This window comes from Heterodontus francisci, chromosome 26 (genome assembly GCF_036365525.1).
Source record: "Heterodontus francisci isolate sHetFra1 chromosome 26, sHetFra1.hap1, whole genome shotgun sequence".
NCBI classification, from domain to species: domain Eukaryota; kingdom Metazoa; phylum Chordata; class Chondrichthyes; order Heterodontiformes; family Heterodontidae; genus Heterodontus; species Heterodontus francisci.
The window spans coordinates 51,368,520-51,440,608 of NC_090396.1; the positions used below are offsets into that span (position 1 = coordinate 51,368,520).

Here is a 72,089-nt window from a genome sequence, read left to right on the forward strand (position 1 = left end):
GGTTGTTGCTAAGCAAGTGCCGCTTGATGGCACTGTTGATGACACCTTCCATAACTTTACTGATGATTGAGAGTAGGCTAATGGGGCTGTAGTTGGCCGGGTTGGATTTGTCCTGCTTTTTGTATACAGGACATACCTGGGCAATTTTCCACATTGCAGGGTAGATGCCAGTGTTGTAGCTGTACTGGAACAGCTTGGCTAGGGGCGTGGCAAGTTCTGGAGCACAGGTCTTCAGTACTATTGCCGGAATATTGTCAGGGCCCGTAGCTTTTGCAGTATCCAGCGCCTTCAGTCGTTTCTTGATATCACATGGAGTGAATTGACTTGGCTGAAGTCTGGCATCTGTGATGCTGGGGACTTCAGGAGGAGGCCAAGATGGATCATCAACTCGGCACTTCTGGCTGAAGATTGTTGCAAATGCTTCAGCCTTATCTTTCGCACTGATGTGCTGGGCTCCCCCATCATTGAGGATGGGGATATTTGTGGAGCCACCTCCTCCAGTTAGTTGATTCATTATCCACCACCATTCTCGGCTGGATGTGGCAGGACTGCAGAGCTTAGATCTGATCCGTTGGTTATGGGATCACTTAGCTCTGTCTATCGCATGCTGCTTACGCAGTTTGGCATGCAAGTCGTCCTGGGTTGCAGCTTCACCAGGTTGACACCTCATTTTGAGGTATGCCTGGTGCTGCTCTTTGCATGTCCTCCTGCACTCTTCATTGAACCAGGGTTGGTCTCCTGGCTTGATGGCAATGGTAGAGTGGGGGATATGCTGGGCCATGAGGTTACAGATTGTGGTTGAGTACAATTCTGCTGCTGCTGATGGCCCACAGCACCTCGTGGATGCCCAGTTTTGTATTGCTAGATCTGTTCAAAATCTATCCCATTCAGCACGGTGATAGTGCCACACAACACGATGGATGGTATCCTCAATGTGAAGGCGGGACTTCGTCTCCACAAGGACTGTGCGGTGGTCACTCCTACCAATACTGTCATGGACAGATGCATCTACGGCAGGCAGATTGGTGAGGACGAGGTCGAGTATGTTCTTCCCTTGTGTTGATTCCCCCACCACCTGCCGCAGACCCAGTCTAGTAGCCATGTCCTTTAGGACTCGGCCAGCTCGGTCAGTAGTGGTGCTACCGAGCCACTCTTGGTGATGGACATTGAAGTCCCCCACCCAGAGTACATTTTGTGTCCTTGCCACCCTCAAAGCTTCCTCGAAGTGGTGTTCAACATGGAGGAGTACTGAGTCATCAGCTGAGGGAGGGCGGTAGCTGGTAATCAGGAGGAGGTTTCCTTGCCCATGTTTGACCTGATGGCATGAGACTTCATGGGGTCCGGAGTCGATGTTGAGGACTCCCAGGGCAACTCCCTCCCTACTGTATACCACTGTGCCACCACCTCTGCTGGGTCTATCCTGCCGGTGGGACAGGACGTACCCGGGGATGGTGATGGCAGTGTCTAACCTAATATCTCCTTATTCAGATTGTGTCTGTGTCAAATTTTGCTTTATAATGCTCTTGTGATGCACCTTGGGATGTTTTATTACATTCAGGACACTGTTCAAATATAAGTTGTTGTTGCTATGGAACAGTATTCGGGTTTGTGCAAATTTTGATAAATCCCGTATCTCTTTTGGGCAAACTGTATTAGTCCGAATTGACTTGAAGCCACTTCAGCCTATGGACAAGGCTTCGACTTATAAGTTTGAGGAGACAATGGTGTGAACTGCCCCTGCCTTCTTGCACACAGTTCACGTCCTGCCTAATCGTTTTTCTCTAGCTCTCTTGGCTGCTACTCCTAACATAAATAGAGAGAATTACTGAGCCAGCGGGAAAAAGGCCATTGGATTCATATTTAATATGGTCATGGATATTATGACTGGTATGAGGTAAAGATTCCCGGTCTGACACCAAAAAGAGAATTTCATATCCTCATATATCTAGCCGACAAGAGACATCAGAGTAATGTCACTGATATGCTTGCTCCAAGTTTTCATAAGTGGATTTTGAAATGTGAGACTGAAGTAATAAACCAACCATGAGCTCTGAAGCAAATTTATAAATAGACTCTGTCTAAATTGGGACAATTCTCTCATATGTTCTTTCAAGTAATTTTGGGCTGATTAGGTTGGGTCTGTCTTTAGGATAATGGTATAGTCTCCGCTTTCTTTGTTTTCTCCATTCTGCAGATGTGTAATACTATGCTAACATAGTCATGTACCTTCACGTTTATCGATCTCTGGTCTCTGCAACCAGGAAGGAGTCACTGCACAAAAATCTTTCAAATACGTCTCTCTGCGACATATCTCCTCAATTTTATTTCTTGTAATACCTGGTGGGTTTATGTTCTGAATGGTTCAAGCAAATGGTAGTATAGTGCTACAGTTACTAGACCAGTAATCCAGATTTCCAGACTAATGCCCCAGAGACATGAGTTACACTGAAGGGAAAGCAGATGCCTTGAACGGATAGTGCGCCCTTCTGACCACCAGGGAAATGGATGCAGAAATCAGTCCACATAAACTGTGATTCAGATGTTGGATTTTGGATGATCATGAGTTAGATACAACATCCAAAGAAACATTATGACCATAGCATTAACTGTCCAGTTAGAAATCCAGTCAGTTCAACACAGACACCGGAGCTAAAGGAAACTAATCAACAAATCAAACATGTCGGGTGGGGTAAGGGAACAGAAGAAAATTACCAGCTGTACAGTAGCATAGTGGTAATGTGAGTGAACTAGTAATCCAAAGGCCCAGACTAATGTTTTGGAGACATGAGTTAAAATTCCATCACAGCAGCTGGGGGAATTTAATTTCAATATTAATAAATCTGGAATAAAAAGTTAGTCTCAGTAATGGTGAGCAGGAAACTACTGGATTATCATAAAAACCCATCTGGTTCACTGAAGCCCTTTAGGGAAGGAAATCTGCTGTTCTTACCCGGTCAGGCCTACAAATGATTCCAGGCCCACAGCAATGTGGTTGACTCTTAACTGCCCTCTGAAATGGCCTAGCAAGCCACTCAGTTGTATCAAACTTCTACAGAAAAGTTGAATAAGAATAAAACCAGAGGGATGACACAGCATTAGCCTAGGCACCAGAAATGACAAAGGCACAAGTGGCCCAGTCGACCCTGCAAAGTGCTCCCCGACAACATCTAGGGACCAAAATTATTTAAGCTGTCTCACAGGTGAGTCAAGCAACAGCCTGACATAGTCATACTCACCGAATCATACCTTAGAGCCCATGTCCCAGACTCCTCCATCAACATTCCTGGCTATGTCCTGTCCCACTGGCAGGACAGACTCACCAGAGGTGGCGGCATAGTGGTATATAGTCAGGAGGGAGTGTCCCTGGGAGTCCTCAACATTGACTGCGGACCCCATGATGTCACATGGCATCAGGTCAAACATGGGCAAAAAAACCTCCTGTTGAATACCACCCAATTCCCTCCCTCAACTGATGAATCACCGCTCCTCCATACTGAACACCACATGGTATAAGCACTAAGGGTAGCAAGGGCAAGTCCACCAGTATGAGTGGCTCAGTAGCACCATTACTGACTGAGCTGGTGAAGTCCTGAAGAACATATCTGCCAGACTGGGCCTGTGACAGCTGATGAAAGAACCAACAAGAGGGAAAATCCTATTTGACCTCATCCTCACCAATCTACCTGTCGCAGATGCATCTGTCCATGATCATAATGGTAGGAGTGACCACCACACAGTCCTTTTGTAGATGAAGTTCCATCTTCACACTGAGGATAACCTCCATCGTGTTGTGTGGCACTACAGATAGGACTGCATGCATGTGAAACAGTGGAAACAACATTCGATTGACAGCTAAGTGATCCCACAACCAACACATCAGATAAAAGCTCTGCAGTCGTGCCACATCCAGTTGTGGATGGTGGTGAACAATTAAAAACTAACTAAGAGGAGGCTCCCCATCCTCAATGAAGGCAGAGCCCAGCACATCACGGCAAGAGACAAGGCTGAAGCATTTGTAACCATCTTCAGTCAGAAATGCCAAGTGGGTGATCCATCCAAACCTCCTCCTGAGGTTTCCAGCATCACAGATGCCAGACTTCGGCCAGTTCGATTCACTCCAATGTTATATCAAGAAACAGCTGAAGACGCTGTATACACCAAAGGCTATGGGCCCTGACAACATCCCAACTGCATTACCATCACTGAATCTCCCACATCAACATGCTGGGGGTTACCATTGACCAGAAGCTGAACTGGACCAGCCATATAAATGCTGCGGTTACAAAAGCAGGTCAGAGGCTGGGAATTCTGCTTTGACCTTCTGTCTCACCAAAGCCTGTCCACCATCTACAAGGCACATGTCAGGAGTGTCAGGAATACTCTCCTCTTGTCTGGGTGAGTGCAGCAACAACACTCAAGAAGCTCAACGAAGTCCAGGACAAAGCAGCCCAATTGATCGGCACCCCATCCACCACTAGCGCACAGTGGCAGCAGCGTATACCATCTACAAGATGGGCTGCTGCAAATCACCAAGCCTCCTTAGACTGCACCTTCCAAACCTGCAGCCTTTAGAAGGACAAGGGCAGCAGACACATGGGAAAACCTCCACTTGCAAGTTCCCCTCCAAGCCACACACCATCCTGACATGGAAATATATCGCCACCGTTCCATCACTGTTGCAGGGTCAAAATCCTGGAACTCCCTTTCTAACAACTCTGTGGATGTAACTACACCACACAGAATGCAGAGATTCAAGAAACTGGCTAAGCGCCACCTTCTCAAGGTCAATTGGGGATGGGCAATAAATGCTGGTCTTGCAAACGATGCTCACATCTCATGAACAAATGGTACTGAACACCATGCAATCAATAACTAACATCCCCACTTCTGACCTTATGATTGAAGGAAGGTCATTGATGAGGCAGCTGAAGATGGTTGGGCCTAGGACACTACCCTGAGGAACTCCTGCAGTGATGTCCTGAGACTGAGATGATTGGCCACCAACAACCAGAACCATCTTCCTTTGAGCTAGGATGGACTCCAACCAGGGATCAGTTTTCCTCCTGATTCCCATTGACTCCAGTTTTGCTGGGGCTCCTTAATGCCATAATCGGTCAAATCCTGCCTTGATGTCAAGGGCTGTCACTGTCACCTCACTTCTGGAATTCAGCTCTTTTGTCCATGTTTGAACCAATGCTGTAATGAGGTCTGGAGGCGAGTGGCCCTGGCTGAACCCAATCTGAGCATCTGTGAGCAGGTTATTGCTGAGTAAGTGCTGCTTGATCGCACTATTAACAACTCCTTGCATCACTTTGCTGATGGTTGAGAGTAGATTGATGGGGCAGAATTGGCTGGATTAGATTTATCCTGCTTTTTATATACAGAACGTACCTGGGCAATTTTCCGCATTGTCGAGTTAGAGGTCAGTGTTGTGGTGTATTGGAACAGCTTGGCTAAGGGTAAGGCTAGTTTTGGAGCACAAATCTTCAGTATTACAGCCGGGATGTTGTGAGGGCCTATAACCTTTGCAGGATCCAGCGCCTTCAGCCGTTTCTCGATATCACGTGGAGTGAAATGAATTGGCTGAAAACTTTCTTCTGTGGTGCAGGGGACCTCAGGAGGAGGCCGAGATGGATCATCCACTCAGCACTTCTGGCTGAAGATGTTAGAATCATAGAGTCGTACAGCATAGAAACAGGCCCTTCTGCCCACCGCGTCTATGCTGACCATAATGCCTATCTATACTAATGCAACTTGCCTGCATTAATTCCAAATCCCTCTATGCCTTGATCAATCAAGTACCTGTTCAGCTGCCCCTTAAATGTTGCTACTGTTCCTGCCTCCACCACCTCCTCTGGCAGCTCATTCCAGATATTCTTTGTGTGAACAATTTACCCCTTTGATCCCCTTTAAGCCTCCTCCCTCTCACCTTAAATCTATGCCCTCTAGTTTTAGTCACCCCTACCATGGGAAACAGACTCTGGCTATCTACCCTATCTATGCCTCTCATAATTTTATATACCTCTATCATGGCCCCTCTCAGCCTCCTTCGCTCCAGGGAAAACAGACCCAGCCTATCCAATCTCTCTTTATAACTCAAGCCCTCCAAACCAGGCAACATCCTTGTGAATATTTTCTGCACCCTCTCTAGTTTAATCACATCTTTCCTGTACTGCGGCGACCAGACCTGCACACAGTACTCCAAATACGGCCTAACCAACGTTATGTACAACTGTAACATGACGTCCCAACTCTTGTACTCAGTGCCTCGGCCAATGAAGGCAAGCATGCCATATGCCTGCTTCACCACCCTGTCTACTTGTGTTGCCACTTTCAGGGAACTATGTACTTGCACCCCAAGTTCTCTCTGCTCAACAACACTCCCCAGGGCCCAGCCATTCACAGTATATGTCCTGCTCTGGTTTAACTTCCCAAAATGCATCACTTCGCACTTGTCTGTGTTAAATTCCATTTGCCAATCCCTTGCCCACTTTCCCAGTTAATCTATCTCCTGTTGTAACCTTAGACAACCTGTTGCAAATGCCTTGTGTTTTGCACTGATGTGCTGGGCTCCTCCATCATTGAGGATGGGGATATTTGTGGAGCATTGTCCTTCAGTTAGTTATTCAATTGTCCACTAGTATTCACGACTGGATGTGGCTGGACTGTAGAGCTTTGATCTACTCTGTTGGTTGTGGGATATTTGCATGCTGCTTCTGCTGTTTAGCATGCATGTAGTCCTGTGTTGTAGCTTCACCAGGTTGGCACCTCATTTTTATGTATGCCTATGATTCTCTTGACATGCTCTCCTGCTCTCCTCATTGAAGCAGGGTTAATACCCTGGCTTGATGGTAATGGTAGAGTGAGGGATATGCCGGGCCATGAGATTACAGATTGTGGTGGAATACAGTTCTGCTGCTGCTGATGGCCCACAGCGCCTCATGGATGCCCAGTTTTGAGTTGCTAGATATGTTCTGAATCTATCCCATTTAGCACGGTGGTTGTGCCACACAACACGATGGAGGTTATACTTAGTGTTAAGACATGACTTCGTCTACACAAGGACTCTGCAATGGTCACTCCTACCAATATGGTCATGGACAGATGCATCTGTGACAAGTGGATTAGTGAGAGTGAGATCAAGTAGGTTCTCCCTCTTGTTGCTTCTCCCACTACCTACCGCAGGCCTAGTCTGGCAGATATGTCCTTCAGGACTTGGCCAGCTCGGTCAGTAGTGGTGCTACCGTGCCACTCTTGAAGGCCCCCACCCAGAGTACACTCATTGCCTTGCTACCATTAATGCTTCTGCAATATGGTGTTCAACATGGAGGAGTACTGATTCTTCAGCTGAGCAAGGACTGTTAGGTGGGAATTACCAGGAGGTTTCCTTGCTCATGTTTGACCTGATGCCATGAGACGACATGGGATCCGCAGTCAATGTTGAGGACTCTCAGGGCCTTCCCTCCTGACTGTGCTGCCACCTCTGGTGCGTCTATCTGGCCAGTGGAACAAGACACAACCAGGGATGGTGATGGAGGAGTCTGGCAGATAGGCTGTAGGGTATGATCCAGTGAGTATGACTATGTCAGGCTGTTGCTTGTCTAATCTGTGGGACAGCTGTCCCAATTTTGGTTCAAGTCCCAAATTTTGGTGAGGATGACTCTGCAGGGCCGATTGGGCAGGGTTTGCCTTTGTAGTTTCTGGTAGGTCAGTGCAGTGTGGTCCATCTAGTTTTATACTTATTCAACTTTTCTGTCGCAGATTGATACAGCTGAGTGGCTTGCTGGGCCATGTCAGAGGGCAGCTGTCAACCACACTGTGTGGGTCTGGAATCATATGTAGGCCAGACTGGATAAGGACGGCAAAATTCCTCCCCTAAAGGACATTAATGAACCAGGTAGGTTTTGTCGATAATCCAGCAGTTTCCTGATCACCATTACTGAGACTTGCTTTTTAGTCCAAATTTATTAATTAATTGAATTTAAATTCCCCAGCTGCTGTGATGGGATTTGATGCGTCTCCAAAGCATTAGTCTGGGCCTCTGGACTACTAGTTCACTCACATTACCACTGTGCTACTGTATAGCTGGCAATTTTTTCCTGTTCCCTTACCCTGCCTCACATGTTTGATTAGTTGATTAGTTTCCTTTAGTTCCGGTGTCTGTGTTGGACTGGACTGGATTTCGAACTGGACAGTTAATGCTATGGTCATAATGTTTTTTGGATGTTGTAACTAACCCATGAACAGCCGTCGGAAGCACAGTTTATGTGGACTGATTTATGCATCCATTTCCCTGGTGGTGAAAAGGGAACATTATCCGTTCAAGGCATCTGCTTTCCCTTCAGCGTAAGGAGAGTACCCGACCAAAGCAGTCATTTCTCTGGTCGTCTCGAGAAACTCTCCCTGCAAAACACCTTGTGCAATGAATTGTTGCTTTTAATTTAATTTAATGTATAGCCAAGGGTATTCTTTCAAACTTCTCCTTCAGATCAGGATGACCTGAAATTGGAAGGAAGGTGGATCCTAATCCACATATACATCTCCATAGTATAAATGGCCCAGTCCTGGGTGCTGCCTCAAGGGTTCCTTTGAATATTATAAGCTGTAGTCCTACAGCAGGGTCTCAGCAGGTCTAGCAGCATCTGTGGAGAGAAAAACAGAGTTGAGGTTTCGAGTCGGATATGACTTTAATTTTCTACTTTTATTTCAGATTTCCAGCATCCGCAGTATTTTGCTTTTATTTCTGCTTTCATTTCTTTCGTTGACAATTTCAAGGTTCTAATCTTCATATGAGGATCAAAATCTAGTTGACAAATTCTTGGGGCGGCACAGTGGCGCAGTGGTTAGCACCGCAGCCTCACAGCTCCAGCGACCCGGGTTCAATTCTGGGTACTGCCTGTGTGGAGTTTGCAAGTTCTCCCTGTGTCTGCGTGGGTTTCCTCCGGGTGCTCCGGTTTCCTCCCACATGCCAAAAGACTTGCAGGTTGATAGGTAAATTGGCCATTATAAATTGCCCCTAGTATAGGTAGGTGGTAGGGAAATATAGGGATAGGTGGGGATGTGGTAGGAATATGGAATTAGTGTAGGAATCATATAAATGGGTGGTTGTTGGTCGGCACAGACTTGGTGGGCCGAAGGGCCTGTTTCAGTGCTGTATCTCTAAACTAAACTTTACTCTGCCACCAGTTTTTGAGAATGTGCTCCAGAACTGGCTGATCGCAATCCTGGATTGGTTCTTGCCCTGACTGTTATTACTCTGAATGCTGCATTAATGGGAGTCACTAATCTGAAAGGAGACAGCTCGACTTGTTCCACTCTTACAAAGAAAAAGCTCACAGCAACCCAGCCCATTTAATATTTGCATAATAATACCTGTACTATGTTGCATGCTGGGAGGTGCAATGCATCATAACAGCAACCTTATCTGCTATTTGGGGACATAGTTACAGAATAAGGGCTCACATGTTTAAAACGGAGATGCGAAGCAACTTCTTCTGTCAGAGAGTGGTGAATCTCTGGAATTCTCTGCCTCAGAGAGTTGTGGAGGCTAGGTCACGATAAGGAGGAGGTGGATAGATTTTTGAAATCTCGGGGAGTCGAGGGTTATGTGAAGCAGGCCCAAAAGAGGAGTTGAGGCCTGGGACAGATCAGCCATATTGAATGATGGGGCAGGCTTGAGGGGCTGAATGGCCTACTCCTGCTCCTATTTCTTATGTTCTTATTTCCTCCACAACTGTGCACCCGATTTTGCCTTGTATTAACCTGAATTCTAATCTCCTAAAAGCCAAAGAAATCCTGCTGCTTAGACTGAAGAAGGGGTCACTGTAGCAGAAAGCAGTTATATGGAGTCAATACAAGGCGGAAGCGGAGAAATAAAAAAAAGTGGAATTTACAATGATAGACAGGAATGCACTAGATTCTGAAATTCTGCCTGGAATCTCTTTCCATTAATGAGAAGGTCGTTGGGAACCCTGTGTCCACATAATCAATCAGAACAGCACACAGAGTCTGAAAGTTGTTCAGAGGTCCTGTTATAATGCCATTTCCTCTGTTTTAGTGCTATTATTTATGGGTAAATAAATTCAAGTCACATAGTGTGTTCCACATGTTTGGTTAGTTGATTAGCCTGTTTCATCCCCTTTGCCTGGGCTGGATTGGAGTTCAGAGTGGACTGGTATTGTAATGTTGTAGTTCTAATATGTTTTGGATTTTGTAGCTGATCCAAAACCCAACCTGTTAAACACATCTGACTTATGCACTGTGAGGCATCGTTGGTATAAAGCACACCCACCTGTCCTGCTGGGTCACCTTCCCCTCCCCCTGCTCCAATTCTGCCCATAATATCTTCTGTCTGTATAATGTACCGCAAGCATCCCATTCTGACCATTGACAGACCCACTTCAAAAGGCAAAACTTTTTGCCCACAAGGGTTTGTGCAGCATGTCTGAATGTGCCTGAGTAAAACATAAGATCTCAGCTGTAAAGCTCTGTCCATTCCACCCACCTGCACAAATTCATTGTTCGTATTCAACCTTTGGTAGATTCATCTCTTATTAATAAAACGGAGTGATGACATTCGTGAAAACAAAAATGCCATAATAATGATGACTATTCAAGTTAGGAACTCATATTCAAAAGCTGGCGGCAAGAAAAAAAGGTGTCACTCTCTGACAGAGAGACAACTTGCTGATTCAAAACATAAAACCCTCCTTGAAGTGCTCCAGGATGACCACCTCTGGGTTTGTTCACAGATTTTGTGAAGGTGTAGGTGTTAGAAAACCATAGCACTGGTCAGCCTCAGTCAAAATCTATTCCCATTCAGAGCACATCAATACCAGGCTGGAAAACTGAAAACAGACAGGAAATAGATGTCTCTGCTACTACCATTTCAGTTCAAGCATCAGACTTGTCATGTAATCTATCTTCCCAGAAAATATATTGCAAGATGTAAAACTGGTTTCAGGTGGAGAGTGATAGATAAGAAGGTGTGCACTTTGTGTTTTTTCCAAGTTTTGGTTTGAATCTGAATGCCTTTGGGCTCGATGTTGTCACTGGATTTAATGTTTTATGTCCTTGCGGGAAATTATGAAGCAAGGGAGTGACAGTATTGTAAGCAGATAACCTTACCTCATCTCCACCTGCATCACTGTTACAGGATGCAAAAAAACATACTTGCTGGCAACATCTTGTGCCAAACCAAACGCAGCAAAAACAGGCACAGCTCCCCCCAATAGCCTACTGAGTAAATGCAGCACTGGGTGCAATACTAAACCACACAGAGCCGGGAGGTCCCAGGTTTGATCCTGAGTCTGTGCTGAGTTATCTCAACTAGGGTGGGAGCAAGGGCATTACAATTGGCCAAATGACCCAGAAGTGGGAAGGCAGTGAGAAGCCAGTAGAAGTTGCTACCACTAATCACTACGCTACCAGATTTGATGGAAAATGTGTGGGTGTCTGTCTGTGAGATTAGCAGGCAAGGACCAGATCCAACTTGGTTGTGAAGTTCCCACAGTTGAATAGCCTGGAAACACTATTTGTAGCTCAGATTTAGGTGTGATATCAGAGAGTTGCCAAAAGGGGAGGGAAAAAGGTAGCGAGTAACATTGAAGGTGAGAGATATAAAACTGGGAAAAAAAGTGAAAACTCTATTGACAAAAATAATTTTGCTAATTTTATTCCCACCATTTTCTTCCTGTCAGCCCGGCCTTTTATGTTTGTTAACTTACACAGGTAACTGTAGCTCTAAAGTTCCTCAATGGAAGCAGACATTTTTCAAGCATGAACATAAATAACGAGTGCAAGGGGACACTGGCCTGGATTTTGTGTTAAGGATAATGGCAGGGCTATCATTGTTATTATTAATAAGGAGCAAATCAGACAGCAACTTCAGGAGTCCACACATGCACAGTTAAATGCAGAAATTGGAAGGTGTTGCTCCCCAAAAGCTGCGCTCCACTGGTACCTCACCACTATTTAAGAAAGGAGGCAGAGAGAAAATGGGGAACTACAAACCTGTTAGTTTGACGTCAGTGGCAGGGAAAATGTTAGGATCTATTATAAAGGATGTGATAATTGGACACTTAGAAAATAATGATATGATTGGGCAGAGTCAACGTGGATTTATGAAAGGGAAATCATGTTTGACAAACCTGTTGGAGTTTTTTAAGGATATTACTTGTAGCAGAGATAAAGCAGAATCAGTGGATGTGGTGGATTTGGATTTTCAGAAGGCCTTTGATAAGATCCCACACAGGAGGTTAGAAAACAAAATTTGAGCACATCGGATTGGGGGCAATATACTGGTCTGGATTGAGAATTGGTTAACAGAAAACAGAGAGTAAGAATAAATGAGTCATTCTCAGGTTGGCAGGCTGTTTCTCATGAGGTACTGCAAGGATTAGTGCTGGGTCACATCTGTTCACAATCTATATAAATGATTTGGATGTGGGGACCAAATGTAATATTTCCAAATTTGCTGATGACACAAACCCAGGTGGGAATGTGAGTTGCGAGGAGGATGCAAGGAGGCTTCAAGGGAACTTGGACAGGCTAAGTGAATGGGCAAGAACATGGCAGATGGAATATAATGTGAATAAGTGTGAAGTGATCCACTTTGGTAGAAAAACAGAAATGCAGAATATTTCTTAAACGGCGAGAGGTTGGGAAGTATTGATGTCCAAAGGGACCTGGGTGTCCTTGTTCATGAGTCACTAAAAACTAGCAATCAGCTGCAGCAAGCAATTAGGAAGACAAATGGTATGTTGGCCTTCATTGCAAGGTGATTTGAGTACAGGAGTGAAGATGTCTTGCTGTAATTGTATAGAGCTTTGTTGAGACTGCACCTGGAGTACTGTGGACAGTTTTGGTCCTCTTATCTAAGGAAAGATATACTTGCCATAGACGGAATGCAACAGAGGGTCGCCAGGCTAATTCCTGGGATGGCGGGATTGTCTTATGAAGAAAGACTGAGGAAACAGGACATGTATTCTCTAGAGTTTCAAAGAATGAGAGGTGATCTCATTGAAACTTACAAAATTCTTACAGGGTATGACAGGGTAGATGTGGATAGGATGTTTCCTCTGGCTGATGAGTCTAGAACCAGGGGACATAATCTCAGAATAACGGTTAGGCCATTTAAAATTGAGATGAGGAGGAATTTCTTCACCCACAGGCTGGTGAATCTTTGGAATTCTCTACCCCAGAGCGCTGTGGAAGCTCAATCACTGAGCATGTTCAAGACAGAAATTGATAGATATCTGGATACAAATGACATCAAGGAATATGAGGATAGTGCAGGAAAGTGACGTTGAGGTAGATGATCAGCTATGATCTAATTGAATGGCAGAGCAGGCTTGCTGGGCTGAATGGCCTACTCCAACTCCTATGTTCCTATGATAGACTCAGCAATAAAATCCATTTAAGGGCCTAAAGTTTGTGTACTTACCCAGAAAAAGTTAAGGCCTTGTCCATTCAACTGCAAGTGGATTTTTGATGGAGTAATATGTCTTAATTTCTGCCAAGCAACATCTCTGGCACTGAAAATGTAATTTTACAAGTGTGAAGTCTCATTCCTTCAGAACTTCATTAATGTTGGAGAGTTTTTTTTTAAAAAGAGAAGCTTTCCAGTTTTTCTTTCTGTCAGTTATCTCTCTCTCCTTCTTAATCTAATCTTTCTTTCCTTCTCTTCATTTCAATTTCTGTACATGTTTTGACATTGAATTAAATATTCTAACTTACATTTCCTGGTTTAGACTCTGCATGGCTCAGTGAGGACTCTTCAATCTGATTGGTTAAAGAGACAAGCTATTGCTTGCCCTGCGCACACAGATCCGCTGTCGAGGGCGCCATGCTGCATCTTTCCAATGACAACAAAAGTCTGCTGAGGGCAGCTGTAAGTGCAATGAATGGCATGCACAATTCCTTCACCACTGACCACAAAACCCAAGACATTATCACCGAGCCCAATACTGTCAATGCATTAGTACTTTCCAGCATCCAGTGAGAATCTTGGCTGATTTTTCTAACCACCCTACCCTGCCCCACCACCCACACACTGTATTGTTTTACCTCTATTGCTATGCAGGCTGAGGTTGGCCAATGCAGCACAAATGAGGGACTAACCCTGGATCTTCCTGGTTTGTATGACTCAGTGCCGTACTGCTGGTAGCTCAGGAGAGCTGGCTGTAGAAATTCCTCAACACTGAATTACACATCAGTTGATCAAATCACAATTGCAACTATTTGCCAATTGAGCAGCCTGTTTGGTTTAATGTAGCTAAGTAATTCTGCGAGAAACTAACATGTGTCTATCCTTAGTTTTGAAAACAGGCAATAATCACCAGTCACAAATTTAACCTGAAAATTGCAAGGCCTGCAGCTTTGGATTGAGACAACTGGCCAATGGGGTTAAAAACTGTTGGACACAGGAAATTTATGGGGAGGACAGCTACCAGTGTGAGGTCCCATTATGTGAACATTATATCTTGTGAGGCTTTGATATAGCTGTAGACAGGAGGTTTGTTTTACATTACTGATAATTTCTTCCTACATTTTTCTTTTAAATTGAAAAATCTTTCTCCTGCTAATTTTTCACAGCTTTCTCTTCTGTAATACTCTCCTGAAGGTTTACACTCTTTCCCTGGGTATGGGTCCCCTTAATTGTCTTCAAGATAGCTTGTTCAAATGGCCATTATTAACATGCGACCTTTGACATTGAGTCACGGTGACTATTTATCTACTAAGCCAGATTTTGTCCTTGCTTAATGTCCACACACCTGCATCTCCAGCGAGAGGCACTGAATAACAATCAGGAGCGGGAACTCTAGGCAGCTTTTTTTCCCCTAATGCAGGGGACACACGAGACCAACATCAAAATAATTCCAAGGTCAAAAAGACAAACCATTTTGAATGAGGATTCCCAGAGCAGGAAGCGTTTGCACCAGGACCTTCCACTTCCTGTTAGCGGAATTAAACTCTTAACATGATGACACATCAATCAGATCCATAAGCCTTCTGCTTCTCCCTAAATATTGTGTTTGTGTGTTTTTTTTTAAAAAAAAGGTCAAGCCAGTAGCTTTCTTTTCATACAGATTGCCCCAAATAGTATTCCTGCAAAGGTTACTTGTCATGGAGGCCAAGAATAACTAAATATGATCTAACTTAAGCCAGGTCAAAGTCAAGCCTGGCACCATTACGTTAGGTTAATACTCCGTGAGGTAGAGATGGACAGAAAGAAACTGTTTATTTTCTCTTACAGTTGCAACACATCCTGGCAATGGAATTGCACTTTCACACCAATGCAATGGGAGTTCCAGTCAACTGATGTCACCCAGTCCACAACAACCCAGACAAGAGATCTGCAGCAAAGCTCCTGCACAATTTGCTCTGCTTTGGTTCCAGTCAAAAACTACAGCAGCAAACTGCCCACTATAGTGCCTGTGGCACAGGGCTTGCAAATACATTTAATCATTCCAATCTGGCACCTTTTTACACATGGATCTTTTGTGCTTTTTTAAATATTTTATCCATCATTTTGAGGTTTTTGTCACCTGCTTTAGGCTCTTCCCTCCCCCATAGCCATCAGATTCCCACCAACTCACTGTCTCAGCCAAGAGAGTGGGCAGGCAATCTGCTCCCAGACCTCTGCCAATCCTGCTCTGTAATCAGTCACTAGTCCTGGAACAGACTCTCCCTCTGGTTTCCCCTGCTTCTCTGTGAGGAACAATCACGCCTCCATTCATCATCTGCCTCAGACGGCCTGACTGAAACTGGGGAATGAAAGGCCTGAAGCCACATTCTACAGCTCTGCTCCCGGACATTGGTGCAACTAACACACTGAAGCGGCAGGCCGTTCTAGATTCTGGTTGTTCTGGTGCAGCTTTGGTTAAAATTCCATGAGCGAAAGAGAAAAGGAGAATGTAGGCCGAGTTTTCAGATTAGTTTGTGACTTTGATTCAAGAACCAGGCCATTGTGGGACAAGTCCTCTGTGTAGCAGAATAATTGAGCAATGGTCCTGCCACCCGTAAAACAGTTTCATAAAGGGTGTGTCAAAAATAGAAATTCTAAGGGTAGGTCATGTTTTTTCAGCATCTGCCAGAGGGCATAGAGATGTTGCTTGAATTGTTTTGTTCCAGTTTGTCTCTGCCAAGGCCTCTTTGCTGTGCTGCTCCTATTCAAACCATTAAATGTTATATGGGATTTTTCTTGCATTTTGCATGTTTACATGTAGCTATGTTTATGGAAATTTGTAGGTGTATTTGTTACCCTTCAGGCATTATGACATGCTAATTTGTGTGTCACACTGGAAACCATAGCAGCAAAGAAAGGTAGTGCGGGGGGGGGGGTAGCTGCTGGAAGTAAAGGCCGGCTCGGGTCTGCAAATGAAACCCAACCCGAGCCCGACAGAACCACATCTGACCCGAGCCTGACCCAGCCCGAGTCCTTTCATTTTTTCCTGCGCCCGACCATCAGTTAACCTACCTTCCATTTTTCACTTTGTTACTTATCTGCACAAGCTTAAAAAAAACTGTAACTAAACAACCTTTCTAGTCCAAAAAGTACATTAACGTTGGCGCCTCTTACTGGAGGTGGTGACAGAGTGCGTCAGACCTGGCCCAACCAGACCCGAGCCCGAACGCTGGACCCGGAACAGCGAGCCGACCCGAACCGAACCAGACACATGTCGTCGGGTCCCGTCGGGTTCGGGTCGGGTAGCCATGCTCTAGGGGGAAGGCAGTCATTTTCTCCACTGATTTCTTCTGAGCTTTGTGAGTTGTCCAGGATTTACAAGCAGCTGCCAGTCCACAGCAAAACCATCCCTGCTCCTGGACCTCAGAATGTGCCTGTTCACAGCAATTAGTCCCGCAGGCCTTAAAAAACAGCCTTTGAACTTTCTCTGTGCTGGGGACCTCCTGAAATAGTGACTCACTCCAGAGACCTCATAATTCCAAAAGACATTTCTAGATGGTCCCACTCAAAAGATCCATGCGATCATTACACAAAATGTTTTTATTGCTCTACAACAGCAACAGAAATATTGTGCTGGTAACTAAACAAATCGGTACAGAAATCTGATGATAAAAATTCAGAAATCGGATTCTCTTGTCCACGCCTGCCACCTTTGGATTTCCGGCTGAAAATCTGCTTTTTTAAAGGGACATTCTGCAATGCCTCTGTCATTCGAAACCAGCACATCCACCAACTTCCTGTGCTACAGGACATCTTCTGGTATTTTGTAAAAATGTTAAGGTCTATGGGAAATTTTCAAAAATTTCAAAAGACATTTTCTACAGTCACCACCCAAGCTGTTAGCCACTGAAACCAAGACGGGCTGTTTTTAACTTTGTGTCAGTAATAAATTAAGCCCCCAAGATTTTAATTGGAATGCAAGGCTGATCAAAGTGCAACTAGTAGCACAGTTGGTATAAGGTTCAGTTATTTCAGAAAAAGACTTTAATTTAACGCGTTGTACTTATAATTTGCTCAATTTGTGTTTCTTGCCCTTTAGCAGTAAGTGTTTACTCACAATATTAAACTCCTAGCAAAAATGCAGATGGTGTCAGGACAATTCTGCAATTTTACACTTCACAGTAAATACACGTAAAAATTACCATTAATTTTCAGAAATGGGTCCAAGAAAAGTATAGCCCAAATTAACCATTCGGAATATGACCAGAGACTGTTTGTTTATACAATGTGTACAGTCCCCCCTGAATCTCCCTCCTCGCAATTTTCCGGCTTGTCCTTGACGTTGGCAAGTGGCCTCTTCTGACACTTTCTCTCCATTTTGATTAGGTAACTGCGGCATGCAGATAAGGCCTCAAACTTAAGCCTGCAAGTGTGTTTTGCATTCACCCTGTCCTCCTGCTCATCTGCTAGGTGTTAAAATCAGCCCCTTGTGTTAGATTTGTGTAAAAAGTTAAATAGTACATGTTGTTCCTTCTGAAAGCTGTATGTTGCACTTGCTTTCTGCATGTGAATCTATATCATTTAAAAATCATGGATAGGGGGATGGTAGCATAGTGGTAATGCTACTTGATTAGTAATCCAGAGGCCCAGTCTAATACACCAGAGATACGAGTTCAAATTCCACCACGGCAGTTGGGGGATGTTAAAACCTGTTCACCGATGCACAGTTTGGATTCCGTCAAGGCCATTCAGCTCCAGACCTCATTACAGCCTTGGTCCAAACATGGACAAAGAGCTGAATTCCAGAGGTGACAGTGATTGCCCTTGACATTAATGCAGCATTTGACCAAGTGTGGCATGAAGGAGCCTGAGCCAAATTGAAGTCAACTGGTTGGAGTCATACCTAGCACAAAGGAAGATGGTTGCAGTTGTTGGAGGCCAATCATCTCAGCCCCAGGATGTTACTGCAGGAGTTCCTAAGGGGAGTGTCATCGGTCCAACCATTTTCAGCTGCTTTATCATTGACCTTCCCTCCAACATAAGGTCAGAAGTGGGGATGTTCAATGATGATTGTACAGTGTTCAGTACCATTCGCAACTCCTCAGATACTGAAGTCATCTGTGCCCGCATGCAACAAAACTTGGCCAACATTCAGGCTTGGACTGATCAGTGGCAAGTAACATTCACACCACACAAATGCCAGGCAATGACTTTCTCCAGTAAGAGAGAATCTCACCTTGAAAAATGGCATTACCATTGCTGAATCTCCCACCATCAACATCCTGGGGTTATCATTGACCAGAAACTTAACTGGGCCAGTCATATAAATACTGTGGCTAAATGTGCAGGTCAAAGGCTGGGAATTCTGCAGTGAGTGACCCACCTCCTGACTCCCCAAAACCTGTCCATCATCTGGAAGGCACAAGTCAGGAATGTAATGTAATTATCTCTAGCTGCCTGGATGGGTGCAGCTCCAACAACACTCAAGAAGCTCAACACGATACAGGACAAAGCAACCCACTTTTTGGTATCCCATCTACCACCTTAAATAGTTTCTCCCTCCACCATTGGTGCACAGTAGCTGCAGTATGTACCATCTATAAGATGCACGGCAGCAACTCACCAAGGGTCCTTTGACTGCACCATATAAACCCGTGACCTCTACCATCTAGAAGGACAAGGACAGCAGACACATGGGAATATCACCGCATGCAAGTTTCCCTCCAAGTCACCCACCATCCAGACTTGGAACTATATTGCCATTCCTTCACTGTCTCTGGGTCAAAAATCCTGGAACACCTTCTGTAACAGCATTGTGAGTGTACCTGTACCACATGGACTACAGCAGTTCAAGAAGGCGGCTTCTCAAGGGCAATTGGGATGGGCAATAAATGCTGGTCTTGCCAGCAACACTCACATCCAAGAACAAATTAAAAAAAAGGTCGGGCAATTCCTGACCACAAACCTTGCTTCCTGTTGACACGATTTAGGGATACTTTCTGTCAACATTTTCCATTCAGTTTTACTTTGACTATCACTCTGTAGTTTCAAGCTTTGGTCTTTAGTTGGCTCTGTGGAGAGTTTCTGGAATCTTTCTCCCAACACCATCCTCACCTTGCCTACAAAAAATTATATTCATTAACTGAAAATATACAATGGCATGTGCAATTTACTAGTTACTACTAAAAATTCAGAGGCTATAGGGTGAGTTTTACAGACACCGCCGCCCCCACCCCCGACGTCAGCGGTCATGGCGGGGAGACGTGGTGGAAAATGCCTCCGGGAGAGGCCCGCCATGGGCCTCAATGCTGGGAAGGCCTGGCCCCACATTGCCGGCGGTGGTGAGGTGTCATGGCGGGCTTCCCACCACTTGGTGGTGGGATCAAAATTTAAAAATGCTAATTTATTAAAAATAGTGAATTAAGTACTTGCCCACTCCCACCATCAGTCCTGGTGCGATATTTATACTGGTGGCCAGCACTCCCGTGCCTTCAGATCCCGTCTGGGGATCCAAGGTGGAACACTGGTGGGGAGGGTAAAGCATGTAAGCTTTCAGGGTGGGAGTGGAGGGGGAGCGGGGTCAAATGTATCTGATTGGTCTAGGGGGTCGTGGAAAGGGATAAAGTTTAAAGCTTACTTTGTGGGGGTGGGGGGGGAAGGTCAGGAGCACAAGGTGAGTTTTTTGGGAGGGGAAAGGGCAAGTAATGAATTTGATGGTCATGGTGGGGATGGTAAGAGAGGGTCAGGATTACTTTAGTTAATTTATGAAAGCCATTTCTCTTTAAACCTTTAGAATTTAATGGAAGGGCTGGAAGCCCTTTAAAAATGGCGTTGGCGTCTGCGCAGTGGTGCCTGGTGCTGTTGCCGGGGACGGACTGCCCGCCGCCCCCATGTCATCGGGGGGTGCAGTCTGCCCCGGCCATTTAAATCAGCCACCGCATTTAATATCGTGGCGGCTGCACGACGAGCGGTCCGCATGAGCAGACCGCCATAGTTTACTTCCGCCGTCAATCTCGGCGGCATACATATAAAATTCAGCCCTATATGTGAGAAGTTGTTTAAAAAGGCAGGAAGGGATTGAACCAGTAATTACAGGCCAGTCAGCCTAACTTTGATGGTGGGCACATTATTGGAAAAAATTCTGAGGGACAGTATAAATCATCATTTAGAAAGGCATAGATTAATCAAGGACAGTCAGCATGGAAGTTTTAAGGGAAGATCATGTCTAACTCGATTGAACTTTTTGAGGAGGTAACAATTAAGGTCAATGAGGGCAGCGTGCTTGATGTCGTCTACATGGATTTTAATAAGGCTTTTGACAAGGTCCCACAAGACAAACTGGTTAGAAAAGTAAAAGTCCATGGAATTGAAGGACAAGTGGCAAGTTAGATCCAAAATTGCCACAGTGGCAAGAAGCAAAGGATAATGGTCGATGGGTGTTTTTGTGATTGGAAGGCTGTTTCCAATGGGATTCCACAGGACTCAGTACTAGGTGCCTTGAATTTTGTGGTATATATCAATGATTCAGATTTAAATGTAGGAGACATGATGAAGAAGTTTGATGCTGATACAGAAATTGGTCATGTGGTCAATAATAAGGAAGAAAGATGTAGACTTCAGGAAGATATCAATGGATTGGTTGTGAGGGGAGAAAAGTGGCAAATGGAATTCAATCCAGAGAAGTGCGAGATATGCAATTGGGGAGGGCAAACAAGTCAAAGGAAAAGGCAATAAATGGTAGTGTAGGGAAACAGAGAGACCTTGGTGTGCATGTTCATAGATCTCTGAAGGTAGCAGAACAGGTAGATAAGGTGGTTAAGAAGGAAAAAGGAATACTTTCCTTTATAAGTCACGTCATAGAATATAAGAGCATGGAGGTTATTCTAGAACTGTAGGTCACAGCGAGAGTATCTTTTACTCACTGCATCATTACAGGAGGATGTGATTGTATGAGAGAGGGTACAGAGGAGATTTACAAGGCTGTTGCCAGGATTGGAGGAATTTAGCTATGAGTAAAGATTGGATAGGATGATGTTGTATATTTGGAACAGAGAAGGCTGAGGGGAGATTGAATTGAAGTGTATAAAGTTATGAGAGGCCTAGATAGGTTGAATAGGAAGGACCTGTTTCCCTTCACAGAGAGATTAATAGCCGAGGGCATAAATTTAATGTAGTTGGTAGAAGGACTAGTGGGGAGTTGAAGAGAAATTCTTTTCACCCAGAGGATGGTGGGGGGTCTGGAACTCACTGCCTGAAAGGGTGGTCGAGGCAGAAGCACTTATCACATTTAAAAATTACTTGGATATGCACTTGAATTGCCGTAGCCTACGAGGCTATGGCAATTCAAGTGCTGGAAAATGGGATTAGGCTGGATGGCTCTTTCTCGGCTGGCACAGAGACAATGAGCCGAATGGCCTCCTTCTGTGCTATAAATTTTCTATGTCTCTATGTTAAGCTGATTCACATGATCTGTGCTCTACTGTGGGCCTGATGCTCCATCACCCACGAACCACCACTGCCCACATGAAAACTTCTGTCCTTGCCAACTCTACATTTCCCATTCAAATCAGAAATATCTAAACTGACTGCAGTCCCTCCGTTTTTCCACTAGCTCCTGCCCTGCTTCGCTTTGCTTGCTGGGCGGTCCACAATTGGCAGCCTGACCTATGTGCTTATGTTTTCCTTGTGGCCGAGAAAGGATGAGAGATTCACATTTGTCTATTTACCAAAGTCTGATGTAAATCCCATTGCTTCACAGCTGACTTCCATCTGACATTCCAGAGGTGGGAGTTTTTTTTACTGGGATCTCAAATTGGAATAAATAAGAGCACCTGGTTTGCATTAATAATTTTGCTGTGAATCAGCTGTGAATTCACAAGTGCAAATTTGCAGCTGCGGTGCAGATGGGGATTTACGCAGCAGGCTATATAATAAGTAACCTTTCAACTGTCTCAGATTTATGAGATTCAGCTCTTTATCTTTTGCTGTTCTGTACTGTTGGAGAAGAATGGTAGATTTACATACTATTTACGTTAAATTTGATATCCTTTTGGGAGTTGACGATTGCCGAGCCGATTAAAAGTACCTGACTTTAAGATGACCCAAGTCTTTCTTTTCTGCCCTATTCCTACACCCTAATCACCAAAGATAATCTGGACAGTAAATGGGCAGGTGGGCTTCAACCCTGAATCCTACACACAGCTATAAACATAGCCCTCATCCTCTGATGGCCTGGTGAGTAAACACAACACCTAAAGTAGTACTAAACAGGTAGATGTCCAAGGATTGGTTCCTGGCCAGCGCTGAGTTACTGATTTTTGCTAGGGCAGGAGTTTAATTTCTACAGTAGACTGCAGTGTCTTGGGTTACAGAATAGAAAAGAAAAGCAGAAAATTCAAAAGTACCCATTGTGTGGACACTCAGTGAGAACCCAAATGTGCTCAGCTGTGATGGCCTCCACGGTTAAATAGTCTGACAACATTTACTGTCTAGGCTTATGTGTGGAATGGTCAGTTGCGCCATGTACTTCTGGGATGTTCAGACCTGAGGGACCTTTCATTGCCCCACCCTTGGTGTCAGAGCCTTCAGCTGTCTCAGTCCTGCTCCTCTGGGACTCCCTTCCAAGCTTCTTCACCTCTTCATCTTTCCAAAATCAACCTTCTCAAATCCCATCTCTTCAACTAAACCCCACCTCCTAATCTCTCCCTCTATGGATCCATTTTCTTGTGCCTATTTGTGAACTGCCTTGGAATATTTCTATGTGAAATGTACAATGTAAATGTTGGTTGTTTTGGTCTTTGTTGTTCAGCCATGGGCAGTGACTTTGGAGAGGAAAGAGGAGAAAATGAGAAAAAGCTCATTTGAAATATTCCACATAAATAAAAAGATGTCATAGGCAGCTTGCATCTCCCTATAGAAGGCATACTTCTCTGCTGTTGTGCAGGGGCCAGCTGAAGAAAATGAGTTTCCAAATAAAAAGTTAGGGGGAAAACATAGTACTTGAGTGTAAGGTTCATATGATTATGCAGGCTAAAAGAGTAAAGTTGGAGTTGTTTATTGCCATCTAAATCTTAAGATAAAAACTATTTTTAATGCAACCACTCCCACCCAACTCTTTTTTTTGTTAAATTCATCTAGCAGTTTTATTTTAGTTGATTGTTAAGTTTGACCTTTAGTTAGTGAGCCACAATCTTTTGAGGTTTGGAATTTTTTAGTGGTGGGAGGCTTTTTTTATTCATTCACATGTGGATGTTGCTGGCAAGGCCAGTATTTACTGCCCATCTGTAATTTCCCTTGAGAAGGTGGTGCTGAGCTGCCATCTTGAACTACTGCAGTCAGTGTGGTGATGTTGCTGTTATGGAGGGAGTTCCAAGATTTTAACCCAGCAACAGTGGAGGAATGGTGATCTATTTTCAGGTCAGGATGGTGTGTGAATTGGAAGGGAACTTGCAGGTGGTGGTGTTCCCATGTATCTGCTGCCCTTGTCCTTCTAGGTGGAGAGGTCGCAGATTGAGAAGGTGCTGTCTAAGGAGTCTTGGTGAGTTGCTGCAATGCATCTTGAAGATTGTACACACTACTGCTACTGTACGTCGGTGGTGGAGGGAGAGAACATTTATGGTGGTGGATGGGATGCAGATCAAGAGGGTTGCTTTTTCCTGGATTGTGTTGAGCTTCTTGAGTGTTGTTGGAGCTGCGCCCATCCAGGGAAGTGGAGAGTATTCCATCACACTCCTGACTTGTGCCTTGGAGATGGTGGACAGGCTTTGGGGAGACAGGAGTTGAGTTACTCACCACAGAATTCCCAGCCTCTGACCTGCTCCTGCAGCCACAGTATTTATATGGCTGGTCCAGTTAAGTTTCTGGTCAATGATAACCCCAGGATGTTAATGATGTGAAGAAGGCTTGGTAAATTGCTGAAGTGCATCTTGTAGATGGTACAACACTGCAGCCATGGTGTATTGGTGGTCAAGGGAGTAAATATTTCATGTGGTGGATGGGGTTCCAATCAAGTGGGCTGCCTTGTCCTGGATGGTATTGAATAGAATAACACCCTCGTTGAAGGGTGAATATATTTGAGATGTTAACATTGCACAATCAAGGGAATTAAACCTGCAGCTGATTGCTGTTCCTTAAATGAGAACTGATTAAAAATAATGTAGATGCCAAATTAAGAGTTGATTTTTGATTTGTTCTGGATGTCGTAAAAGACATCCATGGCAGTTCTGTTCCAATGAAGACCATTGCCACCATTGTCCCAAAGACGTCCAGAGGTTCAAACATAACATTTCAAGATCCATTACCCTGTCTGACACCTGCATGCGCGTGCACACACACAGACACACACACAGACATCCTTGCAGTAGGCATCTATAATAAGGTTCAGGTAGTGAGAACCCTGGCTGGTTATTATTCCCTGCTCTCGGTAACTCAGTGCACTGAGACCTATCGTAGCAAGTCTAGCCAGAGTTCTGAGATTAGCTAACTCTGCATAGCTGAGTGATCACCCCTGAGACCCTCCTTCTCTGAATGGGCTAATTGCTGAATTAAAATTGCTGAACCACTGGGAGTTGCAGTCTCCAGTTCATCAGCTGAGAGCTTATATCTAGTCTGGCTGAAAAGGTTACAGTGAAATATCCTATCACAATAACACTGGATTTGTACACCCCCTGTCACCCCATAATTCCTGAAGTTCAAAGGGATTAGATCCTTTTTTAGTGTTGATTCAATAAAAGTTTTCATTATGTTCTGGACTGCAGGCAACAATTTTTTTTTATTTATACCCAGATTTATTTGGCTTATATTTTTTCATCCAATACATCATCAGTCATCCACACCAGGTGTAATCACATTACAAGCCTGAATTGGCCTAAATTTGTCATAGTTAATTTTCAGATTATGTGAATTTGATTTATTTCAGACATTTCAGATTTAGATGTACCTGAGTTTAAAAAAAAGTTCATTAATGTGCATGCAAGCATGTCAGAGTTCCTTGCAGTCATGCCAGGCAGTAAGTGAGTGGTCCTGGAAGAAAAGTCAATATAAAGACGGGTCTGTGTCTGTCCACTCTTCAGTAGGGAGTATATAGCTGCGCTCCCTCATGTTCCAATGGGAGTGGGACAATATCAAGTCTTCTTTAAAATTGTTTATTTGGATCAATTTTGCAATGAACTGAATTTTAGAACTCACCCCAAGCCTCCAAATCATCAACCCCACCTCTTGTCCCAGTCGCCACCCCCCCACCTCCCCTCCCCCCAATCCTCCCTCCCCCGATCATCACCCCCATCCCCCTCCTTCTGATCATCACACCCACCTCCCTCACCTTGATTGTCCGTCCCTTCGATCATCACCCCACTTCCCTGCCCAGATTGTCTCTCCATCACTGACTGTAACCACTACCTCCTGCCCCCAATCATCAACTCCACCTCCCTCCCGCCCAGATCATCACCGCCCCCCCCCCCCATCTCCCACTGTCGATCGATCATCGCACCCATGATCATCACCCCAGCTCCTTCCCCCCTGATCATCACTTCCAACTCCCTCCCCCCTATCATCACACCCTTGATCATCACCCCAGCTCCCTCCCCACCCGATTGTCACACCCCTGATCGTTACACCCTTGATTATCACTCCCAGTTCCCTCCCCCGATCATCACACCCATGAACATCACCCCACCTTCCCCACCATTCCTCTCCCAGCCGCCATTTGCCTCTCCATCCAATCACCATCTCCACCCCTCCCCCCGCCCAACCCCATCCCTTGCACTCTGATGCCAATAGCAGCCCAATCTTCAATCACACTTTACTGGTGAGCTGCCTGTCACTGTCCATGGCTCAGCAGCCAATGATAATTTGCTTTAAGCCTTACCATTCAGTCACCAAGATAATTCCATGCATCTGTGCACCCACCCCCACCCAACATGCCAACAAAAGGGTGTGCCCACATTTGTAGACCAAGATGCCTCACACTAGACCACCAGAGATCACAGAATAGACATGAAAAATTTGAAACAGTGAATACACCAGTGATGCTAATTTCCTACTCAGGATAATCTTAATCTACTTTGCAACTTATTTAATTCTTGTTCTTTATTTTAATCTTACAAGAGAGATTCTTGCTATTTCAAATATGTTCTTTGCTCTGTTCATGTATAAGCAGTTTGTTCAACAATTGCAATGCCAAAACTACTCAGAACCATATCCAGTATATGGGTTGGATGCATTGATGCGTTGAATAAAGAAGCACCAAGGGAGCCTGAAAAATCTATAGCACTTTGCATTTGTGTGGAATAATTGTACAATCAGGCCAAGCTCAGGTTGGTATTGCCTCTGCTGACATTTAAAAATTAGATGATCAGTAGGAAGTGAGCATCTTGGCTTATTGCCACCAATAAGAGCTGGGCTGCCATGAGATAACAATATAAAAAGAGGTCAGTTGTGATCGGTACCTGAATTAACCACCTACAGAGCTGCAGCACAATAGTAGGAGTGAGTACTCAGGCTTACTCAACCTCCAGGTTTAATAGGGCTTTAGAAACCTGGAATTTGGATATTTGTGTCCAAAGTCAAGGTCGTATACACGCTGCCAAGGATTAGACATATATCAGACTACTGCCAATAGACTGTCAGGGATCACACATAAATACATCTATAAATCACCACAAAACATGGCTCTTTGCTGTCACTGGACTGCCAGGATGTTTATCCCTAAAATCTGCAAGGCTTACCCTTTATCACTCCCTGGATCAGACATGGAACTAAACATCTCCACAATAATCTGTTAGGAACCAGACACTTCTGCAAGACGCAGCCATAGCTCAGTTGGTAGCAGTCTGGCCTCTAAGTCAGATTTAGACCCCGCTCCAGATACTTGAGCACAAACTCTAGGTTGACACCTAGAGCCCAGGCTAATGCTAGCTTTTAATTCCAGATTTATTAATTGAATTCAAATTTCACCATCTGCTGTGGTGGGATTTGAACCCATAGGCTCAGAGCATTAGCCTGGGCTCTGGATCACTAATCCAATGATATTACCACCACGCCACTGCCTCCCCAGGTTTCAGATGAGACGTTAACCTGAGATCTCACCTGCCCTCTCAGGTGGACGTAAAAGATCCCATGGCAGTATTCGAAGAAGAGCATGGGTGTTCTCTCTAATATTTATTCTCTTATCCAACATCATTAAAACAAATTACCTGGTCATTAGCACATTACTGTTTGTGGAAGTTTGCTGTGAGGAAATTGGCTGCTGTGTTTCCTACATTAAAACAGTGACTACAATTCCAAGTACTTCATTGGTTGTAAAGCACTTTGGGACATTCTGAGGTTGTGAAAGATGTGATTATAGCTGTAAATACTTTCTTTTTAGTCGGGGATTTAGAACATACTAATGTGGGTATGGGTAGTGGTCAGCTTGTTCTGAGATTTAGGTACTGACAGGGCTTAAAATGGCCTACTTCAAATGACAAGTGTAGTTTTTACTCATCTCTAGCAGCCCGACAATAATACCAGTAGGGTAACATGGATCATCACGTTCTCCTCTTCCACCTCCACATTCCACCCTACCAAGCTTCCCCCACCCCCCCCACCCCACACAACGCCCACCTCAATGTGGAGATGAGCTTCAGCCGAAGCTGCATTTACACAGTGAGATCATGTTAAATTCAGAACACAATGAAGTCATGCAAAGAGGCAATGTTAAGTTACCCGTCTGACTCTTGTGTTTTTCTGGGCTGCAAATAATCACAGGACATTTGGAGTTTACAGCAGTCTCATGCAAATCTGCTGTTGTGGAAGAAAAGGTGGGAAACTTTACAACGATGGTAACTTAAGAGTAAACAAATTTCACACTAAGAAGATCTACCAAAATATCAACTATGAATTTTCAATATATGTGAATTTATATTCAATGTAATATAAAAGTAGTTACAATCACTGTATTAATGCATGTAAACACTAATAGCACAAATATATAACATACGTACCACATAGGAGCTGTCTGTCACTCAGACAGCAGACATGCACCATTTATGAGATGTGCATCATTTATATGACTACAATATTTTTAGGGGTATCAGAAAAAAAATCCATATACAACACAGCTTGTCGAACCCATTGATTGGCTTCTCTGCTGTGCTGGACATAAAGGCCTGTTTCAGTGCTGTACATTCTATATAGTCCTATGTAATACAATGTGCCCAGTTTAGAGTATATACCGGAGTTGAACCTGACAACACAAGTACTAGATGTAAATCGTTAACTTTTACCCAGTAAATACTTTAGGCAGCTAGCGATTTGCACAAAAGACACAGTACCAACAGAAAAAAGGAACAATTTTGAGAAACATGACAGCACTCTGCAGTGCCATCCCATCTCACAAGCCAACAGCTTACATATGTAGTGAAGGTAGTGCAAAAATTTTCTGGGAGATGTCCGATGTTAAGTGGCTACCATGCTGCCATGATCATTCACTCATTCATCATCTGCAGTACTCAATGTGTCAGGCTTTGCTTTGAACTTTCAATTATTTACAAGGTGCTCCTGTCTTCTGCCTGCAAAAGGCCAATTAATCATGAGCAGGCCTGGCCCTGGAATTCTACACAACTTCTGTGCAAGCACTAGTAAACAAGGGGCTAGGATGATACTTGATCAATGAGTCACTCTGACATTCTTACACTATAATCAATAAAATATACCACAGAGGGGAGATGAGGAGAATTGTTTTTAATGCAGCGGGTTATGATGATCTGGAATGCACTGTCTGAAAGGTTGGTGGTAGTAGATTCAGTAGTAACTTTCCAAAGGGAATTAGATACATAGTTAAAAAGGAAATATTTGTCGGGTTATGGGGAAAGAGCAGCAGAGTGGACAGCTCTTTCAAAAAGCCAGCGCAGCCACGATGGGCTAAATGACCTCCTTCTTTGCTGTAAGCCTCTAACATTGCAGCCGTGCAATCTGTGGTACATTTTATTGATCACAGTGCCAAGATGACAATATGACTTATGGGTCAGGTCTCACAAAAAAGGCTGACATTCAAAATGAATCAGGAGTGGTGGAGGGCAATTTTCATAGGTGATGGAAATTGGGTGAATGGTGGGCATTTACCGTGCTCTCTCTGCCCAATGGTGTCGGCAGGGAGCCCGTACCATTTTCGTGCCCAAGCATAATTTAAATGAAATTGGTGAGATGCCTGCGCTAATCATATTCCCTATAGGCAGCTCACCTACTGGGAGGGCAAGAAACATCTGCAGGACAGCTGCTACTTAAAGGCAGTACCTTAAAGGGGAGGTACATTCATCAATGGTGGATAACAGACAATGATATTCTGGAGCAACAGGTAGCATGACTTCAACCAGAGACCTTAGATTCTCTCATGCAGTGGTGAAGATGTTTATATATGGCAAGGCAGTAGCAGGAAGGAGGCCCTCTTCCTCTCTGATCATTGTTGGATCCCCACATTTATCAGCAGCAATGGAAAGAGGTGGAAGAACATGTAACTGCTACAAGAACTGTTGCCAGGACCTGACAGCAGTGCAGGAAATAACTTAATGAGCTCACCCAGACTGTCAAGGTAAGTCTCCCCTTCATATCTCTCACTCTCTGTACAGCTTTGCTTAGCCCTACATTAGCACTGTCAACCATTCCCTCCCCCCAACCCTGCCCCACAGCCTATGCCTCTTCTCCAATCAGAACAGGACACTTCATTACATTTCCTTCTGCTTTCAATCATGTCATCAAGATCTGCTACTGCCCTGACAACTATTTCCCCCTCTTGGTCTTACTTGCAGCTTCTTCATGTCAACATACATACTATGGTAAGCTGCCTCAAGCACCTTCAAACCCTTCGACAGGATACACACTTCCACTCTTCTAGCAGGGGAAGCTGGCATACAACAAGAGGCAGAGTACTAGAACAGGAGGAGATCCTGCCTCAATACAGACACTGACACCAATGCAGGTGGTGGCCATCAGTATTGACAGCGAAAGGGCACATTGTGCTGGAAGTGGCCATGTTGGAGGCCACATACAGCAGGCATTCAGGTACCTTCCTTCACTGGCATACACTCAGAGCAACAATCTGGTGGTACATTGCAGTTAGTTATCTGCTACCATTTACACTTACCACTATGTGCCAATGCTCGTCCATCTCCTCTTTTGTGGATCTTTCAGGTGACAGCTGCACTGACAGAAGGTCAGACACTCTCCAATCCCTCTTCCCCAGTACATGCACTGTCGCATGCTGTGCCCCTTCCAAGCACCAGTAACTTGAGCAACAGGTGAAGCTGGCCATTTCACACTGCTACTGTGCAGTAGCAATACAAGTGGTATTTTCCACTAACAGAATTCTGCCGTCAAGCCAAAAGGACGTTCTGCCTCCCACACAAATCGGTAATATTGTATATGAATTCCAGTACCACTGCAATGCCAGGTGTGTAGGCTGTACGTTCCAACGACTGGCAGATCATATCAAACTGCACGTCCCTTCGACCGTTCACAAGAGGCAGAGTATTGAACATACTCAACCAGCCTGTACTTGCAAAACTTAGAACACAATGTCTAACGTTAGATGTGATTCTATGATTGGACAGCACTTACTAAACAATCACGAGTATGCTAATAATTACACTAATAACCAATTTAAAATTATCAGTCAGGCTCGCAATGTAGCCCTCATATACTTGCTAGGAGCTACATATATTCATATGCAGGGACCTGTCCTCTGCAGGCAAACCTTTTTTTTGAATTAAACAAAACCGTGGGGGACAATAGTTCCCTGGTTCTCCATGGCAATGCCTCGACCAGAGTCGACTTGCCAACCAATCAGCACTCTTTTCTCGTGCAGTATAAATTTGAAATGTGGCATCCTTGTGTCCATCCTGATGCGTGCAATACAAAAAGCTTCAACAGCATGTCTCTCTTTTTAGCAATAACTTACCACAGAGTTAAAAATTCACTTGCACTTGAATGGACAAGCCCTAACTTTTTCTGGCATGTTTAGTGGGTGGCAATGCACAGCAAGCTCATGCCCTTCATGTGTTCAAATGCCGAACCTCTCGGCAAGGTACTGGTATTGCAAAGCTTGTGGGGGAGCAGGGCAACTCAGACAGCAACCTCCTGATTTCCACATTTAACTGCACATGCGGGGAAGCCAGAAGTTGCTCTCTGATTTACTTGCGGTGATAGCCTCACTGTCATTGCTACCGCAAAATCCTGGCCATTATGGTACATCAAATTGTCTCTCAAAAATTACCAGTGTTTGACCGGACAGGATATGTTGTTCCCTTTAAATAGCACTCAAAATGGTTGCCTCCCAACTTGCACTACCCATCTTTGTGGGCAGGTTCAGGAAATGGTGGAGATATCACTTGACCCCAAGTAATATATACCTCTGGCTGTATCCGAGGGGAGCTTTGGCCACCTAAATCAAGGTCCATTCAAAATTTTTAAAGTTTGGACAACTAGTGGAAAGGTGCTACTTTGGTCCCACTACTGACCCAATTTTAAGGACAAACAGGGCAATAGCAAGACGTAAATCACCCCTTAGTCTTGTGTCATAAACATAGCAGTAGCACTAATTGAGCAACTTGTTTAGAAATGAAGTTCTCATCAAAAAGACCCAAGCAAGTGAGGGGCATATGGTTGCCATGCCAATGAATGTAAAGCATTTTTTTTTGCTTCTTGGCATGGTGACAGGCCAGTTAAGGATGGAAATCGAACACTACATTCTGTCTGTAGACATTGGGATGTTGTAGTTTGCTGCTCAGCGCTGATTGACTTTGGTGGGTGCGGATGGCTGAAACGGAGTTCAGTTGCAAAGATAAATGTAGCTTTATCAGCCCTCATTTTAATTTGGGGCAGGAATCAGAAGGGGCAGGAATCAGAAGGGCCAGGACCGAAACAGGCAGCTGCGTGGGGCACAGAGGATTTTAACTACAAGGGCCTCATCTGCACAACCCCAGTCAGATTCCCCACTCAAAACCAAAGGGAAGCGGCAGCAGGCCAGCGTAATGTCAGGCAGCAGGAGGCAAAGAATGATCCCGGCATTCAGGTAAGTCACAGGTAGGGGGTTTGGCGAGGGCTTTGTGATGGAGGGAGAGGAAGCCGATCTAGGCTTCATAGGACACTGAAGTTGCCAACTGTGACAAATAGAAGAATTATTACTACTGTGCCAGCTTTTCTAGGCATCTTTGGTATTGCTCATGTAGAGATTGAATACTTTTATCAAGCCAAGATGCTAAATGATTGTAACTTTAGTCTGTAAGATTAAGATTGTAACTTAACATCCTGTAAAAATGAGAGATGGGTCAATAATATTATATCCAAGCATCACAGATTAACCCATTTGCTCTGATGCCAAATTGTTGACCAGAGTGCAGGATGATGTAGCAATAATTTAATATTCTTATTTCTTATTATGTGGATTGCAGGTGCTTGTATATGTCTATCAGAGATACTAGTCTGTAGTTATTAGATGGGTATATATTTCTTTCCCTGCCTATTGCTGGGTTTCTATACAATATGCTTGCCATTCTAATGGCCGAAACACACCCAATTTTCTAGTGCTCTACTGACAGTATGTATCTAATTTCCTTTCGGTCTCATAGAGGGGCCCCTCCTCCTTTTTTTTGTTTGAACAGTAGATTAGAAGTTTGGACAGCTCAATCTGAGCTGTGGTTCAATTGGTTGACTCTTGTCTTTAAGTCAGAAGGTTGTGGGTCAAGACCCACTCCAGGAGTTTAGAATTAAAATTTAGGCTGATGCTCCAATGCATAGTTGAGGGACTGCTGCACTGTCAGTTGTGCAGTCTTTCAGATGAAATGTTAAACTGAGGCCCTGACTGCCCTCTCAGGTGGACATGAAAGATCTCATGGCACTATTCTGAGGAAAAGTAGGGGAGTTTTACCTCATGTCCTGGTCAATATATATCCCTCAATCAACATCACAGAAACAGACTGTCTGCTCATTATCACATTGCTGTTTGTGAGAGCATACTGTGTGCAAATTAGTTGCCCTGTTTCCTACATTACAGTGACTACACTTCAAAAGTACTTCATTGGCTGTAAAGTGCTTTGGGGTGTCCCAAGGTTGTGAAAGGCACCATATAAATGCAAGTCTTTCTTTTCTGTCAAATTAACACAGATGCTCAGAATAAACTATGTTGTGAATTGAGCAGTTAAACAAATGAAGTAATTTGGTAAGTCAATGTGCCTAAACTATTCATATTAATTTTTTGTTTGAGTTTGCCAAGCACATGACAACATCATAGTAATGTAAAGTTTAATTGTTTGTTCTTTGTGAATCACAATTGTCATAAATATGAACTGGTCTTTTTAAAAATTGTATTGATCCATCACTTCATAGGTATCAGTCTCAGTTTCAGACACAATAATATGGGCAGAAATGAGGATAGTGGAGCATTGAAATAGTTTACATCTCCTAAAAGTAGTGTACATTCAATAAATATCTACTTTGAGGTTTGTATGGTTGGAAAATATCACATAGCTTATCACTGTTCATAATTTCAGATCAATGATTCACAGCAACTTCCTATATCTAATTAAGAAGAAATCTATAATGATCACCCTAATGTAACTATCTGTGAATAATTCATAGATTTACCTGCTTCACTGGATGTCTCTCAGCATTCCTTGCTTCAATCATTACATGGAGCTCCTCTCAACAATCATGTTGCACTCATGCTGTTGCTACCCAGTTTCATCCTGGATGAAAGAAGTACGATGGTGGGCAGAAGTAGTACAGTATGGGACCTAAACAATGCAAATACAGTTTATAATGGTTGTGTTTTGACCATTTCAGGGAATACTGTTTTTCATTCAAGAGAATTAAATATACCTTCCTTTGTAGATCCTTTATCCTAGGACAATATTCCTTGTGGAAAATTAATTTGGATAATCTTAATCCTTTCCCTGAGGACAGTGGTCTACAGCACATGTTTCCCTTTAATTTATCTTTAATTGGAACTGATTTGGCAACTCTATTCAGAAGGACAGATGGTGCAGGAAAAATTGTAACAGTTGCAATAGAGCAGGAAAAGGTAGTTTTAAGATGAGAATGAAGGACAAGTTTTTGAGGTAATCTAGCACGAGCTTCAATTATGTGTAGCTCATGGTATACCGAGTTAGTGAATGTGTGTCAGTGAATATGGACTAGCACGTTCCCAGTTTCCAGCATTTATCATGTTGAAGGTCTTACTCTGCACATAATTCCACCACTTGATGTGTGCTTTGTGCAGAGTCAGTGATAATAGAATCCATTATGGCTACCTGCATAATTATATGGCCTACAGTTTCACAGTTGCACAAAAGAGTTGACCCCATGGACACAGCTGCTTTGCAAATGCATTTTTTTCAGTCAAGCCATTGACTCAATAATTTCAAATGCAGAGTCCAGATGGACAAAGACTGTGATGTTCCCTTTTCTTTTATCCTTGGATTACAACTGGATCTTGACCTGCTGCACCTATTCGTATTGTCTTGCTTTTTTGGCCACCTGTTACCAGCCTGATTCCACCTCATGAATCGCAAATAGTAGTCCTTTGTACTTCTGCCCAGCTGCTCTTATACTGGGTTAATCTCACCTGCACAGTATCAGTCAGTGAAGTACCTTTAGAGCTTTGTTTTCGCCCCCTTCTTCTCTGAAGGTAATGACCTGTGGTGACGTGTAGGTGCAAAGGCACTAGCTGACTTCCCTGTCCCTCATCCAAATGCACATTCTTCTTGTGTGAGCCTAAACATTCAGTAAACATCATCCAGCTGGTCCAAAAATAATCCAAAATCAAATTTTAAGGCTATTTTAACGAAAGGGTGATGAAAATGCAGGAGATGTCATTAATGACAGCCTGAACTGTTACTAGTGCATCAAATGTATCAAAAAGAGTCTTGGCAAGGCACTTTTAAATATCTTGTGGGAGGGGAGGGGGGAGAGAAAAATGTGGTTATTAGGCATTTCATTCATAAAATCGTGTTGTCCTATGAGGGCTTCACTGTAGTATTTGTTTTTCTAACCCAAGTTAGACTCCAACCACTTCAGATGCAATAGATAGATTCCGCCAGAGTGGTGCTGGATTCATTGTTCCTCCCTCATAGCAGGGCAGCCTCGCTGCTGACAGGAAGCTGATAAGGCGCAAGGAGTTTTTACCAAAATTGATTGACAGATGCCAGCAGGTTGCCAGGCAACCTGAATGCATGCTGGGATAGAGAATCTGGTATTACACTGACTGCCTACTTACACTGCAGTGTGCCCTTAAGTGAAACTGGTAGGAAATCCACCCCCAAAGAAAGGGAAGGGGTGTTTGGAAGTTGCAATTGTGCAGCATTTGCAATAACAAGTCCTGCCCTGATTACCCTTTATGTTCCACTATAAATGGGATATTAGCTTCCGCCCAAATACCCATAGTCACCTCTTTTACACGTTTATATTTGTGCCCTGGTTCCAGGAGAGTAGAGTTCAAATGGAAACTCGTGACTTCCGTAGCTCTGCTTTTCTCCATTAAGATCCTCCTTAAAACCTACCTCTTTTGTAGCTTTTGGTCACCTGTTCTAATATCTCCTTATGTGGCTGGTACCAAATCTAGTTTGATAATGCTCTCAGGAAGTGCTTTGGGATATTTTACTACATTAAAGGCACTATATAAATGCAAGTTGTTGTTGTTTTTCCTGGCCAGTCAAGGAGGCACTTGCTTTCCACATCTCTGACCTCCATTTGGGGCTTCTTAATGCTGTTGATAATTTGTAGCTAGCATTATGGTGTGGCTTTGCCACTGTCGATATAAAGATGCATCCTAAAAGCGGCATTGTGTGTGGAACTTCCCTGATGAGAGATCAAGAAGGCTCACTGCAGTGGTATCATAGATATGGATGATGGACAGCAGTCATCACAGATATCACTGGGGGTCATGCTGAAAGGTCGGCAGATTTTCAACTTGCCATTCGGGTGTAAAACGGGAGTGGCTGTGGATCTTTTGCCCTTTATAGAAACCATTCGATTTTCATTTCCATTGAAATGGGTGTGTGATCCTCAAAAAACAGATTTATGCCCTGATGGCAAGCTGAAAATCTAGCCAATATCGCCAGTTAGTCGTAAATAGACAGTAATGAGGAAGGTTAATATTAAAATGTCTAACTTCAATACTAGAGTTAGATTGCAGCCAACGATTGGATACTGGTATCTGTCATCTGCAATATAACTCAGGCAAAACCTTGTCAGTTTAATGCAAGATGCTCTGATTCTGACCAGTGCCTAGGTACAGCAACAACAGCCCTCTACATAGCAAATAGGAGCAGGAGTAGGCCATTCGGCTCTTTGAGCATGCCCTGCCATTCAACGAGATCTTGGCTGATCTCCTACCTCAATGCTATTTTCCTACACAATCCCCATCTCCCTTGATATCTTTAATATCTAGAAATCTATCGATCCCTATCTTGAATACACTCAATGACTGAGACTCCACAACCCTCTAGGGTACAGAATTCCAAAGATTCACCACCCTCTGAGTGAAGAAATTCCTCCTCATCTTAGTCCTAAATGGCCTACCTCTTATTCTGAGGCTGTGGCCCCTGGTTCTAGATACCCTCCCAGCCAGGGGAAACACCCTTCCTGCATCTACCCTATCAAGCCCTGTAAGAATTTTGTATTCTGCAATGAGATCACCTCTCTTTCCTCTAAACTCTAGAGAATATAGCCACAGACACCTAAATCTCTCCTCATAGGACAATCCTGCCATCCCAGGGATCAGTCTGGTGAACCTTCGGTGTACTCCCTCTATGGAATGTATATTCTTCCTTAGGTGAGGAGACCAAAACTGTACACAATACTCCAGGTCCAGTCTCACTAATTGCAGCAAGACTTCCCTACTCCTGTAGAGAGAGAGAGAGAGAGAGAGAGATATGTCATAGAGTCATACAGCACTGAAACAGGCCCTTCGCCCACTGAGTCTGTGCCAACCATCAACCACCCATTTATATTAATCCTACATTGATCCCATATTCCCTACCCTCCCTTGATTCTCCTACCACCTACCTACACTAGGGGCAATTTACAATGGCCAATTTACCTATCAACCTGCAAGTCTTTGGCTGTGGGAGGAAACCGGAGCACCCGGCGGAAACCCACGCAGTCACAGGGAGAACTTGCAAACTCCACACAGGCAGTACCCAGAACCGAACCCGGGTCGCTGTAGCTGTGAGGTTGCACTGCGCCACTGTGCCACCCCTAACTCAAATCCTCTTGCAATAAAGGCCAACATACCATTTGCCTTCCTAATTTCTTGCTGCACCGCTATGTTAGCTTTCAGTGACTAGTGAACAAAGAGACCCAGGTCCCTTTAGACATCAACACTTTCCAATCTCTCACCATTTAAGAAATAGTCTGCATTTCTGTTTTTCCTACCGAAGTGGAGAACTTCACATTTTTCCACATTATATTCCATCTGCCATGTTTGTGTGGTTTCGATAAAGGGTGGACGATCCACAACCAATCCTGTTTTACCTCCAAATAACAAGTTGAAAATCTCTCAACTTTTTAGTATGACCCCCAGTGGCATTGGTGATGACTGCTGTCCATCATGGCAGATATACATCTGTGTGACCCCACATGTACAGAGTTACATTCTGAAGCAGTTAGGATTTTAATGTTTGCAGAGCACCGACACGGTGTCTGCTTACTGCTAACACTGTAATTAAAGGTGTGATTTTGCAATGGGCTGCAGTTATACGACAGCCAACTCAAACTAGTGCGAATCGCCCTCTTGGAGCAGGTTTGGAACCTTTTCACAATATTGTGCTCAGATGTCTGCTCAGCTCCTGTTGCCTGTGTTATGCTACTACATCTAATGAGCAACATAGTTACAGTCTCATGATTAAATGACAATTCAGTAGAGTTGACTAAGCTTTAGAATTTGCTTAAAGATGTAACATGGGGTGGAATATTCTGCTGAATTAGGGACCGTGGGCACGTTACTGAGGCGGGAACGCAGGGCATTATGGGCCTCTCCGGTGGATGCCGGCAGCCCCCACTGTGAGACCAGTGGGAACGCTGCAGAGGGCCGGACTGATGGAGCGGCACTGCAGCTGCCATTAGCATCCACGAAGTGCCTGAAAAGGTGAACAAATATGGCCAGCAGAGACATCCACCTCCACTAGTTCAGAGCTCAATGGCAAGGCTGCAATATGGGCAGGCAGCTACCTTGCCATTTGCTGCCACTGAGCTCCTCCACAGCCTGAACACTAACAATGCTCAGTCTGCCCGCTGTGAGGCCGCCTCCTGTCATCTGGCAGGGACTGACACAGCTAGCGGGGTAGGGTGGTGGGGGGGGGGTTGTGGTGGCTATGCACTATTCACAAGATCGCCTGGCACTCTGTTCAATTGTTCCAAATTGCGCGTAAATTAGCCTAATTGTCTGCAAAAGCGCATGGAAGCAGGAACACGCTGGGCAGCCGACATGATGCCCAAATTTTCAAATTTACTCTCGCCCAGCTTCCGCCTCCTCAGGGATGGTAAGCTTCCGCCCATGCTCTTTTGTCATGGTAAACTAGCTGATTTCACCCAGCGATACGTAAATTGAAAGCTACAGTAAATTAGCTACAGAACAAATATTGTATAGGGGAGTTAAGATTCCAAACGCGGATACTGTGGAACTGTAGGTGCTTGAAACAGATGGCAGGGAAACAGGTGCAGAAAGAATGTACTGTATTACTTTCAGCTTTTTACACTAAGGTGTGAAAAGTCTTGTTAAAAGATACTCTCTGATTGTAATTTACTAAATTTTAGCAGGTTAATACCTTCCACAAAGAAAACCCTTGCTGCACAAATTCCTTCTAAAAATACTGATGAAATGTTCCTACCACCTTCTGCAGATTTAGAAATGTAAGGGTAACAGGTTAACACTGGCTAAGAATAACACACAGAAATGTAGTGCAAGCAAGTTAAGTGTTTGGACATAAACTTTGCTGATCAGAAGTTCTATCCTGTCATGTATTACAATGTTTTCTTAGTCCATGAGATCATGATGATTGAATTGAATTGGGAATGAGTATGAAGCAGTATTTGTCACTGAGGGGTCCAGCTCCCACTTTAGTGTCACAGAAAAAGCTCATTTGAAATAAAAGAAACTGAATTTTGTTTTATCCAAATGTTCTAATTATGTAGGTCCAGCCATTATAGAAATGGTCATAGCAGAGCCCGTGTCAAGTTAACAAAGCCACGGCCAACTTGTCTGCCTGCCTTACATTTTTGTCCTAACCAGTCTGTCAACTGCGGAGGCTTATGGAGAATGCTGCACAAATTTGGCCACCCACAAATGTTCGTCACCATCCTCTGTCTACTCCACGATGATATGCAAGAAGTGATCCTCATGAATGGAACCACCAGACCCCTATCTCAGTCAAGACCGTGGCCGAGCAAGGCTATGTCATCGCACCAACTATCCTCCATTTTTCTCACTACAATGTTACACCTCACCTCCAGCAAACTACCCGCAAGTGTGGAGATAATCTGCAGAAAACATGGGAAACTGTTCAACCTACGCCAGCTTCAATCCAAAACCAAAATCACTCCAACATCAGTCGTTGAGTTTCAGTGTGCAGGTGATGCTGGTGTGCGCGCTCACTCTGAAACTGAGCTCCAGATCATTGCCTCCTCCTCTGAAGCATGGGAGAAAATGTGTCTTTCACTAAACACTCAGAAAACAAAGGTCCTCTTCCAACCATCTCCCACAGCACAACACCACCCCCCCCAATCAAGATCAATAGCAAGATCCTGGAAAATGTGGACGATTTTCCATATCTTGGGAGCTTCCTCTCAGCAAAGGTTCATCATTGCCTTCAATGTGTCAGCTCAGCCTTTGGCCAAATGAGGAACAGAGTACTTGAAGATCAGGATCTCAAACCCAAGACGAAGATCATGGTTTACCGGGCAGCAGTGATTCATGCGCTTCTATATGCTTTGGAGACGTGGGTACCCTACAGTAGGCACCTCAAAGCACTGGAGAAGTATCACCAGAGGTGCCTCCGCAAGATCCTCCAAATCAGTGGCAAGAAAGGTGGTCCAACAGCAGCGTCCTCTCCCAAGCCAACCTGCCCAGCATTAGGGCGCTAATCTCCCAAAACCAACTCTTCTGGGCGGGCTGTGGGGGGTGGGGAAGGGTGGGGGGGGGTGTGGAGAGGATGTGGTGGGAGAGGGAGGGGGGGGGAGGAATGTGGTGGGAGAGGGAGGGAGGTAGGGGAGAGGAATGTGGTGGGAGAGGGAGGGAGGGAGGGGGGGGAGGAATGTGGTGGGAGAGGGAGGGAGGGAGGGGGGGTGGAAAGGGGGTGGTGGGAGGGAGGGAGGAGTGGAAAGGGGGTGGTGGGAGGGAGGGAGGGGGGTGGAAAGGGGGTGGAGGGAGGGGGGGTGGAAAGGGGGGGAGGGGGGGTGGAAAGGGGGTGGAGGGAGGGAGGGAGGGAGGGGGGTGGAAAGGGGGTGGTGGGAGGGAGGGGGGTGGAAAGGGTGGTGGGAGGGAGGGGGATGGAAAGGGGGTGTTTGGAGGGAGGGAGGGGGATGGAAAGGGGGTGGTTGGAGGGAGGGTGGGGGGTGGAAAGGGGGTGGTGGGAGGGAGGATGGTGGAAAGGGGGTGGTGGGAGGGAGGGGGGTGGAAAGGGGGTGGTGGGAGGGAGGGGGGGGGGAGGAATGTGGTGGGAGAGGGAGGGGGGAGGAATGTGGTGGGAGAGGGAGGGAGGGAGGGGGGAGAGGAATGTGGTGGGAGGGAGGGAGGTGGAAAGGGGGTGGTGGGAGGGAGGGAGGGGGGTGGAAAGGGGGTGGTGGGAGGGAGGGAGGGGGGTGGAAAGGGGGTGGAGGGAGGGGGGGTGGAAAGGGGGGGAGGGGGGGTGGAAAGGGGGTGGAGGGAGGGAGGGAGGGAGGGGGGTGGAAAGGGGGTGGTGGGAGGGAGGGGGGTGGAAAGGGGGAGGTGGAAAGGGGGTGGTAAGGGGGTGGTGTGAGGGAGGGAGGGGGGGGAGGAATGTGGTGGGGGAGGGAGGGGGGGAGGAATGTGGTGGGAGAGGAAGGGAGGGGGGGAGGAATGTGGTGGGAGAGGGAGGGAGGGGGGGGAGGGAGGGGGGGGAGGAATGTGGTGGGAGAGGGAGGGAGGGGGGGGAGGAATGTGGTGGGAGAGGGAGGGAGGGGAGGGAGGAATGTGGTGGGAGAGGGAGGGAGGGGAGGAATGTGGTGGGAGAGGGAGGGAGGGGGGGGAATGTGGTGGGAGAGGGAGGGAGGGGGGGAGGAATGTGGTGGGAGAGGGAGGGAGGGGGGGGAGGAATGTGGTGGGAGAGGGAGGGAGGGGGGGGAGGAATGTGGTGGGAGAGGGAGGGAGGGGGGGGAGGAATGTGGTGGGAGAGGGAGGGAGGGGGGGAGGAATGTGGTGGGAGAGGGAGGGGGGGGAGGAATGTGGTGGGAGAGGGAGGGAGGGGGGGGAGGAATGTGGTGGGAGAGGGAGGGAGGGGGGTGGAAAGGGGGTGGTGGGAGGGAGGGAGGGGGGGTGGAAAGGGGGTGGTGGGAGGGAGGGAGGTGGGTGGAAAGGGGGTGGTGGGCGGGAGGGAGGGGGGTGGAAAGGGGGTGGTGGGTGGGAGGGAGGGGGGTGGAAAGGGGGTGGTGGGCGGGAGGGAGGGGGGTGGAAAGGGGGTGGTGGGAGGGAGGGAGGTGGAAAGGGGATGGTGTGAGGGAGGGAGGGAGGGGGGTGGAAAGGGGGGGGTGGAAAGGGGGTGGTGGGAGGGAGGGAGGTGGAAAGGGGGTGGTGGGAGGGAGGGAGGGAGGGAGGGGGGTGGAAAGGGGGTGGTGGGAGTGAGGGGGGGGGTGGGAGGGAGGGGGGGAAAAGAGGGTGGTGGGAGAGGGGGGAAAGGGGGTGGTGGGAGAGGGAGTGGGGGGGAAAGGGGGTGGTGGGAGAGGGAGGGGGGGAAGAGGGTGGTGGGAGAGGATTGGAGTGGGGGTGGTGGGAGTGGGGGGAGGGGGTGGTGGGAGAGGTGGGAGGGGGTGGTGGGAGTGGGAGGGGGAGGGGGTGGTGGGAGAGGGTTGGAGTGGGGGAAGGGGGTGGTGGGAGGGGGGGGAAGGGGGTGGTGGGAGGGGGAGAGGGGGGGAAGGGGGTGGTGGAGAGGGAGAGGGAGGGGGGGGAAGGCGGTGGTGGGAGTTGGGGGGAGGCTGTGGTGGGAGAGGGAGGGGGGGGAAGGCAGTGGTGGGAGGGTGGTGGGAGTTGGGGGGAGGCTGTGGTGGGAGTGGGAGAGGGAGGGGGGGTGGAAGGGGGTGGTGGGAGAGGGAAGGGGGGGAAGGGGGTGGTGGGAGAGGGAAGGGGGGGAAGGGGGTGGTGGGAGAGGGAGGGGGGGGAAGGGGGTGGTGGGAGAGGGAGGGGGGGGAAGGGGGTGGTGGGAGAGGGAGGGGGGGGAAGGGGGTGGTGGGAGAGGGAGGGGGGGGAAGGGGGTGGTGGGAGAGGGAGGGGGGGGAAGGGGGTGGTGGGAGAGGATTGGAGTGGGGGGAGGGGGTGGTGGGAGTGGGAGGGGGAAGGGGGTGGTGGGAGAAGGGGGTGGTGGGAGTGGGAGGGGGAAGGGGGTGGTGGGAGTGGGTTGGAGTGGGGGAAGAGGGTGGTGGGAGAGGGTTGGAGTGGGGGTAAGGGGGTGGTGGGAGAGGGAGAGGGAGGGGGGGAAAGGCGGTGGTGGGAGGGTGGTGGGAGTTGGGGGGGAGGGGGTGGTGGGAGAGGGAGGGGGTGGGTGTGGGTAGGGAGATTTCAGCCAAATCTATAAAACTCCATTTTCCACAACAGGCTTTCATCTGTATGTATCCTTTATTTGTTGTTTGCTAATTAAGATTTGAACTTTTCTTATATGAAAATTTCTACCTCAGTATAACAAAGCAATTTTTGATCAAATATAAAATCTGCAATTTTATTACTTATCAGTTTTCTGTGTTCGAGACTTTTTAACTCAATATTTTCATTGAGGGAAATTTCCATTTCACCACAGCTATATAATTTCAACAGGTGCGTGCTATTAAAAGTCTGCAACTCTTTCTCTGTTAAAATAACTGGAATTGCCCACGCAGCATCAACATTTTAGTCATGTAATGATGAAATTTTAGAAAATGTTTATATTGTTCAGTCTTTGAGGATCGATTTTTAGTTATTTAGTAATAGTGTCTATTTTAGGGAAATACTTACACATCTGCTTATGGTGACATCAGCACTTCTGTGCACTTTCCAGAGGTATCGTGGCCTCACAATGTAGGGCTTTCATATACCCCCAACTGCCAATACATAATGTTATTCCAGCTACTAGTGTATGTGTTCTCATAGTTACCTTGATTTTTTTTTAAACTGAATGCTTTCATAACTCGAGCAGTGTGTTTGATTTCCAACAAGATTTTAGTTCCATTCTAGACTCTTTTAACGAATAAGTCAGGCCTTGGTTGAGTTTAGCTGTGCCTGGGCTGGAATCCCACATGACAGTTTAGGAGAGGGAAAATTAACATCATCTGGCTTGGCCAGTTTGAATCCTGTCTGATGGTGGAGCTGCACTTCAAATAGTTCAGGAGAGGCCCACGGTCTGCATTTATCGACCTTCCCAGGTGAGCAGGCTGCGAAGAAAAAAAAACATCATTTTGAAATCCCTTTTATATTTGGTGCAAATGCACTGCTTTGCTGCCACAGATCTTAAAGGGTTAAAGCTGCCGTGATAATGCATTTTCTCCTATCAGCTTCTACAAGCATCATGTGGTTTTACTCATTTTCCTCAGGGGCGAGCAATCCAGCACTCCCCAAAACTAGACAGAACTGGTTTTGGCCCAACATTGGCAGCTGCATATCTTAGTCAGAGTGATTTATTATGATGTGTCACTACCACAAATGTAGTAAATTCCTTTTTTTCCTCATGTGTCTCTCTGTACAAAACAATGAATTATGAAGATAATAAAATTTTAGTGTTGATGACCCTGACACTTTGAAGGACAGTGGGCCTTTTGTTTGATCCTCATAACACTTAAGTTTTTAAACCACTAAAACAATAGGCCTACATCTAAAACTATAACAAATGTAATTTTGTTCTGCCATGTACTGTTGGTAGTTTCATTACGCAGTGTCCTGATAATTTACTGCAGTGAAATTACCCTCTCTAGCTTTGAATGGTTAAAAACAGCAACCAAATCCCCAAGTGGCTGCAGCTGGTCGCCTACAGTTACATAGGTTTGTTTTCTTAATTTAAACTCGTACCTTCAACTTTATATCATTGTTAAAGCACAGCTTTGTTACTGGTCGTTAAGATAAGACATTGTGAGGAGCTCTTACTTGATGCTCGCAATGATCTGGAGCTGTATTAAGCTCCCCGCTCCCTTTGGGAACCAGGAAGGCATATTATAATATAGCAAGATAAGACAAAGGTAACCAAATGATAATTACTGCAGGGAATTAACACTTAATGAGGCAGTGGTGAATTTTATGCTGGATTACGGGACAGGGAGCTAATTAAAGTATGAGACAATAGCTTGATGCTTTAATTAGTTCAAACTCCCCTATTCTCGCATAAAACTTGCTGAATCAATTACAGTAGCTATTTATAGTTGAGAATGAACAGTTTTAAAACATGTTTTTTACAGATATTTTGCTGTTTATTCCATTAGCAGCTCGGATATTTTAAGTTTGGTTTTAGAGATGCTGTTTTACTGCTCTGCTTCCCAGTGCCACGTCAGGAACTTGAAATGCGTCTTTAAAATTATTTATTTTCTTCTGGTTCTATATTCCTTTTTACTTGTTAATTACAGTGACCAAGCTATAAGCCTGTACGCTAAGAGTGGCTCCTCATGGCGTATTCCCTGACTGTAGCATATGCAGGGCTTTCAACATTGGGGAAATATTCCGAGTGAGATTTACGAGCAAAAAGTGCGAGGCAGAGTGCAAACCCCATTTAAACATATGGAGGGAAGATTTTACTTTCTCTTCTGAGCAAAGCGTAGCAAAATCGTAAACGCGCGTTTATAAAGGACGGGTTTACGATTTCACTAAACTTAGTGCTTAGAAGAAATCTTTCCCCACGGAGCTGTGTTTATTTTTTTTTAAAGAGTGAGGAGTCAGCAAAATGCACTTTGAAAAGAAAATGAGTGAGCTCTTCCTCGATGAATAAGGCTTGACCGGAAGAAACGCTGTTTTGGAGGGAACTTCAGGGTCTTTCTGAATGGATGAGGTAAAATGGGCAAATAGCTTTCATCACCGTGTCTTTATGTTGTAGTCTTGTGAATGGAATTGTGCAGCGTCAGCCAAGTAGGGCATAGAAACAGAGCAGGAGCTCAGACGTGGAGGCAAGTAATTACACCCACGGTTAATATTTTATGAATCGTTGTTAAAAGCTGAAATCAGTTCATAAACATTTAATGTTGAAGGCATTATTTATTAACAAATATACACAAGAAAATTGCAAAATAAAATAATTTCCAGGTAGAATCCAAACCTAACAAAAGAGGCCATGCAATAAAGCTCTCCAGTTGAGGCCCATCCAATCCAAGGATGCCCTTGAACACTTTGCGGCTACAGACCTTGAGAAATCATGCTCTTGGTTGTCTGAGAGAGCAACGATGATTTAAATTCAGATTGGATACATGTATCGTACATAATGAGATATATCTCTATTTCAGTTTGCTTCAATTGGAGCATTATTGCCTCTCAAGTCAGGTCATGGGTTCTACCCACTTCAGTACTTGCATGCCATTGCTTGACATTCCAGTGTGGAATCAAGCTCTTGTGAAATGGCCAACCAGAGTCATTAGGCGCTAGCCAGTATATACAAAGAACAGTACAGCACAGGAACAGGCCATTCGGCCCTCCAAGCCTGCGCCGATCTTGATGCCTGCCGAAACTAAAACCTTCTGCACTTCCGGGGACCGTATCCCTCTATTCCCATCCTATTCATGTATTTGTCAAGATGCCTCTTAAACGTCATTATCATACCTGCTTCCACCATCTCCCCCGACAGCAAGTTCCAGGCTCTCACCACCATCTGTGCAAAGAACTTGCCTCGCACATCCCCTCTAAACTTTGCCCCTCTCACCTTAAACCTATGTCCCCGAGTAACTGACTCTTCCACCCTGGGGAAAAAGCTTCTGACTATCCACTCTGTCCATGCCACTCATAACTTTGTAAACCTCTATCATGTCACCCCTCCACCTCCGTCGTTCCAGTGAAAACAATCCGAGTTTATCCAACCTCTCCTCATAGCTAATGCCCTCCAGACCAGGCAACATCCTGGTAAACCTCTTCTGTACCCTCTCCAAAGCCTCCACGTTCTTCTGGTAGTGTGGCGACCAGAATTGCATGCAATATTCTAAGTGCGGCCTAACTAAAGGTCTGCACAGCTGCAGCATGACTTGCCAATTTTTATACTCTATGCCCCGACCGATGAAGGCAAGCATGCCGTATGCCTTCTTGACTACCTTATTCACCTGCATTGCCACTTTGTGACCTGTGGACCTGTACGCCCAGATCTCTCTGCCTGTCAATACTCCTAAGGGTTCTGCCATTTACTGTATACTTCCCACCTGCATTAGATCTTCCAAAATGCATTACCTCACATTTGTCCCGATTAAACTCCATCTGCCATTTCTCCGCCCAAGTCTCCAACCGATCTATATCCTGCTGTATCCTCTGACAATCCTCATCACTATCCGCAACTCCACCAACCTTTGTGTTGTCCGCAAACTTACTAATCAGACCAGCTACATTTTCCTCCAAATCATTTATATATACTACAAAGAGCAAAGGTCCCAGCACTGATCCCTGCGGAACACCACTAGTCACATCCCTCCATTCAGAAAAGCACCCTTCCACTGCTACCCTCTGTCTTCTATGACAGAGCCAGTTCTGTATCCATCTTGCCAGCTCACCTCTGATCCCGTGTGACTTCACCTTTTGTACCAGTCTGCCATGAGGTACCTTGTCAAAGGCTTTACTGAAATCCATATAGATAACATCCACTGCCCTTCCTTCATCAATCATCTTTGTCACTTCCTCAAAAAACTCAATCAAATTAGTGAGACACGACCTCCCCTTCACAAAACCATGCTGCCTCTCGCTAATAAGTTTGTTTGTTTCCAAATGGGAGTAAATCCTGTCCCGAAGAATCCTCTAATAATTTCCCTACCACTGATGTAAGGCTCACTGGCCTATAATTTCCTAGATTATCCTTGCTACCCTTCTTAAACAAAGGAACAACATTGGCTATTCTCCAGTCTCCTGGGACCTCACCTGTAGCCAATAAGGGTGCAAAGATTTCTGTCAAGGCCCCAGCAATTTCTTCCCTTGCCTCCCTCAGTATTCTGGGGTAGATCCCATCAGGCCCTGGGGACTTATCTACCTTAATACTTTGCAAGACACCCAACACCTCCTCCTTTTTGATAATGAGATGACTGAGACTATTTACACTCCCTTCCCTAGACTCATCATCCACCAAGTCCTTCTCTTTGGTGAATTCTGATGCAAAGTACTCATTTAGTACCTCGCCCATTTCCTCTGGCTCGACACATAGATTCCCTTCTCTGTCCTTGAGCGGGCCAACCTGTTCCCTAGTTACCCTCTTGCTCTTTATATATGTATAAAAAGCCTTGGGATTATCCTTAATCCTGTTTGCCAATGACTTTTCATGACCCCTTTTAGCCCTCCTGACTCCTTGCTTAAGTTCCTTTCTGCTATCTTTATATTCCTCAAGGGATTCATCTGTTCCTAGCCTTCCAGCCCTTCCGAATGCTTCCTTTTTCTTTTTGACTAGGCTGACAATATCCCGCGTTATCCAAGGTTCCCGAAACTTGGCAAACTTATCCTTCTTCCTCACAGGAACATGCTGGTCCTGGATTCTAATCAACTGACAGGTGAAAGACTCCCACATGTCAGATGTTGATTTACCCTCAAACAGCTGCCCCCAATCTAAATTCTTCAGTTCCTGCTTAATATTGTTATAATTAGCCTTCCCCCAATTTAGCACCTTCACCCGAGGACTACTCTTATCCTTATCTACAAGTACCTTAAAACTTATGGAATTATGGTCACGGTTCCTGAAATGCTCCCCTACTGAAACTTCGACCACCTGGCCGGGCTCATTCCCCAATACCAGGTCCAGTATGGCCCCATCCCTCGTTGGACTATCTACATATTATTTCAAGAAGCCCTCCTGGATGCTCCTTATAAATTCTGCCCCATCCAAGCCCCTAGAACTAAGTGAGTCCCAGTCAATATAGGGGAAGTTAAAATCACCCACCACTACAACCCTGTTACCTTTACATCTTTCCAAAATCTGTCTACATATCTGCTCCTCTACCTCCCGCTGGCTGTTGGGAGGCCTGTAGAAAACCCCCAACATTGCGACTGCACCCTTCCTAATCCTGAGCTCCACCCATATTGCCTCGCTGCACGACCCCGCCGAGGTGTCCTCCCACAGTACAGCTGTGATATTCTCCTTAACCAGTAATGCAACTCCCCCACCCCTTTTACATCCCCCTCTATCCCGCCTGAAGCTTCTAAATCCTGGAACATTTAGCTGCCAATCCTGTCCTTCCCTCAACCAAGTCTCTGTAATAGCAACAACATCATAGTTCCAAATACTAATCCAAGCTCTAAGTTCATCTGCCTTACCTGTTATACTTCTCGCATTGAAACAAATGCACTTCAGACCACCAGTCCCGCTGTGCTCCGCAACATCTCCGTGCCTGCTCTTCCTCTTAGTCTTACTGACCTTATATACTAGTTCCCCCTCATTTATTTCACCTGCTGTCCTACTGCTCTGGTTCCCACTGCCCTGCCACACTAGTTTAAACCCTTCCGAGTGATGCTAGCAAACCTCGCAGCCAGGATATTTGTGCCCCTCCAGTTTAGATGCAACCTGTCCTTCTTGTACAGGTCCCACCTGTCCCTGAAGAGATTCCAATGGTCCAGATAGCTGAAATCCTCCCTTCTACACCAGCTGCTCAGCCACGTGTTTAGCTGCACTATCTTCCTATTTCTAGCCTCACTGGCACGTGGCACAGGGAGTAATCCCGAGATTTACTGTCTTTTAACTTTCTACCTAACTCCCTAAACTCCCCCTGCAGGACCTCGTCACTCTTCCTGCCTATGTCATTGGTACCAATGTGTACCACAACGTCTGGCTGTTCACCCTCCCCCTTCAGAATGCCCCCTGTCCGTTCAGAGACATCCTTGACCCTGGCAGCAGGGAGGCAACATACCACCCTGGAGTCTCTTTCACGTCCACAGAAGCGCCTATCTGTGCCCCTGACTATAGAGTCCCCTATAACTATTGCTCTTCTGCGCTTTGTCCCTCCCTGCTGAACAACAGTGCCAGCCATGGTGCCACTGCTCTGGCTGCTGCTATTTTCCCCTGATAGGCCATCCCCCCCAACAGTATCCAAAACGGTATACTTGTTAGAGAGAGGGATAGCCACAGGGGATTCCTGCACTGACTGCCTGCCCCTTCTAGCGGTCACCCATCTATCTGCCTGCACATTGGGTGTAACCACTTCTCTGAAACTCCTGTCTATGACGCTCTCTGCCACCTGCATGCTCCTAAGTGCATCCAGTTGCCACTCCAACCGATCCATGCGGTCTGTGGGTACACTTCCTGCAGATGTAGTCGTCCGGAACGTTGGAAGCATCACGGACCTCCCACATCTCACAGGCGAAGCACTTTGCCCCTCGAACTGACATTTCTAGCACTAATTAAATTAATTTTATAATAAATAAATACTTATTAAATCCTTACTAAATTGTTTTAACTATATGGTCCCTAGTGCTAGATTCCTACTATAAATATTAAATGCTAACTAAATACAGTAATCTCCTCCCTCTGGTTTAGTTACTCTACTTATTAAATAGGGTTTTAATCAATTTTTATCAATGTTTTATTTTCAAATTCAGAAAAAAAAATTCCCTACCAGCCAATCAGGTTACAGCTTTCCTGTGACGTCACTTTCAATTTTTATTTACCAGAGGTAAGTTTTTTATTCTTACCGGTCCGGAACTCTGCCCTCCGAATCTTCTCCCAGTCAGCTGTTCTCTTTGGAAGCTCTGGGCTCCCCTCACTGACGACAGGCAGGAAATGAAAGGAGCTCCTCGCTCCCTCCTTACCGAACTTCCTCACTTACCAAACTTCCACTGTAGCACGTTATTGCAACCCAAGTCAGCACTGTAAGATGGCTCACTTTTATACTGACTCACTCTAGCCCCCTGAAAACTGGTGTAAACCAATTCTCTAATTAACAAGGTGCTGCTGCAAGCAGAGCCTGAGTGAACCCTGTTTAAAGCTGGTCTAAAACTCACCTTCCCCAACCCTAACAGCAAGTGTTAAGTTGATCTGCTAAATAAAAGACAGATTAGATTTAAGATAAAATTAACCCTTAATTATCCTCACTTACCAAACTTCCACTGTAGCACTCTATTGCAACCCAAGTTAGCACTCCAGTGCAAACTGAAGGTCTTAAAGAGAACATAGTAATATTGTGTATTTTAGCCATCTTTTAACTTTTTTTCTGATGACACCAGGGGGTAATTTTATCTCCCAAAAAATAAATGGGTTTGGGGCAATTGGGATGTAAAAGAAAATCTCAGACCCGAAATGAATCTGCCTTGATCCGCCCCCTTCTAATGTTAATGGGTTTGGGACCTAGTCAGCTAAAGCGAGACGGGAATTGCTGCACAGAACAGTCAGTGCTTTTCCAGCGCTGCATCTGGGAATCTGAGCCTCCAAAGTAGGGAGAACAGGCTGGATGGCATCACTAATGCATGCAAATATTTGACTAACCAAAATGTTGAATGCTACCTCGGAAGCAGCTGATCATGGTATGTCACTTCATCAGTAACAGTGCATGAAGAAAGGCATGCCAGGGTGATCAACAGCCAGTAGAACATCATTGGCATTACCTGTTTAGGTGCCATTAACCAGATCTGTAGGCATTGTTGCACTTGCCCGACAATGGCCACAAAGAACTATCTTCACCGGGTCTAGATCATCACAAAGCCAAATCCAGAGCAGTACAAGGACATCAGATAGCATGCGGCATACAGGGATGACACATCCAGTGACAGTAACAGTCTGACCTGACCTTAAACTTGGATCCACCTCCTTGCAGACATGCAATGATGTTGACCCATGGGAATGGTGCTGTGGAACGGTACAAAAGACCAAGGAACTACCTCATTCCACCCTCTCTCCACTTCAGTAGCCATTACACCAGTGGCACATTTGATGGGTTCCTCTATCAGTAATCCGTAGGCTCATGCTGGAGTTTTGAGTTTCATTTCCTTTCATTTTTGCCTGTCACTTCTTAATCCTTTCCCTCTTCAGATTTGGCACAGCCTGCTAATGAGTTGAGACGCTTATTGAACCTTTCCAAAGGCATTCATTATTTTTGTTACTGTATTGTGTCACTTTTAATTATCCCCATCCCTTTAAAATGTCACTTGCATGCAATTTTCCACTTCCGCCACAAATGTGCTGCTGCACACATCCAAATGTACATTAGCAGTATTGTTGACCACGCAAAACTGCGTGCAAACTGTAAACTTCCAACTCAAACCTACTAACCATTTTGATCTGAACGGCACCCAGACCAGAAATTGAGGCTGCAAAACAAAGGGCTGTTCGTTATGTCATCAATAGGATCTTTCAAATGCTGAAAAGTCCATTTCAGTTTCTAGACCACTCAGGAAGCTCTCTGCTATCCACCACTCAGAAAGTTTGCTGGTTCTTTCTACTATGGTGTGTTCTCGATGATATTGCCACACACAGGGGATGTCTAAATCTCCTTCCTGTAAGAGCAATTTTCTGTTTTGTGTCAGTAGTTGGTGATAAGTGGTTCCTGCGTTAATTAGATTACGTGCTGACTTTTGCAAAACACTAACCTTTATGTGAGGTGCCAGTTAAGTGAAACCCCTGTCAGACAGAAGGCCCTCAATACATTGCTCTTCTGCAATTTATGAGGGGAATTACATTTGAAACTATCATGTCTGAGGGGTACTACACATCCTCAAGACACTTTACCTCAGTCTGTTACCTTCAAATTTACAATTGGCTAGATTATTGCCTATTGGGAGGCCAACCAATGGAGTATGGAACAAAAACAAGAAATGCTGGAATCACTCAGCAGGTCTGGCAGCATCTGTGGAAAGAGAAGCAGAGTTAACGTTTCGGGTCAGCGATGGAGTATGGAGCCTGCGCGGCCCACGCCCCACATCCATGTCCCAAAATGGCGATATTACATATACATCATAGGTCCCTATTTGCATATTAAAAGGCAGTCCGGCTGAATCGGACGGGCACTCCGGCTGAACTCAACAGGCGCTCCGCTCCGGAAGAATCAGACGGGTGTTCCGACTGAATTGCAAAGGCGTTCCAGCTGAATTAGACGGGTGCTCCAGCCCAGCATCCTTGTGTTGGCCTCTGTTTGAGGATGCTTTCTGCAGGTACCGAACTTGCCTGTTGGCACCTTCGTTGGTGTGCTATCATGCCTCTAGGGATTTGACAGAAATAGCTGCTGGTTTTCTGCTCCCTGATCATTATCTGGTAAACCCTGCTGGAATGTGGATTAAATTGTATTGGGTGCAGACGAGCCTGACTCCAACCTTTCTCCGCAATGGAGCCACCCGGAAAAAGCGGTTCCTTTGAGGCTTGGAGCATCATGGTTCGTCTGATATTCCTGTCCCTGCTCATGTGCTAATAGCCTACAGTTTAAAGCACATAAGCTGGGAATTTCCTCAGAACTGGTCCCAGTCTGCTGCTCGGACAGAGGGTTTCCTCCACGCTTGCAGTGGCGGAGGGGAAGCAGCTCTGAGGATATTCCCAGCCCATTGGCTTTGGCTGCTGGCAATCCAGGGAGAAATATTGGGATGAAATTCCTTTCTGTTGACCAGATCAGTTGCTATGACCGTAAAACGAGATTTCCCATTTTGTACTTGCACCAGGTTTCTGTACTAAAACTACCAACAGGATGAATTTCATCCCCCGACAAACAAGGAAATGAATAGCAGAAGGCAGGTACTACATCAAAGTGCCATGTGTAAACTGGAGTCAGGTTCAGTGTAGTGTAAGTGGTGTGATAAATACCACCTGGGAAAATGGATATTCAAAGAGTTGGCAGTAACAATCATATCAAGAATAAACTCTGAAAACCACAATTTTTTTACTATAGGAGCCAATTAACAGAGCTTCTAAACTGCATGGCTATCTAACTGGATTTATACCAAAAGAAGTAACCCAAAGCTAGTATAGAACCATGGACCATGTTTTTGGGGCCATTTCAATCTCTTCAGAAAAATAATTTTTTTTTTTTAGAGATACAGCACTGAAACAGGCCCTTCGGCCCACCGAGTCTGTGCCGACCATCAACCACCCATTTATACTAATCCTATACTAATTCCATATTCCTACCACATCCCCACCAGTCCCTATATTTCCCTACCACCTACCTATCCTAGGGGTAATTTATAATGGCCAATTTACCTATCAACCTGCAAGTCTTTGGCATGTGGGAGGAAACCGGAGGAAACCCACGCAGACACCGGGAGAACATCACACAGGCAGTACCCAGAATTGAACCCAGGTCGCTGGAGCTGTGAGGCACTCCATAACTTCAGCACATAATCTAGCCTGACACTCTGAGGTTAACCCTCAGTATAGCATGAGTCAACCGTATCATCCAATTTGTTTTATTCGTTCATGGGCTGTGGGCGTTGTTGACTAGGCCAGCATTTATTGCCAGTCCCTATTTGCCCATGAGAATTTGAGTGGCTTGCTAGGCCATTTCAGAGGGCATTTAAGAGCCAACCACATTGCTGTGGGTCTGGAGTCACATGTAGGCCAGAGCAGGTAAGGTCAGCAGATTTCCTTCCCTAAAGGATATTAGCCAATGTTACGACCAGGTGAGAAAGAGGTCTAGAGTTCTCTTTCAGCCTTCACCTGGTCTTACTGTAACAGGGTTTCATTTTTAAACACACTGTGTTTTTAGCTCCCCCCTAGATGAATCCTTGTTCACCGCTTTCCAATTATCGAGCAAAGAAATGAGCACAAACAGGCTTTCTTAGGTTTAAAGAAGAGAGGTGAAATTTTATTAAATTTAAACTCTAATTCGGTTGACACCTACAGATACACGACGCGCCCACGCTAGCATGCATACGCGATACACTCGTAAATAGAGACAGAAAAGAGCAGAAGAAAAATTAAAGTGGAAAGGTTTGAGGCAATATCTGAAGAGTTGTTGTTACGGTTCTTCGAGCTCACTGTGGAGTCCTTGATTGTCTTGCTTTTCGTTGGGACCCAGTATACTTCTTAAACCATGTTCACTGTAGGAGACCTTTCTCTCTTGGGGTTCATGTGTCTTCAGAGGCTTGTGAGAAAGAGATGGGAGCAGGCAGCCAGACAGGAGGTCATCAGTCCAGGAGCATTCAGCTTTCTGCAGGCCCTCAGTTCAAACTGTGCAATTCAGAAACCCTCAGGGTGCCAAGCAGGTTAGTCATGTGACCAGCTGGTCTGACCACATCTTGGCTCTGTGTATTGTATCATCTTAGTAGGGAATGGAATGCACTTCCCTGCCTTCAATATCTGTTGGTATGTTTTTTTTTTTCCAGCCAAGGTCTGGCAGTCCTTGTAACATGCCTTCTCTTCCCAGCAACCATTTGAAATTTAATGTCCATGTGGCGAAATTAATATGCCTCATTCTTGGCATGTGGGGGCCTGCATGACAATGCTGATAACTGATAAAGAATCTGATAAAGAAAGGCGGAATAGAATATTTATGTAAACTAGCAAAAAACATAACATACTGTAAGACCTTCTATAGGTATGTAAAAAGGAAACGTTTGGCTAAGACAAATGTGGGTTCATTACAGGCAGAGTCAGGAGAATTTATAATGGAGAATGGAGAAATGGCAGAGAAGCTAAATGATTACTTTGTGTCTGTCTTTACTGAAGAAGATACAAGAAATCTCCCAGAGTTAGAGATCCAAGGGACTAGGGAGAATGAGGAATTGAAGGAAATTAGTATTCGTAAGGAGGTTGTATTGTAGAAATTAATAGAGCTGAAGGTTGATAAGTCCCCGGGACCTGATATTCTACATCCTAGAGTGTTGAAAGAGGTAGCTATGGCGGTAGTGGATACATTGGTGATCATCTTCCAAATTTCTATAGATTCTAGAACAGCTCCTGCAGATTGGCAGGTAGCACTATGTAAGAAGAGAGGGTGAGAGAAAATAGGGAATTACAGACCTGTTAGCCTTACATCAGCAGTAGGGAAAATGTTAGAATCTATTCTAAGGGATGTAATAAATGAACACTTGGATAACGATGTTCTGATTGGGCAAAGTCATCTTGGATTTATGAGTGGGAAATCATGTTTGACAAATCTGTTGGTGTTTTTTGAGGATGTTACTAACAGAATTGATAAAGGGGAGTTGGTGGATGTAGTATACTTGTATTTTTAGAAGGCTTTTGATAAAGTCCCCCACAGGAGGTTGGTTAGCAAAATTAAAGCACATGGGATAGGAGGTAATATACTGGCATGGATTAAGGATTGGTTAACAGGCAGAATAAACTGGTCATTCTCGCATTGGCAGGCTGTGACTAGGGGTACCGTAAGGATCAGTACTTGGGTCCCAGCTGTTCACAATATATATCAATAATTTGGATGTGGGGACCAAATGTAATATTTCCAAGTTCGCAGATGACACAAAACTAGGTTGGAATGTGTGTTGTGAGGAAGATGCAAACCAGCTTCAAGGGGATTTGGACAGACTTAGTGAGTGGGCAAGAACGTGGCAAATGGAATATAATGTGAAAAAATGTGAGGTTATCCATTTTGGTATGAGTAATAGATGTGCAGATTATTTCTTGAATGGTAAGAGATTAGAAAGTATAGATGTACAAAGGGACTTGGGTGTCCTTGGCAATATGTCACTGAAAGCTAACATGCAGGTGCAGCAAGCAATTGGGAAGGCTAATGGTATGTTGGCCTTTATTGCAAGAGGATTTGAGTACAGAATAATGAAGTCTTGCTTCAATTGTATAGAACCTTGGTTGGACCGCACCTGGAGTACCGTGTGCAGTTTTGGTCCCCTTACCTTAGGAAGGATATTATTGCCATAGAGGGAGTGCAACGAAGGTTCACTAGACTTGTTCCCAGGATAGCAGGACTGTCCTATGAAGAGAGATTGGGGAAACTGGGCCTGTATTCTCTAGAGTTTCAAAGAATGAAAGGTGATCTCGTTGAAACCTACAAAATACATAAAGGGATAGACAGGGTAGATGCAGATAAGATGTTTCCCCTGGTTGGGGAATCTAGAACAAGGGGACATAATTTCAAAATAAGGGGGAAGCCACTTAGGACTGAGATGAGGAGAAATTTCTTTACTCAGAGGGTTGTGAATCTTTGGAATTCTCTACCCCAGAGGGCTGTGGAAGCTCAGTCATTGAGTATGTTTAAAGTAGAGATTGACAGATTTCTAAATACAAATGACATAAAAGGATAGGGGGATAATGTGGGAAGAAGGCATTGAAATGGGTGATCGGCCATGATCATATTGAGTGGTGGAGCAGGCTTGATGGGCTGAATGGCCGACACATGTTCCTATGTTCCTTTGTAAAGGGCTGAGGAAAATAATTCAATGGACAGGGGTAGGTTGGGAGAGGATCGAGGGAGCAGGTGATGAGTCTTGGAATAGATGAATCTAATTAGAGCTGGAGGCCAGAGTCGGTAGGAATTATAAAGCTTCGCAAGGTTGGAACTGGGCAAGCAGGAGGACCTGGAAGATGGTGGGGGGATTGGTGGTGGGGGATGTTGTATTACTGCGGAGTTGTTCAAGCAAGAGGAACTAAAGGGAACGAAAAAGGTAGCTTTAATTTTGGATAGAAAGTACCCATGAGCTCCTCATACTTGGTGCCAGAGGTAACATTTGTTGTTGGTGACTGTCGGGGTCAGGACCGGAATCAATGAAGCAATTATATTGTCAAACACTTTAAGAAAGAAGTAGCAGCATAAATTCACTTACAATTTGTGCTTCAGCTACAAAACTACTCTTTGTGTATCAATGTTAGTAATAGTGTAAAATGCATATTGAATAAACAGTTCAGAAACCTACTTGCATGTACATAATACAGAATAAATGTCTCATTTTGGATTATTCTAAATTATGTTTTAATGTACTTGGAATTAAAACTTTAGGTAAACCTAACATTGGGATTGACTGCAGCTGTGAATCTAACATCAGAATAGTGACAGTAATTGAATTAATGGCTGGTGCTTGTCTTGGTGATTGTGTGTACAATAGAGAGCTCATTTTTTGGCACGCAACAGGATAAAGGCAAAGCACGTGCATGGAGGAGAGAGTATAGAATTACAGAGAATGTGTGTGTGTAAAGGAGCGAAAATGCAAATGGAACCACGCGGGCAAGCGCACTATCAGCTGAAGCTGGTACGGATCATGTTAAATAAAACGTATAACAGGAGTGTTAGAACCCAAACACTGAATCTTTGTAATGTTTTTTCATTCTCGCTTATATGCCTGACCATAACTCACTCTTGGAAATAAAAACCATATTACACAGACTGCCATTCAGTTTCCTCTATTTATTCAGTACTGTGTTTAGGGAGTATATCATTTTGACAGTCTGCCTGCTTCTAGTGTGTCTATAATGTACTTACATTTTTTCTTTGCCAGTAACAATAGCTGATTATGAAGATTGCTTCCATAGTCCAAACCCAGTTTGATGCGTTGGTCTGTTGTGTGTTGGTCTGTTAACAGAGAAGAGATACACTGCCATTATTTAACACCATTAAATTTGAACTTAAATTCAATTTAACTACATACAACAATATTTTGGCACCAAATAAATGTGGTTAGAATGAACCACTAATTCCAGGTGGATTATGTTGTAGCTGCTCCAGCTTTTCACACCATTATAATTTTCCGGTGTATTTTCAGTTGCCAGTTTGCATCTTTCTGAGGTGCACTTTTACTTGGACAAGACCTGAGTGATGCAATTCTCTTGTAAAACAAAGATTTTCACCCAAAAATTTGATTGCATTTAGAGCCCATTTTTAGGGTTTCAAGAGGGTGTCTAAGGGAGCATTATGGCAAGAAGCATGTGCCTATTTCGCACCAGATGCGCACCGCCAGGCATAATGGATCAGCCTCCTCTGTAGGCATTCAGGATTCGAAATGTTTAATACTTTGCATTTGTCTGCATGAAATTTCATCTGGCACTGTTCCGCCCACTTATATATATTTTCAGAATGTACTGTTTGAGTTTGTGTTCTGCCAACACCAGCATTCACCAGTCATACCCAGGAGTTCATGCTGCAAAATCTGACATGCTATCCCAGCCGTGGACTTGTAGACCTGGGTTTCTGCTGGTCTATGAATCTGCTGCTGGGGAAAGCACGCCAGATTTAACAGGGTTAACGTTAGGAGCTGGCTGATGGACACTGGTCTCCTTGAATCTGCATTTGAACAATTCAGCGGTAAAAGTGACAACTCATTCTTCAGGTCCCTGGCTACACTGGCAGGTTCGATTGCCTGCCTAGTTTGGTATCATCTGCAAATTTGAGCCCACTTGCACTGACTTCTGAACCCAAGTCATTAATGTAATTTAGAAACAGTGGGGGTGATTTTCAAGCTCTGTGTTCCCCTTTTACATTGGAAAATAGGGCAGCAGGCAGATGAAAATTGGGAAGAAAAGAATCACCCAGTCATTGGTCATCCAAGGCCTGCCTGAGGGGATTTCCGGGTGGCCCTCGAAATGGGCGCTTGGAGATCTCACCAGAAACAAGCGGGAACTTTACTAAAATATTTCAATTTGGGTCCTACGACAGTTGAAGGAGCCCAAAACCATTTTCATGCACCAATGGCATCCCTGCCTATTTGTACTAAGCATTGAGTGTTCCTGTGTACGAAAGGTTCAGCTGGAGGCCACTCAAACAACACACCTGAAAAATTTTGTAGTGATTTTTGTGGAGTCAGGTAGAGCAGACCCACAATAATCTTTAAGCCCACTGCCGGTTCTTAAATGCCCCTCCACAGATTGCTCTGCCCCCTTCCCCCCTCCCCCCCCCCCCCCCCACCCCAACCATGAACTTGGGGTCCTAGATCTGGCTTGGCTCCATGTAAGAGCCTCCGGATTCTCTGGCCCGCTTCGCTTGATAAGTTGCCTGTGTACTGAGTGCTGGCTGCCTGTCAAAAATGTTTAGATAAGGCCTGACAATGAAAATGGTTCAGGCCTGTCACTAGAGCCACAGGGGTGGGAGGGGTTCATAGCCAGCCAACCTACCCGCGCACTGCCTACTCCATGTGTGCTCCAATTGAAAATTGTTCCCATTCCCTTCTCCACAGAGTACTCCCCTAACAAGTACTCAGTGCTTTCTATTCTTCAACTTCTTATCTATTCTTGGGTTATACTTCGAAATCCCACCATTTAAGCTTACATTTGTCGCTGGCCTTTTGGAAGTCTAGGTATAGTATACCATGGGACTTTCCACATTCCACTTAAGATGTTACTTCCTAAAAAAAAAGTCAAGGAAGCTGTGACGTACCTTTTGGATATTCCTGTGTTAAAGGCGCTATATCAATGCAAGTTATTATCAATGTCAGGCAAGATCTTTCCTTTTTGAATCAATGTTGGCTGCATTTGACTAGGTTATTGCCACTTAGATGATCCTCATGCTTACTCGAGCTGCATTGTTGCGAGGTCAGTGTGAGTAGATCTGAGTAGATCAAGGTTTTGAATTTTGCTGCAATTCGAAACCTTGGTGGATAGTCTTCAGTATTATGTCATAGAAAGAATGTAATTTAACAAATGTAACTGCTAAGTTGAGCTAAATTTTGGTGCAGTTGAGTAGGTGTTAAGCCATTGACTTTTCTGTTTGTAGCTTGTTGAACTGCACTCCCTGAATATCCCTGGGCTTCTTCTCAGGAAAGGCCATCTGTATGTATTATATTTCTACCCAGAGCACTCCAGCTTCTCAGTCAGGCACAACCCTGTGTCCCACTTGACCCTGGACTAAACTTCAAATCACGCATTAAAGCTTTAATGATGGACTGGATGTGTGATTTGAAGTTCAGTCCAGGGTCAAGTGGGACACAGGGTTGTACGGTTGTACAGTGTCTTTGCTGGGTTACAGGGAGCAGTGGTAAATGATTTTTATTATAAGCCTTAGGCCTCCACACTGCTGCTAAAACCCTCATCTATATCTTTATTGCACCCCACACTCAGCTTTTGCAACATTCTTCTAGTCAGCCTGGTTTTCACTCTGCACAAAGTCCAACACATCCAAATCTCAGCTGCATAAACTCTGCCCCTTACTAAATTCCACTCATCCATCATCCCAGTCCTTGCCAATCTTTACTCACTCCCCGTCCATTGAATACGAATGCTTTTGTCCTTGTTTACAAATCTCTTCATGTCCTTATTTCACACACTCTCTGCAAAAGATTCCAATACTGTGTCTCAGCTTCTATGGTCCACTTCTCTAAATTTATACTTCTGTGTATTCCCCATCTTTCCACTCCACCATCACTGGCAGAGTCTTTGGTCAGCATGACCTTGAACTCTGGAATATTCTCTGTAAATTTCTCTACCTTCCTACCTCTACTCTATTCTGCTAGAAAACCCACCTCTTCAAGCCATGACTTTTGTATCTTTGCCCACCATTTTTGTCCCAGCTCCTATTCAATGTCCATTAGCCCCTCATTCCATTTTATGAAGCATCTTGGGGCATGTCATGTCATTACTAATGCTATGGTGCTATGTAATTTTTATTCATTGTATTATTGTTGTTTTGGAAGCTGACTCTCATATTTCATCCATGTGACAACTCTCCTTAGTCTCCTCTGCTGGTTGCAGTCAAAGACTCAGCAGGTGACCTACATAAACAAGATGATCCCCAGGAGAGATTATATATAGTTTGTGTTGCTAACAAAATAGATCAATTTTATACCTCATTTTTGTAATATTTACACTCTTGAGCTTCTTGGCTTAGTATGCCTTAAAGTATGTAGAACCTCCATATTTTCAGTGCATACTTTCAGAGCAGTGGGGAAGGAGTGAGGTGGAAGAGCTGCCATATGGATACAAAATAAGCACTTAATGATTTAATTAACTTTTTTATTTTCTGTCTAACAACTGTTTTATATCTTTGGTGCCATGGATGAGTACACAAGTTTAAATCTTCTCAATTTACATAGAAAGCGGGTGATAAGTGGAGGACAGTAATAGGCCATAGATCCTGGAAACCTGTACGGTGTCTTTGCTGGATTACAGGGAGCAGTGGTAAATGATCTTTATTATAAGCCTTAGGCTTTTACACTGAGCCCTTTCTTGATTTCTTTTGAATTGGCTTGGATGTTGGACCTCTTTTCAAGTTTAGTGTCTGCAGTCATGTGGGCCGTGTATGTGATGCGGTCATTTGTTCCTGCCAAGTAGGTCAGGGGTTGGGGAGCAGATACAGAAGAATTTTTCTTGATTCAGTTTGAGTGAGCACATATGTTTTCAGACTGAGCTATCTCCCACAGCACTTTGACCCATCGTGGCTGGGTGAGAGAGTGCCATCTGCTTCCGCTTCAGGGGATACATCACTGAGTTGTGGTGAGAAAGTACAGATGTTTCCCTGTGTTGGGGGATTAATAACATTACTGTAGGAGGCAGTGAGCAGGATCTGGTATGAAGGAGAACCGGGTGAGATCTTGTGTTGTCTGCAATTCACTCCGACGATGGTGTTGAAATTTTGGGTGCGCCCAGCAGATGTATGGAATGGCACAAACTCTGATTATTATTGGTTACTGGTAGATGTGTAGTATCTCTGCCACAGCAAGTTTTGGTAGATGATGTCTGAAAGAAGGACGCGGCCAAGCTTATTTTGATGGAAAAGTTCCTTGCATACATGTTACTGGTGGTTTGCATACTGCTGGATCAGGAGCAGCAGTAGAGATGTGTGTTACTCCAGGCAATGGCTCATCAGGTTAATCCACCAAACACAAAATATACTACAAAGAGCTGCCAGGTCATTTGGGTGCTATGATGTTGTGTCCCTACAGAGATCTGAAATCCATTTTGGCATTCCAAAAGGTGTTTTTTAATACAACTTCAGATGCTTTATTGTATCATGCTTTAAAAGGTGAACTGCTTTTTGGCAGTGATATTAACCTAAGCTTCGTGCCTTAGTATTGTTGCATACCAGTCACCCATGCAAGCTGTCTTCTTCAAAGCATCAAGATAAAGTCACTTACGACGGAATGAAGGAGTCATAACAGAGTCCCATAAAAACACATGGATTTGGTCAGCTACCTGCATGTTCAGAGTGCAAATCATCATAAAAATGCAGTGGCTTTCTCTGTAAAAGCACATTGTTCAACATTTCAAAGGGCCTGGTGAAGCCAGAACGTTTTGAAGAGTTGCAGTGATTTCTTTGTTTACGACTTTTTGTTTTTGAAAATATGAGGATCTGCCAGTCTGACTATTGGCCATTATGGAGAGATTTATACTGAAGTAAGGTTGGGTTAATATTTTATCCCCCATGTTTAGAATATTCCTGGTTTTGTTTTAGAAATACACTTTATTAACGTGTCGGGGGTGGGGGGTGGTCAGAGGCCTTGGGGATGGAAATCGAAGGCCTCGGATGCCTCGTGGGGAAGGTCAGGGGCAGATCAGCAGAGGTTGGTGGGGGTATTCAATTGCAGGGGATTTCCCAGGCAGGCACACTGGACCCAGCAGATAGGTAGGTATTTTCCTTAAAGGTGCGGAGCTCCGTGGACTCGGCCTCATTTCCCGGCGGAGCAGCAGGAGAAGGTAGCGACTCTTCGGTGGGTGAGTGAAGGCATCAGGAGCTGTGTTTTAAAAGTAAGTACTTACTGTTTTACTTACTGTTTTCCTTGTCTTTGAGTTTCTTTTGGCGCCGGAGGAACCGGAAGCTGGTCGGCAGCGAGGACTCCTGGGTAGGTATTTTCCTTAAAGGTGCGGAGCTCCGTGGACTCGGCCTCATTTCCCGGCGGAGCAGCAGGAGAAGGTAGCGACTCTTCGGTGGGTGAGTGAAGGCATCAGGAGCTGTGTTTTAAAAGTAAGTACTTACTGTTTTACTTACTGTTTTCCTTGTCTTTGAGTTTCTTTTGGCGCCGGAGGAACCGGAAGCTGGTCGGCAGCGAGGACTCCTGGGTAGGTATTTTCCTTAAAGGTGCGGAGCTCCGTGGACTCGGCCTCATTTCCCGGCGGAGCAGCAGGAGAAGGTAGCGACTCTTCGGTGGGTGAGTGAAGGCATCAGGAGCTGTGTTTTAAAAGTAAGTACTTACTGTTTTACTTACTGTTTTCCTTGTCTTTGAGTTTCTTTTGGCGCCGGAGGAACCGGAAGCTGGTCGGCAGCGAGGACTCCTGGGTAGGTATTTTCCTTAAAGGTGCGGAGCTCCGTGGACTCGGCCTCATTTCCCGGCGGAGCAGCAGGAGAAGGTAGCGACTCTTCGGTGGGTGAGTGAAGGCATCAGGAGCTGTGTTTTAAAAGTAAGTACTTACTGTTTTACTTACTGTTTTCCTTGTCTTTGAGTTTCTTTTGGCGCCGGAGGAACCGGAAGCTGGTCGGCAGCGAGGACTCCTGGGTAGGTATTTTCCTTAAAGGTGCGGAGCTCCGTGGACTCGGCCTCATTTCCCGGCGGAGCAGCAGGAGAAGGTAGCGACTCTTCGGTGGGTGAGTGAAGGCATCAGGAGCTGTGTTTTAAAAGTAAGTACTTACTGTTTTACTTACTGTTTTCCTTGTCTTTGAGTTTCTTTTGGCGCCGGAGGAACCGGAAGCTGGTCGGCAGCGAGGACTCCTGGGTAGGTATTTTCCTTAAAGGTGCGGAGCTCCGTGGACTCGGCCTCATTTCCCGGCGGAGCAGCAGGAGAAGGTAGCGACTCTTCGGTGGGTGAGTGAAGGCATCAGGAGCTGTGTTTTAAAAGTAAGTACTTACTGTTTTACTTACTGTTTTCCTTGTCTTTGAGTTTCTTTTGGCGCCGGAGGAACCGGAAGCTGGTCGGCAGCGAGGACTCCTGGGTAGGTATTTTCCTTAAAGGTGCGGAGCTGAGTAAACCCGAGCCACTACACATGTAGTGTCTCCCACCCATCCTCCTCCTCTAACCTAATAATAAGACCCTTTTTACCCTCCTCCTCTAACCAAAAAGGACTGAGCAGGTAAGCTATTTACTGTTTTTGTTAATATCTATAGTTGTACTTAACTAAGGGGTAATTGAATAAAAGAAATGGCAGCCAGTGTAGTGCAGTGCTCCTCCTGCAGAATGTTCGAGGTGAGGGAAACCTCCGGTGGCCCTGCCGACTTCACCTGCTGGAAGTGCATCCGTCTCCAGCTCCTATCAGACCGTGTTAGGGAATTGGAGCTGGAGCTGGATGAACTGAGGATCATTCGGGAAGCTGAGGGGTTGATAGATAGAAGCTACACGGAGGTCGTTACTCCACAAATCAAAGGCAGCTGGGTAACAGTTAGAGGTGGGAAGAGGTCAGTGCAGGGATCTCCTGTGGTCGTTCCCCTCAACAACAAGTATACAGTTTTAGATACTGTTGGGGGGGACGGCCTATCGGGGGCAGGCTGCAGTGACCGGGCCTCTGGCACGGGGTTCTGCACTGTGGCTCAGAAGGGAAGGAGGGAGAATGGGAGAGCACTAGTCATCGGGGACTCGATGGTGAGGAGTACGGACAGGCGGTTCTGTGGGCGCAGGCGAGACGCACGGATGGTTTGTTGCCTCCCTGGTGCCAGGGTCCGTGATGTTTGTGATCGCGTCTTCAGGATCCTTAAAGGGGAGGGGGAGCAGCCAGAGGTCGTGGTGCACATTGGCACCAACGACGTAGGAAGGAAGGGTGGCACAGATGTTAGAAGTGAGTTTAGGGAGTTAGGCTGGAAGCTGAAAGCTCGGACGGACAGAGTTGTTATCTCTGGTTTGTTGCCGGCGCCACGTGATAGTGAGGCTAGGAATAGGGAGAGAGCACAGCTGAACACGTGGCTGCAGGAATGGTGTAGGAGGGAGGGCTTCCAGTTCTTGGATAATTGGACTGCATTCTGGGGAAGATGGGACCTGTTCAAACAGGACGGGCTGCATCTGAACCAGAGGGGCACCAATATCCTGGGAGGGAGGTTTGCTAGTACTGTTCGGGAGGGTTTAAACTAGTTTGGGAGGGGGATGGGAACCGGACTTGTAATCCAGGGACCAGTGGGTCCACTCAGAAAGACAAAGAGTGTAGTGAGGTATTGGGGAAGGTAGCACTGTCACAGAGGACAGATGGGCACGGAGAAGGGTTAAAGTGCGTATACTTCAACGCAAGAAGCATCAGGAATAAGGTGAGTGAATTGAAGGCGTGGATGGGCACTTGGGACTACGATGTTGTGGCCATCACTGAAACGTGGATAGGTGAGGGGGAGGAATGGTTTTTGGAGGTACCTGGTTATAGATGTTTTCATAAGATTAGGAATGGTGGTAAAAGAGGTGGGGGGGTGGCATTGTTAGTTAGAAATAGTGTAACAACTGCTGAAAGAATTTTCGAGGAGGATCTGCCGACTGAGGCACTGTGGGTTGAGGTCAGGAACAGGAAAGGAGCAGTCACCTTGATGGGAGTTTTCTATAGGCCCCCCAATAGCAGCAGGGAGGTGGAAGAGCAGATTGGGAAACAGATTTTGGAAAGGAGCAGAAGTCACAGGGTAGTAATTATGGGGGATTTCAACTTCCCAAATATTGATTGGCAACTCTTTAGATCGAATAGTTTGGATGGGGTAGTGTTTGTGCAGTATGTCCAGGAAGCTTTTCTGACTCAGTATGTAGACTGCCCGACCAGAGGGGAGGCAATATTGGATTTGGTACTAGGTAATGAACCAGGGCAAGTGATAGAGCTGTTGGTGGGCGAGCACTTTGGAGATAGTGATCACAATTCTGTAGCATTCACTGTGGTAATGGAGAAGGATAGGTATGTGCAACAGGGCAAGGTTTACAATTGGGGGAAGGGTAGATATGATGCTCTCAGGCAGGAACTGAGGAGCATAAGTTGGGAGCATATGCTGGCAGGGAAGGGCACGGTCGAAATGTGGAACTTTTTCAAGGAGCAGATAGTAGGGGCCATTGATAAGCATGTCCCTGTCAGACAGGGAAGGGATGGTCATGTGAGGGAACCGTGGTTGACAAGAGAGGTTGAGAGTCTTGTTAGGAAGAAGAAGGATGCGTATATAAAGTTGAGGAAAAAGGGCACAGGCATAGCTCTGGAGGGATACAAGATGGCCAGGAAGGATCTGAAGAAAGGGATTAGGAGAGCTAAGAGAGGGCATGAAAAATGCTTGGCGGGTAGGATAAAAGAAAACCCCAAGGCCTTTTACGCGTATGTCAGAAATATGAGGATGACTAGGGGGACCATAGGTCCGGTCAAGGACAATAGCGGGAGACTGTGTGTTGAGCCGGAAGAGATAAGTGAGGTTTTGAATGAGTACTTCTCTTCGGTATTTACGAATGAGAAGGGGTGTATTACTGAAGAGGACGGTGTGAAACAGACTGGTAAGCTCGAGGAAGTGCTCGTTAGGAGGGAAGATGTGTTGGGGTTTTTGAATAACTTGAAGATAGACAAGTCTCCCGGGCCTGACGGGGTATATCCAAGGATGTTATGGGAAGCAAGGGATGAAATTGCAGAGCCGCTGGCAATGATCTTTTCATCTTCTCTGCTGACGGGGGTGGTACCAGGTGATTGGAGGGTGGCAAATGTTGTGCCCCTGTTCAAGAAAGGGAATAGGAACAACCCTGGGAATTACAGGCCAGTTAGTCTTACTTCGGTGGTAGGCAAGTTGATGGAAAAGGTGCTGAGGGATAGGATTTATGAGCATCTGGAAAGACACTGCTTGATTCGGGACAGTCAGCACGGTTTTGTGAGGGGTAGGTCTTGCCTCACAAGCCTGATTGAATTCTTTGAGCAGGTGACCAAGCAAGTGGATGAGGGTAAACCAGTGGATGTGGTGTACATGGATTTTAGTAAGGCATTTGATAAGGTCCCCCATGGTAGACTTATGGAGAAAGTCAGGAGGCATGGGATAGTGGGGAATGTGGCCAGTTGGATTAAGAATTGGCTAACTGATAGAAGGCAGAGAGTGGTCTTAGATGGTAAATACTCAGCCTGGAGCCCAGTTACCAGTGGCGTGCCGCAGGGATCAGTTCTGGGTCCTCTCCTGTTTGTGATTTTTATTAACGACTTGGATGAGGAAGTCGAAGGGTGGGTCAGTAAATTTGCAGATGATACAAAGGTTGGTGGAGTTGTGGATACCGAGGAGGGCTATTGTCGTCTGCAAAGGGACTTGGATAGGTTGCAGTGCTGGGCTGAAAAGTGGCAGATGGAGTTTAACCCTGAAAAGTGTGAGGTCGTCCATTTTGGAAGGACAAACATGAATGCAAAATACTGGGTTAACGGTAGGGTTCTTGGGCATGTGGAGGAGCAGAGAGACCTTGGGGTCTATGTGCATAGATCATTGAAAGTTGCAACTCAAGTGGATAGGGCTGTGAAGAAGGCATATGGGGTGTTAGCGTTCATTAGCAGAGGGATTGAATTTAAGAGCCGTGAGGTGATGATGCAGCTGTACAGGACCTTGGTAAGGCCTCATTTGGAGTACTGTGTGCAGTTCTGGTCGCCTCATTTTAGGAAGGATGTGGAAGCCTTGGAGAGGGTGCAGAGGAGATTTACCAGGATGTTGCCTGGAATGGAGAATAAGTCTTACGAGGAAAGGCTGAACATTCTAGGCCTCTTCTCATTAGAAAGGAGAAGGATGAGGGGTGACATGATAGAGGTTTATAAGATGATCAGGGGAATAGATAGGGTAGACAGTCAGAAACTTTTTCCCCGGGTGGAGCAAAGCGTTACAAGGGGTCATAAATTTAAGGTGAAGGGTGGGAGATATAAGGGGGATGTCAGGGGAAGGTTCTTTACCCAGAGAGTGGTCGAGGCATGGAATGCCTTGCCCGGGGAAGTTGTTGAGTCAGAAACTTTAGGGACTTTCAAAAGGCTTTTGGATAGGTATATGGATAAAGGAGAATGATGGGGTATAGATTAAATTGTCCTTGACAGAGGACAAAGGATCGGCACAACATTGTGGGCCGAAGGGCCTGTTCTGTGCTGTATGTTCTATGTTCTATGTTCTATAAGTGGAAAGGCACTCACCTCCTGGATCCTGCAGTCCTCACCTGGGGTTAGCTATTGGGTATCCTGAGGCTTGGGAAACCTGGCCGTCCAGACTTAAATTCAAAGGATGAATAAAAATGAGGCTCACAGCCTCATTATAATATTTAAAGTGCTAACCCTCCTGGGAAAGGGTTGACTGCCCACTTATTTCAAAGCAACCAAACACAACAGAAGCACACTGTTCCAGATCTATGCAAGGAACACACTGGGATGAATTTTAACCCCACGAAACAGGCAGGTGTGGGTCAGGTGGGAGGCTAAAATGTTAAAAATCTGAATCCTGACCCCAAGTCTCCGTTAAAACTGGATGTGGGAGGCTTGGGGTCGGGATTCAGATTTTTAACATTTTAGCCTCCCACCTAACCCAAACCTGCCTGTTTTGTTGGGTTAAAATTCATCTCAGTGTGTTCCTTGCATTGATCTGGAACAGTGTGCTTCTGTTGTAAAAACAAGAAATGCTGGAATCACTCAGCAGGTCTGGCAGCATCTGTGGAAAGAGAAGCAGAGCTAACGTTTCGGGTCAGTGACCCTTCATCGGAACTGACAAATATTAGAAAAGTCACAGGTTATAAGCAAGTGAGGTGGGGGTGGGGCAAGAGATAACAAAGGAGGTCTAGATTGGACCAGGCCACATAGCTGACCAAAAGGTCACGGAGCAAAGGCAAACAATATGTTAATGGTGTGTTGAAAGACAAAGCATTAGTACAGATTAGGTGTAAATACACTGAATATTGAACAGCAGCAAGTGCAAACCTGAAAAAAAACAGTGGGTAAGCAAACTGAACAAACAAAGATGAAATGAAATAAATGCAAAAAAAAGATTGTAAAAAATGTAAAAAAGAATGTAAAAAAAAGAAGAAAAAATAACTAAAAATGAAAGTAAAATGGGGGGCTGTCATGCTCTGAAATTATTGAACTCAATGTTCAGTCCGGCAGGCTGTAGTGTGCCTAATCGGAAAATGAGATGCTGTTCCTCGAGCTTGCGTTGATGTTCACTGGAACACTTCAGCAATCCCAGGACAGAGATGTGAGCATGAGAGCAGGGGGGAGTGTTGAAATGGCAAGCTACCGGAAGCTCAGGGTCCTGCTTGCAGACTGAGCGGGAATGTTCCGCAAAGCGGTCACCCAGTCTGCGCTTAGTCTCCGCAATGTAGAGGAGACCACACTGTGAGCAGTGAATACAGTATACTACATTGAAAGAGGTACAAGTAAATCGCTGCTTCACCTGAAAGGAGTGTTTGGGGCCTGGGATAGTGAGGAGAGAGGAGGTAAATGGGCAGGTATTACACCTCTTGCGATTGCAGGGGAAGGTGCCCTGGGACGGGGACGAGGTGGTGGGGGTAATGGAGGAGTGGACCAGGGTGTCGCGGAGGGAACGATCCCTTCGGAATGCTGACAGGGGAAGGGAGGGGAAGATGCGACTGGTAGTGGCATCACGCTGGAGGTGGCGGAAATGGCGGAGGATGATCCTTTGGATATGGAGGCTGGTGGGGTGAAAAGTGAGGACAAAGGGAACCCTGTCACGGTTCTGGGAGGGAGGGGAAGGGGTGAGAGTAGAGATGCGGGGAATGGGTTGGACACGGTTGAGGGCCCTGTCAACCACAGTGGGGGGAAATCCTCGGTTGAGGAAAAAGGAGCTCATATCAGAAGCACCGTCATGGAAGGTAGCATCATCAGAGCAGATGCGTCGGAGATGGAGAAACTGGGAGAATAGAATGGAGGCCTTACAGGAGGTAGGGTGTGAAGAAGTGTAGTCGAGATAGCTGTGGGAGTCGGTGGGCTTATAATGGATATTAGTAGACAACCAATCCCCAGAGATGGAGACAGAGAAGTCGAGGAAGGGAAGGGAAGCTTCTGTTGTGTTTGGTTGCTTTGATAGAAGTTGCATGTAATATAGAGCTGACTGTAAAGCAGCAGAATATTCTAATCCTGTGTGCATTAATCTATGGTTATATGTTTACTAGTTATCTCTTGGGTTTAGTGTTTAGGTGCAGAATGATTTTAATTTAATGCTTTGTGGTTCAGGGTGGTAGATACTACACAGGATAAAAGACTATAGTTGAGCAAAAGGCTTTTCAATCTCTTTTCAGCTCTTGAGACCATACAACAAATCCACATATAGGATGAAACTCAACATTAATCAAATTGTACCAGCTTAGTGGAACAGAAAGAACCACAACCATTTAGAAGATATCTGACTCATTAAATAGATTCTGTACTTTAAAACACTATGAATTCTTTAAGGTTACTGTACAAATTGATAATGTGCATGTGTCACATTCTGCTATTTTAACTGTGGTGTTAGCCCATTTTCACATGATAATTATCGACATATGATAAAATCCTTTACAATGGATCTGGCTGTTCCAAAAGCTACCTTGCTGCAGTTGCTTGTATGAACTGAGCTCTGTCAGGGTGGCTGTGCCATTCTGAGGCTGAGGAAGGAAACAAAAAACAGAGTCAGAATTCCCACCATTGATCACTGTCCAGTGGCTCCTGCTGGAAAGCGTCCATGTGTGCATGTCAGTAGAAGGTGCGATTAAGCTTGGGTGTGCTGCCCGTGGTTAAATATCCAGCCGCCACTCACTGTCTCGATACTCATCAAGAGTAAGTGGGCAAGTGTGTGCAGGGCTGCCAGTACCAACAGAGCCATACATTGCCAGCAGAAGAAAACCAGGTAGAGGGGAAAAACCTCAGTCTTACTGAACTGAGTTCCAGCAGACATAAGATATGGCATGAACAATCTTTAACCTGCTTGCAAAGATTGCAGGTATTTAATTTCATCCTTAACCTCACTGTCAGTGAAAATCCATGAACAGTAAAATATCAAAATCATGTTCCTATGCCAGACGTTTAAGGGAATCTTGCTGCTTGGCTGTATTTGGCATATTTGTGAACTACAAAAAGTTTTATGTCTATTAGATTGTCATTTGTTCCTTCCGGGCGCTAATAGCTTTGCATCTGAAACTCCCAAAAATAAATACACATGTAAATAATGTAATAAACAGTGCTTACATCTTTGAGCTTTATATTGTCACATCACATAGCAAACTAAACATAGTAGCTTGCACGGAAATATAGAAGTAGGTCTGTAAAGTCTGCGTTCATTATTACAAACTAAGGGCAGTTGATCAGTTCATTTCCCCTGTGCGCTTATTTTACCCAATAAGGGAAACTTTCTTGCTGCTAGCTATCTGTAGCTTGGAATTTCCCAATCCTCCCATTGATCAAGGCCTTTTCAATTCAAATAGGCATGTGTGAACAATATAAGGAATCATTACGCAAATACATATAGCTAAAGAATGAAGCAGGACTTTTCAGTTGTTTTGTCCGTACTACAGATATGGTTATGCCTCATTTTATTTCAGACATGTTTTACCATGAGTAAAAAGTACAGAAACTGTTACCTAAACTTTGACTTTATTTTGAAATATTCATTCTTCTTCTTCGGCCTCCTTGTCTCGGG

At 45.2% G+C, this 72,089-nt stretch overlaps 1 long non-coding RNA gene across 2 annotated transcripts; it reads right to left on the minus strand.

Annotated features, from left to right (window-relative positions):
* Positions 1-8,404: 8,404 nt before the first annotated feature.
* Positions 8,405-52,149, minus strand: LOC137384561 (uncharacterized). Of its 2 annotated transcripts, XR_010977603.1 has the most exons (5): positions 51,988-52,149; positions 43,735-44,011; positions 34,025-34,173; positions 13,445-13,535; positions 8,405-8,642 (listed from the first exon to the last, which is right to left on the minus strand). It is a non-coding gene; the product is annotated as an uncharacterized lncRNA (long non-coding RNA). The 2 variants fall into 2 exon arrangements; XR_010977604.1 differs by lacking the exon at positions 13,445-13,535.
* Positions 52,150-72,089: the final 19,940 nt, after the last annotated feature.